Source organism: Eublepharis macularius, chromosome 3 (assembly GCF_028583425.1).
Source record: "Eublepharis macularius isolate TG4126 chromosome 3, MPM_Emac_v1.0, whole genome shotgun sequence".
In the NCBI taxonomy this organism is placed as follows: domain Eukaryota; kingdom Metazoa; phylum Chordata; class Lepidosauria; order Squamata; family Eublepharidae; genus Eublepharis; species Eublepharis macularius.
In genome coordinates this window covers 39,581,359-39,650,918 of record NC_072792.1, presented here as the reverse complement: position 1 = coordinate 39,650,918, position 69,560 = coordinate 39,581,359, and the positions used below count along the sequence as shown (strand labels likewise).

The 69,560-nt window shown below is 53.1% G+C and overlaps 2 protein-coding genes across 3 annotated transcripts; one reads left to right on the top strand and one right to left on the bottom strand.

Annotated features, from left to right (window-relative positions):
• Positions 1-27,897: 27,897 nt before the first annotated feature.
• On the bottom strand, positions 27,898-32,154 carry ZIC2 (Zic family member 2). 2 transcript variants are annotated; one of them, XM_054974296.1, is made up of 4 exons: positions 31,101-32,154; positions 28,693-28,856; positions 28,044-28,203; positions 27,898-27,941 (listed from the first exon to the last, which is right to left on the bottom strand). In XM_054974296.1, the coding sequence occupies exons 1-4, from the start codon at positions 32,152-32,154 to the stop codon at positions 27,898-27,900; spliced, it is 1,422 nt and encodes a 473-aa protein (XP_054830271.1). The 2 variants fall into 2 exon arrangements, with proteins under 2 accessions (XP_054830271.1, XP_054830270.1); XM_054974295.1 differs by having other exon boundaries at positions 27,898-28,203.
• An 11,515-nt stretch (positions 32,155-43,669) lies between these two features.
• On the top strand, positions 43,670-49,702 carry ZIC5 (Zic family member 5). Its single transcript, XM_054974362.1, has 2 exons — positions 43,670-44,900; positions 49,248-49,702. Exons 1-2 carry the CDS (start codon positions 43,670-43,672, stop codon positions 49,700-49,702), a joined length of 1,686 nt encoding a protein of 561 aa, XP_054830337.1.
• The last annotated feature ends 19,858 nt before the right edge of the window (positions 49,703-69,560 follow it).

Genomic DNA, 69,560 nt, shown 5'->3' with positions numbered 1-69,560 from the left:
GTAAATTGCCAAGTCAGGAAAGTTTAAACCTCCTTTTGAATGTTTCAACGAGAGGATATTAAAAGAGACCCGTGGAGGTTTGTTTTGCCACAAAAATCTATTCAGAATTGATTGCCATTTTTTCAATTGGGTTGTTGATATTTTCACCGGAATAGATCTAAACAGGAATAGAAGTTTTGGTACATAGAAGGATTTAATTATGTGGAATCTATCCCACCAAGAAAGGTTCAGTTTTTTCTTATTTTGCATATCTGATTTTATGTCTGAAATTATTTTATCATGATTAAGTTTAATAAGATCATTAACATCCACTGATATTTTAATACCTAGATAAGTTAACTGTTTATTAGTCCATTGGAAGTTGTATGAGTTTTTTATCTGATTTATCTTGTGACTAGGCAAATTCACTGACAAAATTTGGGATTTTTCTTGATTTACTATCAGTCCTGAAATTCTACCAAAGATTTCTAAAAGGTGATGTAAATGCTTTAAAGACTGATTGGGGTTTTTTAGATAGAGCAACATATCGTCAGCGAATAAGCTGATTTTATATTTGGATGTCCCTATATCTATACCATTTATGGAGTCATTTTCTCTAATCGCTATCGCTAGCGGCTCAAGGGCGATGGCAAACAGTATAGGTGACAGCGGGCATCCCTGCCTAGTTCCACGTCCAATGTTGATTGAATTTGATAACTGCCCATTTACCTTGATAGTTGCTTTTGGTTGATTATAGATAGATTGGATTATAGATAGAAAGTTATCGCCAAAGTTCATCATTTGCATAGTTTTAATTAGGTATTTGATTTCAACCGAATCAAAGGCCTTTTCCACATCTTTTTTTTTAATATTTTTTATTTTTCAATATCTAACATACAAAACTACTACATACATACATACCCTACAAAACAGTAACTACAAAAGACTACAATAGCACAAGGGATGGGAAGGAAAGGAGAAAAAAAGAAAGGGAAGGGGGGGAAGGGGAAGGTAATCTACAAACACTAAACACTACGTTTCATGTTTTCCCTTCATACTGCCATTATTCAAAAGTTAAAGCTTTGTATTATATTGATGGAGTGGTTGACCTTACTAAATGCAAATTACAATTTAAATTCAAATTAAATTTTTCTTCCCCTCCTGGGTCCCGGACGCAATTCTCTCTGAGCAGCTGCAGCCGCCGTGCTCATTTCCTCCCCCTCCCCCTCAGACTTCTCCTTTTCGTCTTGCTTGGTGCACTGAAATTCCGGATTTTTATCCTCAAAATCCCTTAGTTGATCTTCTGATAATAACTTGAAAGCTTGATCTTTGTGACTGAACCAGATTCCTTCCGGAAATAACCATTTGCACTTTATTCCACGTTCTCTCAGAAGAGCTGCGAACTTTTTATACTTAAAACGTCTTTTCCGAACTAGAAATGGGACGTCTTTCAATATCTTAACTTTATTACCCAAAAAGTCCAAATCCGCATTGTATGAATTATATAGGATAGTGTCCCGGATCCTCTTAGATGAAAAATCAATAATGATCTCGTGAGGCAACTGACGCTTCATTGCATATTTTGAAGTAGCCCGACGGACTTCCAAAATGGCGCTTTTTACTTCTTCTTTAGTTGCCCTCGCGGGTGTCGCCAATAGCTCCGAGACCAGACCCCGTAAATCCTCATTTTCCTCCTCTTTCACATTCTGGAGACGCAAAATTGTCTGTGTTCGTTCCACTTGTAGCCCGATCAGCTGATTCTCCACCAGTTTGAGCTCTTTATTCGTAGCCTTCACGAGTGACGCACTTTCCCGAGCAGACTTCTCTGCCCCCCCCCGCTGCTTCCTTAATGGTTTTCACTTCGCTCTCAATTAAGCCCACCCTTTGATCTGTTTCATTCAGCTTGTCAACAAAGGGTTTTATAGCTTCACCAACCGCCCTCCGCACTACCTCCTCCAACGACTCTCCCTTTAGGGCAGCCGAAACTGACTTGCCCAGGGCAGGACTTTGTTTTTTTGTTGCCATTTTAGGGGGGGGGAGAACCGCCAGCCGGATTCTGAAACTCAGCAAAGGGGGAGAACAAGCCTTCTTAGCTTCAGATCCCACCACTCCTTCACACGCTTGTAGTATCAGAAGGGATTCGCTTACTTGCAGGCTCTCGCCTAATTCTGCTCTTTGCCGTTTTCCATGGCCCGGCAGCACTCGAGGCGCCGCGCACGTCCGCCGGCCTCCGTAGGGACAAACGGGCAATTAACCCCCCGCATTGATTCCGGGGGGCTCTTCCCGCAGCGTCCCGGACCCAGCCTCCCTCACTGGGAGTTTTGGGGGCTAATCTTCGCAGATCAGCCGCCCGGACAGGGTTCTCGGGCGCTTCCTCTCGAGCCCGCGAAGAGGAGCGTCCGACATGGCTGAGAAAACGAAACCGAATCGGCCTTTTCCACATCTAAGGACAGAAAGGCTGCTTCTATTTTATTGAGTTTACAATGAGCCAGGAGATTTAAAGTTCTATGAATGTTATTAGTTATGTCACGTTTTGGGATGAAGCCTGCTTGATCTAAGTGGATATATTTGTCTATAAAGGTATTAAGACGTTTTGTCATTATTGCAGTAAGGAGTTTGTAGTCGTGATTAAGTATTGAGATAGGCCTGTAAGAAGCTGGATTTAATGGATCTTTACCGTGCTTTAGAATGATTATTATCGTAGCCATTTCCCAAGTAGGTGGTGTTTTCCCTGATGTTACTATTGCGTTGCATGTCTTTGTTAGATGAATGGTTAGTAACTTTGCATATTTTTTATAAAATTCCACAGGGAACCCATCTGGACCTGTCATTTTATTATTTTTGGCATTTTTTATAGCTTCTAAAATTTCTTGTTGGGCAATTGGCCTTTCTAGAAATTCTCTGTCTGCCATAGTCAATTTAGTAAAATTTCTAATCTTTCCTAGAAAGTTGGTAATTTTAACCTCATGTTCCAAAGTTGATAAATTATATGACCTTATAGTCCTCAATCTAATGAATTACAGGAAGTGGGCTTTGGTCTTTCCAGTGTTGTAGTATAAGTCTTTTAGCAGCATAAGGGCACGGATGTTGACCATCAATTAAGTTCCAAGAGACAGGCAAATAGTTTAAAAGTACATTAACATCCTCAAAAATAAATGTGCATTTTCATACAAAATTAATATGAGTAATAGCTTCCTCCAAAAAGGGTTGAATAACTGGACGTATCCAAAGCATATGCTTAGGAGACTCATCTTGTAAAGTACACTACCAACAATTAGACGCTATACTTAATCCTTTAGAGAAAAGTGTTGTGGTGTCCAACATACCCCAAACATAATTTTTTTGCTGAATAAGTCACAGTTTTAGATTCATAACAGCAACAAGTATAAGGCTGAAAGCCTTATCCTGTTGCTTTGGCAGAATTGGATGCTCCAGATCATTATTCCATTTATCTCGAAGACTCTGTGTATCATATTTATTGACCAACATTAAATATTTGTAGACAAATATTGTAGGTTTCGTTTTCTGTGTTGCCTATGCTTCCAGTATTGGTAGAAGTCTAGTCATTATTGGAAAGAAATTTTAACAAATATACAAGATATCACTGGATATTTTATCCCCTTTGATCCAAAACTAATTTTTTGAACTGATAGAGACTGTAGATGTTTCTGAAATAAGGAAAGAATTAATCTGCAACTTTTTGATGGCCACCAAGTCTCTATTAGCGTCCAACTGGAATTCATCTCAAATCCCCTCTATTGAGAATTGGTTAATTAAGCTATGGGATTTCTTTATCCAAGAAAGAATTGCGGAACTCACTAGTCAATCACAACTCCATTCAAAAGAAACTAACTTTGTAACTAAATGGTTTCCATTTTTTGAATTTCTAATTATCAATGATATACATCCTCCTAAACATTTATGTTTTTTTTGGTTGTCCTAAGTTAATGTTCAGATATTGTTCTAATACCTGAGAGATGCATGTATTATGTTTGTTTGTTGATTTGTTTTATATTGTTTGAAAGTTGAAATGTTAACTGTTATTCAATTATTTAAACTAAATAATAAAAAAAAGAAGTCTAGTCATTAATATGCAGCTTATACCACATTTGCTTCGTTCTCTCTGAAAATCTGACCTTATGCTTACAAGGTATGCATTCTAGTAGGCTGTTCCAACTAGGTGACAGGACCGCTAGTCTTAACAAATCTCTATTCCCCGATCTGCTCCAGAAACAATTTTCTAAACAGGAGATAGAAACAATCCCAGAGAGTGTAGAAACACAGTTATACAAGGTGCCTACAGGCAGAGAATGTCAAAAAAAATCAAGAAGGGTCAACTGAAACATATGTTCAAACACTCTTGAACAACAGTTAGAGAAGTGAATATTCAGAAAGGAGTGTGCTGTACTCAGCTATTCAAGATGCAAAGGGAATCTTTTACGGAATACACACGGACATGCCTTATCGTCTTGTTCTGTGAATGCCAGCATTGTCTACTTAGACTCATAGCAGATCTTCAGGGTCTCAGGTAAAGGCCTTTCATCCCACCTACTACAGATCCTTTTAACTGGATTATACGAAGCAGATACTTGACCACAACCCCAGAATAAATATTTACAAGCAGGGACCTGCAAGGAGATGTGGGGGGGAGAGGAATCTCATTTCCCCTCCCCCACCATATTCTCTTTCCCCTGCCCCCATAGCCTCTACCCCCTTTCCAGCTTCCTTCTCTCCTTCCCACCCTGCTTTGCCTCCCCCCCCACCCGCATCTTCGCATCTTCACCTTTCACTTCCCCAACAGCCTCTCCCCTGTGGCCCATTTGCATGGTGGCAGCTGAGCCAGGCCCAGATGCATGGTGGGCAACCAGCAAGGACTTGCTGGGGGTACTTCACTTTCCTCTATATTCCTTCCCTGCATTATTTCCTCCTCCTGGCAAACTCCATATGCTCACCTTTCCCTATGTTCCTCTCTCCTTTGAACTCATTAAACAACTTATCTTTTATTTGCCCCCATCTTCATCTATATTTTTAACTTTCTTCATTTTTAAAAAAACTTTTTATTTTAGAAAATAAGCAGCTTACATCATTTTCCTTGCCTCTGTATTATCCTCACATTGATCCAATGAGGTGGGTTAGGCGGAGAATGTGCGACTTGATCAAAGTGTCCCAGTATGCTTCCATAGCAGAGCGGTGGTTCCAACCTGGGTCTCCTAGATCCTACTCTGAAACTCTAACCACCACACCACACTGGCTTTTGAGGAGGGGACAGGGAGCTGCTGTTCAACAGTAGCAAACAGCCAGGGCCTGAATGAGTCATGCAAGTCATGTGGTATCTAGGCAGCCAGTGGTTGTTTCTGGGCCTGGACTCAATGCGTCCTCCTTCAAAGGCCTGAACAGCCCTGGAAAGGACCCTGCCCTCTCTCTCTGCCTTTTACTGACAGAAACCAAGCCTGGAATACTGGCTGACCTGTCATGGTTGCCTAGCAACAGCCATTGAGCACATCTGGTTAAAGCTACATATGCGCCTTTTATTATTTTGATTTTTAAAAAAACACAATGTGTTTTTCTTTTTTTAAGATTTCAGACTTTTCTACAAACCTGGGGCATTTTTCAGGTATGTAGGAAGATATGTCTTGTCCAGATTTAAGTATCCTCAAATAAAGGTCACTTGGTTATTAGTATATAAGATGCTGGATGGTGAAAAGAGACAATAACATTCATTCTATCAACATGAGTGAATTTCACCACCCAATCACCAGTCTAGACCAGGCCGTGGGTATTGATTATTGTACTAACAACTATACATTGGCAGCACTTTCTATAGCTCCAGATCCCTAAGGCTGGCAACTGAATCTGGAAGCAGAAGGGTTCCTGCTAATTCCTGCTAATGCTATGTCTTTGTGAACTTGTATCTATTCACCCTGTGGCATTGTTTATGGAAATGTTCTTCATATTGACTGTACTAATCTCACACTGTGTCATCTACCTTGAGTCTCAATGAGAAAGGTGGGACTATAAATAAATAAAAATACATACATACATGACATCAACTCTCAGATAAAAGAAGAAATCCTAAGTCTTAACTCTTACACCCAAGTCAGCAACTGTTTATAATTAAAGAGCCAAAGGACACCAACATTCAGAGTAAGAGATCAACAAAGAAAACTGAATTGCATAACTGAAAATATACAACATGACATTGACATGTTGAGTAAAGATCCATGTTTCTGCCAGCCAAACACTGGTCGTTATAAATCCTTTATGGCACACTTGAGTTCTCACCAGGACTTTTTTTCAGGGGGAACGTGGTGGAACGGTGTTCCGGCACCTCTTGAAAATCCTTGGAAATAGTGATTGAAAATAATGTAATTTCAAAGAACCCTGTGTGTTTCTTCCTCATTTCCCTCTTGAGAGTTCTGCCACCTCTTTTCCCAGAAAAAAAAACCCTGGTTCTCATTATAAGCAGTAAATACACAGGAGCCCCCAGCACAATTGCGTTAGAGCACTAGCATGAACCAGCACATGGTTCACACTTGGCTTACTGAATCTCTATCATTTCCCTTTCTGTAAAGGAACTCTAGCAAGCACTTTAATTCCATAAACATCTTTGCCTGCCATTCCCTGTACCCTTCTGCCCCCCGCCCCAGTATACATTATGTGGAGGTTCCATAGTCTTTTTAAAAGAGCCACCTCAGAAGAACCCAATATTGAGGGATCCAGCCAGGTGTTTCATACAGTCTCACTCATTCCCTTACTTACTACAGCCCCTGTTCTGCATAGTCCTGTGATACACAGTGTATCTTTTTGGCAGTCAAAGAACACCCTCTTCCCTTTCCCACCAGCAGAAAAGAGGAGTCGATCCAAGCTTATATCACGTGCAAAGGACTACCCTCTGTACAAGCGAATAAAGGGACCTCAAAAACTGACAATGCTGAGAAACCAGTGGGAGAGCATTTCAGTCTCCCAAGACACTCTGCCTTCAACCTGAAAAGAAGACTCCCAAATGAAACTGCTGCATTAGAATTTGTCAGAAAACCGGATTCTATTCAAATTGTATTTAATCAGGATTGGAATTCTTTCTCACTATGGGAAATTAACATAGCATTGTGAGAAAAGATATTATCCCAGTGGAAGTGTTTGTGAGTGGCTCACTCTGTTCCTATCTTATATATATTTAGGCGTGCATAGAAAAAGCATTGATCTATTCCCCCTCCCCATTTTACCATCTAGAGAAAGAGATAATATGTGCCAACTAAGGATAGCCATTCATTTGATGAAGAGATCCGCAAGAGCTCACGCTATTTAAAAACACACACACACACACACAAGTCTTCAAGATGCTGCCAGATTCTGCTGCTTTCCCGGCAAGACTAACATGATTATTATACTTCATTCTAACACAGGTATTTAGCCAGCAAGCTTAATCCTTCCATAGGTATTGGTTGAAGCACAAATTTAGTGCACACGTAGCTGGGTGTACTGGACGCCAATTCTCACAACAAGACTGTTTCTATGACTGTTGTTAGTATCATTGGCTGCTCAAAGAGACTACACAACAGTGGCTTTGTGGAGCACTCAGCAGAGATATTTCCTCTTCTAAGGGCTGTTTCCTGTGTGGGAGTTCTCCCAGTGCCTTAGAAAACGTAATCCGGGTAAACAAAAATTAAAGAAAATTGAAGTATGAGGGCTCCTTAACCATCGAGAGCAAATGTAAACATTAGAACAAAGATACTATTATTATTTGCTTGTTTACCTTCTCATTCTTTCTTTCCTTTTTGTTCAGATCAAAGCTCAAAGCTCTAGTTGGGGAAACAAAATCGACTGGCTAGTGGGAAAAGGGAGGTTCCCATGGGAAGTCACAACCTGCATGATGCACAACCCAGTTAAACCAAAGGAACTTGGGGTCAGGCCAGTATAATTCCTCTGAAGCCAATGGGACTAATGACATGGTTTTATGATCCTCTGTGTAGAAACAGCAAGGCATGGAACAAACCAGGAATGCCCAAGTGCCTCTGATGCCACAGCTGTTCCAGTGATTTCTCCTTCTCCTGACACCAGCCATCTTCTGCATTGGTGAAGGTGGGACTGAAGGCATTCCAGTTTCTTTTAGGCTCATACCACACCCAGGAAGTGCAGACATAAGAACGTAATTGATAGATGGGGGCACACAAGAAGGGCATGAAAGGGCTGTTTGCCAATAGCAGCCTCCCATCAGCATTCCTCAGTATGACAGAGGCTGATGGCTGTCCATGGGCCTCTGGTGATGCTAAAGGTAGTTTTGGAAAGGTAGGTTTGTCTAGGAAGGAAACTTGGAAGGAAAGTTGATAATTAAAGAAGGCGAGCCCTGTTAGTCTGTAGCAGAGGAATAAAACAAGAGCATCTGAAAAACTGACCAAATTTAGTCCAGCATAAACTTTTGGGCATGGGAGCTCACTCCATCAGATGAAAGAGTTGTGAGCTCCGACTCACAAAAGCTCATGCTGGAATAAATTTTGTCAGTCTTTTGGGTGTCACACTAGGCTCCTGTTTTACTTGGAAGCTGGTTTCAACTTGTTCTGGAGACTTGCCCTGAGGGTGCAATTTGCATTTATGACCTCAGATTATAGATGTAATATTTTGTAGCACAGTGGTCAAGTGATTTGGCTGCAAATCAGCACTCTACTGGTTCAAATCCCACTACTGCCATGAGCTCAGTAGGTGGCCTTGGGTAAGCCACTCCTCTCAGCCCAGCTGTATTGTGGGGATAATAATAACACTAACTTGTTCACCACTCTGGGTGGGGCACTAATCTGTCTAGAAGAGTGGTATATAAGCACGGTTGTTGTTGTTGTTGTCAATTAGTTACTTGATTTACTTCATTAAATCTCTCTTTTCTTTCCTATGGGAGACCCAAATCCACTCACATCATTCCCCTCCATTTTATCCTCACAACAACTCTGTGAGGTAGATTAGGCTGAGAGAGTATGAATGGCCCACCCAATAAACTTCTGTGGCAGAGTCCAGATTCGAGCGTGGTCCTTCCAGATCCTTGTCTGACATTCTGGCCACTACATACACTCTCTAGATGAGTAATTGGTCTGCCACAAACTTCCTCTAGATTTAGCCTTGATTCTATGTCTACATCTTAAGCTGAAGGAATGGTGTGCATATTTTCCAGCATCCTGTATGCAGTCTATTAAGTCTGTCCAATTTATCTTAAAGGACAGTGAGTGAATAGCTATGACTTTCTTACCATTTCGTGCAGAATTCAAGTATATCTGTCAGGAAGACTAAGTGAACTCTTCCCATTTGCAGATGACAACAAACATATACTTCAGTCCTTTTTTTCCCTCCACTGAGAAGGGCTTCCTACTGCCATATTAGACTGAGTACATGTTAGTTCCTGAACTTTACATACTAAGAAATCATCTTAAAATCATTTCTAGAGGAAGAGCAACCAGAAATGAACAGGTATACCAAACTGTACAGAAAACCTGCAAATGAACCTGACTGCTCATGATCTAACAGGAGTCCTGAGGCACCTTACAGACTAAAATATTTATTGTAGGTTTCGTGGGCAAGAGGCCATTTTATCACACCAGCCCTGAAAGTTTATGCCACAATAAATCAGTCTTTAAGTCACATATGTTTTTTTTTAGTTTTTCTGCAAAAGGTTAACACTGGAATTAACAATGCACAGTTTTGACTAAAAAGATCCCTACTCATTTCATGACCCTTTGTAATCCAGAGTAAGGACTAGGATCGGGGAGACTCAGGTTCAAATCTTCACCTGCCATGGAAGCTTTCTGGGCAACCTTGGGCCAGTCACAGACTTGTGGCCTAGCCTGCCTCTCAGGGTTCTTGAGAGGACAAAATAAAGGTGAGGAGATTGATGGAAGCTGCGTTAGGTCCCACCAGAGAGAAAGGCAGAGCATAAATGAAGCCAATAACTAAATAAACAAAAACTTGGCCTGTGCCAATTCCAAATGCAAGGGTGTGTATGACAGAGTCCCATCAGGTCAGTGGAATTCGTGCAATGCGGACGTGGAGATGGAAGAAGGTGACTCTGGCCAGATGTATATCAGTCTGACACTTTAAAACAGTAGATGTTATTAAAATAATAGAATCCAAAAGTAATAGGCTTGTGAGTATGTTGTAGCAAACAGTCCAGTAGCATCATAACTAACTAAAAAGACCTTCTGCTGGAATAAATAGTCTTTAAGGTGCTACTGGACTCCTGTTTGGGAATCCCAAGAGAAGAAAGTAGGAAGGAAAAAATAACTAGCAAATGATGGGGGGAAATACGTTTTAGTTAATTAATTCATAAATTTGCATAGTGTCAGACCCACAATATCTTTCTTGCATATTGAAGGAAGTGTGAGGAAACCTGTGATTCAATCAGCAAATCATACCAAGAGAAAGTCCGGTTGCCAACAACATTGAGAAAAAACGTCCTACTCCTTAAATGGCCTGTTAATAGGTATTATTCACCTCACTATTTTCTTGTTCTCCGTGTCATGAGAAACTTCAGCTACCAATTTTTCCATACATGAAACCTCTATTAAAGGGGCAAGATATTTTCTCTCCAGGTTGCTGGCCACCTTGAGAAGAAGCCAAGCCTCTCACAGCAACACACCAGACTCAAAATAGCGGGAGTTGGACTCTCAATCTTACCCACCGATGTGTGGCCCCGCGCCAAGTAAAATGGCCTTCTCAACGCATTCCAAGCTTCTGGAGCAGCTTTCCAATCCAAGAAGATAACCAGGGTATAAACTTCTGAGATGTGGAGTGGTCTGAATTGTTATACAGCGAGGCTCCACACTCAGCGCAGGGGAAACGCTCGGGCAGAAAAGAAGGTGGTGGAATTGATCGAGGATAAGCGAGATTCCAGTCCAGAGACACTTGAAAGACCTGTGAGATTTTCGAGAGTCAAAGCTCCCTTCTTCAGATACCGGGTTTCTGAAGACGGGAGCTTTGACTGGTGAAAGCCTGTCGCCTGAAAATCTCGTTGGTCTTCAAGGCGTCACTGGACTTCAGTCTTCTACCGCAGACTAACGTGGCTACCCACCTGGAACTATATTCAAGGATTAAACAATAAGGATTCGCTTACCATTTATACATTGCTGTAAAGGTTAAGATGCTTTCCAAAAGTTGGGGGAACAAACAGCAATGGGCCCCCAACGTGTATATTTCAGGGCTGTCTGTGCCTGCAGAACGAGTGTTTTTCAGTGGTGGCCTTGACGTGAATTGCCTGCACACGACCAGTTAACACCTTAATGCTTCTTAACAAAAATCAGTAGCAGAACTCAGCCGATTTCTGTAAGAATACGTGTGGGCTACATAGATGGTGATCTCGTTAATGTTTAGGGAACTATAGATAGTTTAAAGGGGTTGCTTTATTAAAGGAAATGCATATAGTGCCCAGAGGAATGCCAACCTGCCATCTTGAGTGCAAAACAAAAACAGTTCATTGACTCCACTGAATTTTCTCCCCTCAGGACTGCAGCTGGATGCGGATGGAGCACAAAAAGCACCCATGAGGTTTTCTTCCAGGCCTATGGGGTGGGTGGGTGCGTGCGTGTGCAGAATGTGGTAAAGATGTCCTAGAAGGGGGCACTGACACTTCCCTCCAAGGCAACGCGGGTTTCCTCCAGAACTGCTCTCTGCCCCTTTGGACAGCCAAGACAAGAAGGGACAGAATGAGCGTTCATTCATTCCGGAAGGTGGACGGAGCCCTGCCAGGAGGGCCACAGAGAGAGGGGGCAGTCTTTCCGCTGGAGAACACAGGGACGCGCTGACACGGCTCTGGGTGCAGAAGTACCCAACTGCGGGTCAGGCAGGCATGCGCTTAGAAACGTGCGGACGCGGCGCTTGTTCCAGAGACTCCTCGACGGTTGACTGGAGGTTTGGGGGCGATGCCAGCGAACCTCGCAACCCCTCCTGGGAGTGGAGAGGCGGCTGAACTGCTCCTCCTTTGATATCCAATGCAATTTTTTTTGTCAGTTCCTCACCCAGCAGGAAATTCCAAGGAAGCGGCCCCCACACACGCATGTTTCTCTCTCACACACACGTTTTCCCCCAGGTGTTTGTTCTCCCTGAACTGGCTGTGTGGGTTCTTGTCGACTTCGGGTTTTCAGGGGAGAAAAAACAGAACAAAACAGAAATCACAAAGACGACCGAGTCCATAACGGATCCCTACTCACCTTCTGCGGAACTTCGATGGGAGGTTCCGCAATACAAGGAGGGAGGAATCCGGACCCCCTTCCCATTTAGGTCGACGGGGAAAACCGTATTGATCTGAAGTTAGCCTTGGAGCGTTAGCGTGGGAATGGCAATTTTTGGAAAGGAATTCGAAGGGCAACCTCTATTCTTTCCGGAGCTCCTGCGATTCGAGCCCGGTCCCAGAGAGAAACCCCCGATGACTCTGGATTTCATCCCACCTTCTCTCCTAAACACGTCTGAATGGTCACCGGCCCGGTGTATCCGCCTGAGGCCTCCCTGATGACGGGAACTTCTTTCAGAGAGATTAAAATGCATTCCTTGGAGGAGAGTTTCCTTGACGTTTCTTTTAAACCAGTTCTGCCCAATCCCCACAGGAGAGGTCAGGTTGTTGTCACGTTCACACGCACCAACTTCCCTCTAACGAGATTCTTCCTTAGGGCTCCGGCTTCATCTCCTGAATCAGCCCTCAGTCTGTGCAACTGAACAGCATTCACACGTGCGTTCAACTGAGAAGCGGAGAGACAGAGTCAAGGAGCGACCGGGGCGTCCCGGGTGGAAAAGCCCTTAATATTCAAGGCCTGCGTTCCCACGCGCTCGCCTCCATAAGGAGGAAAAACAAAAAACCTGGAAGAGCCCTCCGGGGCTAGTTTCCCTTGGAGCCCGCCGCCATGGGCGGCTAGTAAAGAAAGCCAAGTCGCCCGGGGGGGTGGGCAGCAGCGCCTCCTCCGAAGCCTTTTCCCTTCAGCTAATTAAGCCCTCCCCCCCGGACCCCGAACAGGGAGAGCGACTCCCCCTCTCCCGCCTTTCAATGGGACACCACTTGAACTTGAGCCTCTTTTGTCTGGGGGAATCCTCCGTGTTTTTAATTAAACACGGCTCTCCCCCTCGGCGCCTGGAGAAACGTCCCATAATAGGACTCGCTTTCTCCTTCTCCTTCTCTTCTTGAAAGTCGTGCTGGCAGCTGGCGCTTGTCGGCTGTTGTGTTTGAGCAACGGACTGTTCAGGGCCGGAGCGAGCGAGAGGGGCTGCACGCCCGCCTTAATAGACCTGTCGGGGCCATGAATGCACCTTGGGAACGGACGGCCAGCCCAGGGCGGCGGAGGGGCGGCCGGGGAGGGGGGAGCCGGCCCTCCAGGCTGGATCGGACCCCCCCCCCCGGCCCCTCCCCACACAACCTCGAAAGTTGGAAGGAAGTTTCTTTGTCTCCCTTGGAGCTGACTTGCCTGAAGGCAGCCCACTGGCAGGCTCGGGGGACCGGCTCCCAGGGAAAGGGGGGAGGCCCTTTCGCGCAAAAAACAGAGGCGGCCGTGTGGGTGGAGAAACGACCTTTTCAGACCCGAGTCAGTCCTTCTCTTGACCAACCCAAATAAAGGAAAGCTGCGCTCCAGCTTCCGAGTTCTCCGGGGCTCTTCATCAGGCGGGGTGTTTGGAGGCGGCGAGGGGGGCTGCGGGGAGGTCTTTCGCTTTAGGAGGCCAAACGTGTCTAGATCGAAAACACATTTCCTTGAAAGCCAGGCCCGTTGAGTAAGAAGATACCCTCAAGGGATGTAAATCGAGTCGGCGTATCTCTGACTTGAAAGTCGGTTCCTAGTGATGGAGTTTTGAGGCTTTTAAATAGGCTACAGGGCGCCAGATTCACAAATATCGTGAAACTATTATTTATTCGTAATATTCGTATTTGTTATACACACACACATAATATCTAGGCAGGCAAATCATGCCTGGTCGAAGTAGAAGAGACCCCTGCCCCCCCCCCGACCCAGCAAGCAAGGGTTAGTCCCCCTAAGGTGGTTTTTCTTTCAACAGAACACGTGAAATTCCAACCTCTTTAGAGGCGTTTTCCCCTGAAGTCGTTAAGAACGTCTGCACGTCCGTTTTCACTCCCCCGTGTTTCTGCGGAGAACTATTTTGCTTTTAAAACTATCCAAGCTCCACTGAAGCGAACTCCGCTGAGGAACTCGCATAGCGGGGCTCCGACCCGGATCAGGTCACTCCGGAACACATTACAATACGCGTCACTTCTCGGATTCTTGGGAAAATCCCACGCCCCGAATGCAACGCTTTCTCAAGGGCCCCGTGTTCTTGCGCAGTTCCATTCCCTTGAAGTCAATGAGGGTCAGTTTCAAAGGTTATCACGAACAAAAATCCGAATTGGGCGCAAAGATCGAATCTGACTTCCCAAAGCGCGGCTGCGTGGGGCACCCCTAACCCTGACTGGGCGTTTGCGGGATGGAAAAGAAGGCGCGGGTCGAGTGAAATGGATGTCAAGGGAATTTCCTCCCAAGCAGCACCAGATCCTAAGCAGAAATACTTGGAATTCGACGCCGTTGAAAACCAGGAGGCAGCAGCCGTTTAGGGTCCAAGTCTGAAGCGCCCCTGGGCCGTCCCCGACCTGAGTTACCTCACCCCCAGGAAATCCCGAAGCTGCACAAAGAAAGGGAGCCGCTTGCCGGATTTTCCTGGATCCGAGGGAGCCACACACACACACCATTAGGCCAAAGTTGGCGAAAGTCATGTCAACGCCTCTCCACCTTAAGGGAGGGCAGGGGGATGTCTTCCAAGGTTCTTCCGCCAAGAAAAGGGAACGGAGTCTAGCTAGACTTACCAGGTCTCCTCCAAAAGCCTGGAAAGAGGGGCGAGGGGGGGGGGTCTCGGATCTGCCAGATGCTGCCTCGAAAGTAGCTTTAACTAGCCTGCGCGTCTGCGACCCAGCCCGGTGCAAGCCCAGCTCGCTTGCCGCTCCGTTCCCTCTCTAATCTGTCCTTAACACAATGAAGATGGCAAGACGGCTCTTGGCTGTTAGAGAAACTGTTTACTTCCGAGTAGGAGGCTGAGGCAGTGTGGAAGGGATCGCAGTCCACATATTCCCACCGCGGCGCCTCAGACTAGAAATCAAAGGCCACGATCCAGCCCAAGTTAACCGCGCTGTGTTTGAAATCCACGCACGATTTACAAGCGCTTGACTTGACTGAATCGGGGCCCCAAACGCTAGCCTGGCTTGCCAACCCTACAACAGGAGTTGCCAGCGGAGCAAAACTAAGGTCGCCGGTGCGGCTTGTTCCCGGGACTCGTGCTCGGGGGTACTGAAGCTTGTGGGCCAGATTCACAGAAAGATTCTTAGGCTGGAGCGCTTCTCCCCCCGCCCCAGCACTTGCTAGACGGCGCGCCTTGCCAAACGCCCCTTTTCCTTCCAGACGGAGCGTCTCTCCGCGTGGGTTGGCCGCTCCCCTCTCGTCGATTTCCACCCGGATTTCACTTCCAAGGCGCGGCTAACGGGCTCGCTGCACCCGAGCTTCCTCCCGCTGATACCCGATCCTCGCCCTTCACTCCACTGGTTTCCGGGCCAGTTGCTCCCACGCAAGGGCTTCGGGCACTGCTTAGGAGTCAGCTCTGCAGAGGATTTAATCCCCCCCCCTCCGGGAGGGTCCCTCAAAACCACCAACTTGGTGTCAGCATGGGCGCCCCTGAGCGTCTTTGACTTTGCTCTCCCTTGCCCCAAACTGCCCAGATCAGGGCCTCAACACGCCTGCACGCTGCCTTTCTGATTTGGGGAGCGTGGAATATTTCGAAATTAAAGTGTTTGAGTGGGAAGGGGTGGCGGGTCGATTCCCAGAGCCCGGTGGCCAGATGCTGGCTGGGAAGAGGGGCTGGAGGAGCCCAGCCAGGTGCCCACCGCCTCCAAAGCATTGCTTGGGAAGCGCCTGCTGGGGCCCGCTTTTCCATGCCTGGAAATGCCCCCCTCGACCCCAGTGAGCCTGAACTTTCTCGCCTAGCTCGGAACGCCCGCCTCTTTCTACCTGTGGAAGGAAACCCATTCCGCGGCGCAGCAAGCCGATAGTCGTTTTTGTTGCTAAATAGCTTCATTGTCTTTGTTTTAAAAAATGACGTTTACCCCAAAAGCGAACCCTCAGCATTCTTCGCCGAGGACATCCGAGGAGAATGGGGCATAGGCGAGACTTGAAGGAAGCGGGCAATTCTGTTAGTTCCGGTCGATAACTGGTATTTCGAAATAAGACCAGGAGCACCGGTTGGGATTTCGGTAAGGGGCAGAGGAAGAGATTTCAGTAGGCCTATTAAGAGATTCCCAGCAGCTATGGTTTAAAGAACATATCCCTGACTGGATAAATTTCAAATTCAATAGCAAAAAAAAATGTGTATTTTAAGAGCATTTTTTGTGATTACTTATTCTTGCCTATTAATAACTACAATCAATACTGGTCAAACAAAAGCAAAAAATAGGCAAAGGGATTTGTGCCTTTGATATGCAATTTGTAGGCTGAGCCAGTTTCATTGTAGATACAGGAGGTCCAGGTGTAGATCCAGCGGCTTTTAAGTAATCGGTCAACCTGCAGTCAGAAATCAGGCAGGGGCGGCTGCCTCTGCTTTCCCCAGGGGCCTGGCCTCCTAAGCGGGGTCCCAGCACTTTTCTTGCGGTCGATAGAGGGGGCTAGGTCGGGTGCCACCTTGATGTGGCAGCATTTCTTCTCCACCCAGAATTCCGGCCTAGGAGACACTGAGCGGACTGTGCACAATCTAAATATATGTTGCTTACAATTCAATTAACATTAGGAATACTGACTCTTTATTCGCCTCCTCCCTGCTCAAGGTTCCCCGATGCCTTATGTTTATATTCTAGCTATTCTGCATTGAGTCATTCGTCCAGCCAGTGCTGCCAGTATAACCCATTTACGGTGCAATCCCAAATAGAGTTATGCTATTCTCGGCCCGCTGAAGTCAAGGGGCTTAGAAGGGAGTAACTCTCTCTAGGACTGTATTGTCAGTCGGAGAGAAGCTGCGTTGAAAACAAACTGTTCCGACTGGAAAATTAAGCCGGAGCCCAGAGGCAAAGGCCAAAATGAAACCGAATTTCAGCATAGCCTTCCGCGCTTGTACCTCGTCCTTCTCCACCCATCAGATGCTCTGGAATTTCTCAGGGACGCCCAAGAAGCCAGAATTAGTTAACGGGTTTCAGGAAGATCCTGTCTTAGAGGGCACACAGGAAACGTGTGGCAAAAGGGAGGGAGACTTGGGAAAGGTGCAAAAGAAAGGATTGCTGGGGCAGGTGCAGCTCACGAAAGAGCCGTCTGAAAGCAACCAGTACTTTAGCACAAGGTCGCTCCAAAATGGTCCTGAGAATACGTTGGGCTTTTACCGCTGAGAGAGATGCGACGCCAGCCCACAGGTATTCCGTTTACAGGACCATGAACCCTTCCTGGCATTGACATGGAGAAATTAAACCCTGTTTTGTTTTGGGTTTTGGTGTGTGTGTATGAATAAAGTTGCTTTCGGTCCTGTTCAATCCTCAGATATTTCAAGCTCCTTTCCCAGAAAATCTCTCTCTTTTCCTTCTTCTTCCAGACTTCCACTTCAAGGGGCAGGAAAAAAGTAGTAAGCTAAAAGATTCCCGTTTACTTCAACATCCTGCTTTTAGTGTGAATGGGTGAGAATGATGAGCACTTCGGGCCATAGGAAGTCAAGGCCGGGTGGGAAGGCATTGCGAGTTCAGCTTGAGTTAAAGTCAGCTTGAAAAGCGTGGAGGAAAAGGAATCTCTAAAAAGGTGGAACTCCTGGAAGGAAACGCGCTTCCCGGACAAAAGTGGATTCTTGCTGTTCTGCCGGGTCCCCCATCCCAGGAGCTGGAAGAGCTAGGCGGGGTTCGAGCTTTGGAGCTCCTGTTTTAGAAACCAAGAGAGAGGCGGCGGCAGCGGAGGCGGCGGCTTTGCGCTGGGGAAGTCTAACAGGCCCCGATCCACCGAAGAGATACCGAGGTCTGGCATGCAGAGCGGCACGTCGCCCACTTTGTCTAAATCACGCTACAGAACATGGAAGCAATTCGTCCAATGAGGCTTCCAAAGGAAAATGCTTTTGAGGCTATAGTGGTATAGCAAAAGCTCGGGTAGGAAATAAACCTTGTTAGTCGGTAGGATGCCGCTGGAGTCCTGTTTAATTTAAGGGTTTTGTATCAGTGCAATCCTATGCAGAGTGACGTCAGCCTGAACCCGCGGACTGCCTCTGAATTGCACCCATACAGTTTCCTCGTGAGTGATTTCAGCGCTATAGAATTATAATCTTGAGCTTCTGTCTGCCGTGATTATTTTTACTTACTACCGGCACAGCCGGACCGACATCACTTCGGCTTTAAATGGGAGGCTCAAGCAGGCGATCCCTTCTCTTCCTACTCAAAGGGGCAGAACATTTGTTATTTTGTTATCCGCCCTGAGCCTGCGAAAGCGGGGAGGGCGGAATATAAATATAATAAATTAAATTAAATTAAACAGTGATGTTTAATTTGGGATGGATCGAGCCCCCTGGGCTGATGTTTCCTGCTGTCCCGGAAACTTATTTCCTTCCATCGCAGACAAAGAAATCATTCTTTTCTTTAATATATACATTTTATTTCCTCTTTCAGTGCATGACACTGTCTAGAGCAGTCGCATTTGTGAAAACCTTTTTCATTCTACATAACTTAATCTGAAAGGAGAATTCGCCCCTGCTTTGCACCCGGATCCTAAACAGATTTCCGTGCGTATCAAAAACAACCGAAATCAGCCCTTGCATTAGGCGAGGATTTGAGGCTCCCAAGGACAAAAAGATTCGCGTGTCCTCCCCGCCCCGCTGAAGTCTCCGCCCGCGTTTTGTCCCGCGGAGAGGCGAGGAGGGTCCGGGCTGCTTCCCACCCGCGCCGCTTCCTTCCCCGGTGCCGGCCTTCTCCCCTTTGATCCGCGTGGTGCAGGAATGCGCCCCGGCCGCGGCGGCTGGCTCTGGGGCCGGGCTGCAGGCTGGGGGCGGGGGCGTCAGCCGGGGGCGCTGCGCCGGATCGCGCCAGCCGTAAACTCGATCCCTCGCCCTTAGCCCCGCCATAAATCAAGCCCCGGGCGAGGGCAGCCAGAGGGGCGGGAAGCGCCTCTCACCCCTCCCAGGGAGACCCGGGGACAAGCCCGACACCGGTGCGGGAACGCCGGGCTCGCCCGCCACTGGGCCCCGAAGCAGCAAAGCCGCGGCCTCTTGCGCGCTGCCGGGAGAAAAAGTTCGCGCCCTCTTGCGCGCCGCCGGGAGAAGAAGCGCCGCCGCTTCTCTCGGGAGCCGTTTAATCCCAGCTCGGGGCGGGGGGGGGGGTCCGTTTAATCCCAGCTGGGCAGTCCTCCGAAGGGCCCGGCTGCCCGGAGAGGAAGACAGGGCGGAGGCCGGGCTCCTGGCTCCCAGGCAGGGGGCTCGGGGGCCCGCAGCGAGCCGAGAGTGCCTCCTTCGGACGTTCAGTTCCGGGCCTGCCTGACCCAACACTCCAGCGCGTTTACTCAGAGCGCAAACAGGCGCGGGCCTTTGGGGCTGCCTATGTCCCTTGCCTTACCTGGAAGTAAGCGCCACTGAGCTCAGGGGCGCTTACTTCCGAGAAAACATGGTTGGGCTCCGGAGGGTAAGTGTGTTTAGGATCCGGGAGGCTGCCCAGGACCCTATACGGACTTTCTCTGAAGCAAGCGCAGCAGTGGGATCGGCGAGGACCGCAATCCCCAAATATTTACTAGGGAGGAGGTCCGTCGGAGTTCGACTAGATTTAGAACCCGTGTAACGTGAGGATGGGGTCTCCAGCTCTGATCTACTCACGCTCACTTGGAAACTAGTCCCGTCAATGGGATTAATTCCCACCTGGACATACTGAAGACCGGCAGGCTGGACTGCGGCCTTGGCCTTCTGCGCACCTCCCTCGTATCCAGTGGTTCTTACTCCCGGGAAAATCCGCGTTGGCTCGGGCCGTACGTGTGGCGGACTGAGCCCTCCAAGAGCTTAAAGCCCGCGGACCCATCGGGCGCCGACCGAAGCCCCGCGCGGTGGACTCCTGGGGCGTCGGCCTCCCCGTCTCCCAGAAAAAGGAACCCCCGCCGGGCGGGCAGATCTCCGCCAACCCTCCTTGCAAGTGGCCCCTGGCTCCTGACCCACTGGACTGGGCGGGCGGGCCCCGGATTCACTGGCCCGTCCTTCCGAGGAAGCCGGCCGGAGGGGTCTGAGCTCCGCACTGGTTCATGGCCCGGCCCGGGGAGGCGACGAGGAGAGCGAGGCGGGGGGCAAGGCCGATTCAGACCTGCCAGCGGCTTTCATTAGTCTTCGTGGCTCCAGGCCCGGCTTTTCTGCCCATCTAGCCCGGCGGATCAATATCCCCGCGGCAGAGACCCAGGCCCCGCCTGGGGGGGTGGGCGGCCTTGACTCTCTCCCTCCCTCCCGGCCGGACCAGCCAGCGCCCAGCACCACAGTCACCCTTCGAGGATTTCATCTCCCTCCACCGCCCTCTTGGGATGGGGGCTGAGATGGGTGGCCCCAAAGAGCGCCCAAGGAAAGAGTCTTTCCCGGTGCCCGGCCCAGATGCTGAAGGCCTGAGGGCATGTATGGAGCACATCTGTCCCCGGCCCTCCCGCCCAGGAGCTCAGAGCAGCAGGCATCCTTCCCCCCTCCCCTGCTGCATTCTCGCAACAGCCCTGTGAGGTAGGTTAGGCTGAGGGTTCGCGACTGGCCCGAGGTCCCCCGGCCAGCTTCCATGAATTTGAACCTGCGAAGCTCCGAATCTGAGGCCGACACCCTAACCCCTGCACCAGGCGGGCGGGAAGTCACCCTGGACCACCCCACTGACCCCCTGTCCCATCGGAAGAGGCCTGGCCTCCAGGCGGGCACCCCCGCCCTCCCAGGAAACGCCTCTCCCGCCAGAGCTCCTCTGATCCCGGCACTCTTGACCTCCTCAGAAGCTGCCATCGCCGGAAAGCCTCCTTCACTCTCCGGGAGGCCTCGTTGGAAGAGCTGCCCTTGGGCAGAGGCTGGACGGGGTTTCTTCCTGTGGGGGAACTGCGAGGCGCCCAATGAGGAGGGCAAAAGCTGCCTTGCACAACCCGAAGCCCCACGCCCCGCCGAGCACCTGGGGCCAATCAGAGTCCTCCGCCCTGGCCTACTTTGCAGGGTTGTTGTGAAAGTCAGCCGAGGGCTTGCTTTTAAGGCCTTGCCTGTGTTCAGATTGTGAACCGCCTCCAGCTGGGCTCTGAGGGTGAGGGAAGATCCTAAATGAATAAATAAAAATTTCGTCTCCAAGACCTCCTTAGGGAGGGATAGAAACGTCCTAATGTAGGCAATAAGCCCCTGCTTCCAAACTCCACCCGGTACTTTCCTTTGTCAGAACACCAAGCAATAGCCGAATATCTGTTGGGAAAGGAAACACTGGGTCCGGTGTTTACGGGCAACTCACCGTCAGTAGCCGAGAGGAAAATGGAGACTGTCCTGGGGTGAAACAAACATGTTAGCTTCTGATCAAACACATTTCCCATTTGATTCGGTATTGGACTGGAAATGGGGGGGAAATAGATCTCCCCCAGCCACCCACCCCCACCCCCAGTGAGCTGTACACAGATAAAGAGAGAACCTGGGTAAGCTTTGTATCTATCTCAAAGTGAGAAGATAAGCGTTAATATAAAGAGACGACGGTGGACATAATAAGAATATGCACTCCCGAGGGTCTTTGTGGCTCCTGAAAGGCTGACGAATTATTTGTGGCATAAACTTCCCTGAGCAAGAGGCCGCTTTCCCCGAGGCAATATATATGTAATATATTGGAAATGTATCTTTATTTGCTATATTTCTGTGCCGCTTTTCCTCACTGATCACAGCTGTGTAATTGTATAATTATTTAACTGTAGTATATCGTTGTATATAATTAATACTGGAGCAACCTGTCTCAAAGAGATAATATCCTATGATGAATATGATACAAATAAATTCATATTCTTGTCCTATATTCATATTCATTATTCAGTATCATCGCATCAATATCTCTCTGCCTCGCTGTTTGCAATATACGGTCCATATCTGGATTCCGAACACGTCTGGTCGGGTGTAAATCCTGGCGCGTTTCAACCACCATAGCATTAAACACCGCCAGGTGGGGACTTCAATGGCCAAACTCTTCCCGCGTCCAAACTCGAGGCCCGAGGGGGGCTTAAAGATTCTGGGGAGAGCAACGATACTGCCCGAGGCACTTCGCTACCCCTTAGGCGGAGCGGCCAGCCTCAGGCCGGGTGGGGGAGAGCTGGCCCAGTTCCGAAGCACGTCTGGCAGCTGCTCCAAAGGAAGCCAGCCCGACGAGGAGTTTTGTTTCGGCGGGTTGCTTTTCCTGTTGGGCTTGCCAGGCCTTTGAAACGGGCCGGCGTGGTTCAAAGGCCTCCTTCAGGCTGCGTCTCTCCTTGTTTACTCGGGAGTAAGGGACACTGCTTTCAAGGGGCAGCCGGGGGCGCAGGGATCGTGGCGCAAATCAAACGGGAGAGGAAAAGAGCAGGCGGCAGGTCCCTGCAACGCGGCGGAAGGGTTAAGCCGGCAGCGATCCCCTGTACGGGTACATGGGAGAAAAAGTCTGCTGGGCTCCAGGGCGCAGTTCTGCGTCCCCGTTGCTCGGATCGGTGGGAAGAGGGGGCAGAACGCGCCTTGGCATTGCGGGAAACGAACCTCTGGGCTGGCGTTGCCCTTGAATCCCGTTTCTCCGCTAGCTTGTACAGAAACGCCGCCTTCTGAATTCAAAGCAGCGCCAGTTCCAGGTTCCGTTTGGCTGCCTGTGCTCCGGTTGCCCCTTCTTGGGGAGGGGGGTGGGGGGAAAAAGGGGGGCACGATCCTGCGGAAGAGGAGCCCTTGTGAAAACACCTGCGCAGAGTCTCCCAGCCACCCCCCCCCCACACACACATACACACTTCTGCAGGATCGTGTCCAATTCTTAGTGGGTGGCCACTTCGCGAATAACACGCGGGGCGATATCCGGGCAAGCGAGCTGGATTCGGATTCGAAATCGGGCCGGAGAAACCACGGGGTTCGGTAAACCCGGAGCAGAGAACATTGCCTGAGGCTGACAGTTTGACTAACTGGACCGGCGTCTGAGGAAAAGGGTTCTTGGCCCGCTTCCTTGGGAGTAAAGATTTGGACCGCGCTGCCTTCCCACCGGGGTGGGGACAGCTCAGAGGAACCTGGGCCCTCTCTGCCCAGACGTCTAGCTCGGCAGCCCTGGCTTCGGGCTTTCTTTCCTCGTTGCCGCCCGTCCCCGGCACAGGTGACTGCTCCGGGCCGACCAAAGCCAAGCAGGATCGCTGCCGAGGAGGGCTCGAAAATCCAAACGCCGCCTGGATAAAAGCAGCCCTGGGTGGGACTTCGGTTATCACCCTCAGTGTGACTGCAACAGAAAATCGTGGCAAAATCCAGCCAAATCGGAGCGATCAATTTAAGCCTGTTTGGGCGAAGGAGAGCTGGGAAAGAAGGAAGAGAGGAGGCGGGAGCGGGAAAGGCCTGCGGGCATCACGCGCGTGGCTCTTTTTCGCGCGTGCCTGTGCGTGTACGAGCACACGCGTAACGCATCTCTAATTCCAAAGGGGCAGCAGTTTGAGTCCGTAGCAGCAAAATTAAACACGAGCCCGCTCCCATGCTGGAAGGAATTCGGCTCGTCTCAAAGGCGCCCCTGGGCTCCTGTTTAATTTCGCACTCCCAAGGAACACAAAGGCAAACCCCGGGCTCCAGAATTTCTTTCCCAAGCGGATAGGCCTGGGTGTCGGTGTCTAAGAGCTGCTTGGGAAAGGAATTCGAACGCCCGGAGTTTGCCCTTTACCCCGATCGTGAACACAATGCGAAAGTCCCACCGGGGCGTCAGATCGCAAGGTACAAGACGGTGATCCGCTGGATCCCACAGCCAAGAGGAGTCCCCCTTTACGCGGCCAGGCTGAAGCCCTTGGAAGGCCGAGCCGCGTTCTGCAGGCGGCGTCCTGTTAGACACTGAAGGCTGCCAGGCCCCTCGGTTCCACCATGCATTAAACATGAGACACGAGGATTATGGTAAGCTCCACACTGACACTCTGCCTCTAGGTCTGTCCGCCCCGCCGAGCCACACTGCTCGAAACTGGCCCCGCGTCCCTCACCGCACTTCGGCCCATTCCTCCCGGGTCCTGGGAAAACTGGGCGCCTCCTGCAAAAGGGCCAGTTCAAGTTCAAGTTCATCGGCAGCCTGGGCGAGGGGGAAGGGGAGGGAGAGGAGCCCCTCTCCCGGGCACCCCCCCCCGGCCCTGGCTGGAAGGGGAGGCCTCTGGTGACAGGCTGCCTCTGAGGCCGAGCCCGATCGTCGGTCCCGTCGAGGCTCGGCTCCCTTTCCCACCCGCATCGAGCTGGTTTGAAAGTTGGCCCGAGGGACTGCGAGGAGAATTGACATCTCTGGGCCGGCTTTACTTAGGGTAAGTCGGTGGGACTGGAGGCCTGATGGGCACCGGCACCTCCCAGGAGCGGGGTGTGTGCAGGTTGCCGTCTGGCCCAGTTCCTCTGCCAAGCCGCTCTCTCCCCAAGAGGATGTTTCTCCCCAACCCAGCCTGTGCTCCCCTTCCCGCTTTCAGGTTCTGGGGCACATTTCCACCCTTTCCCAAAAGCGAGGAACAAGAGAGTTGCAAAACAGAGAAAGAAACCCCGCTTGCGGGAAGGAATTGCAGCCCCCCCCCCCCACACACACTTCGGATCTGCAAACATTTCACCTCCTACTTTAAACCAGCCGGAATTGGGGTGCGGCTGAAGGCAGAGGGAAAGGAAGGAAGCCCCGCTCCCAGGCCAGCCTCTCCTCCTTACAGCCAAGTTCTTCCAACCGGACTTACTGCCGTCTTTTTCCAGCCACCGCCACCTCTCCCTGGCATCATATGCTAATTATTTTAATAAAATTTGGCGTGGTGGGTTTTTTAAAAAATCTGCCTAATATTATTAAGAGAGGAAAATGAGATTTTAACAGCCATTTGATTACTTCGGGGGGTTTTACATTAAGCAGCCGGGAATGAATGAATGAACCCCTGAGTCGGCTGGAAGGAAGAGAGAGAGCCCTCCAAAGAGGGGAATTTCGCTTGCCAGATCGGGCGGGCTTTTTGGACTGCGGCGCTAAACCGCTTCCCAGGATAGACTACGGAGAAGCCGGGGCGGGGAAATGAGCCGCGAACGAGCCCTGTTCCTTGATCAACTTGCTGGGCCGCGTCTATCCAGGACCTGGGTGGGTGGGGAGAGCGTCCCATCAGCCAGACCCGAGGCAGATCTATTTGGAAAGAAGTCCCACTGAATTCAATAGAATTCACGCACGAGCAAGGGCGCACAGGATTGAGGCTCGGCCCTGCAGTGTTCCCTGCCAAGGTGCTACGGAGCAGCCACGGCAGGGAGGGGCTTGGATGGGTTGCAGGGGAAACAAGCCACCGCGGCGGAGAGGCCAGGGCTTCTTTTTGCCCGTGTCTCTCCCCGCCCCCTCCCGTTTTTGGCTGGCGCTGCGGGCTTTCCCTCGGGCTCCAAGAACGCGCTTCCACAGGGCTGGAGGAAGGGCGGGAGGGCGAGTCTCGTTCGAGGGCCCAGGTGGCCGGCGCTGCCTTTGGGGGAATGGACGCGCTTCGCAGCCGTGCGCGCCCACCGCCTTATTCCAAAAACACTGCCGGTCCAAGGACGCTCCGGCCGCCTGGATTCAGGAGTCCGGCCAAGAGCAGCCGCAGCACTGGCGCTGTGCTCAAACCCGCAGCCGAGCCAAGATGCAGGCGCGGGTCCGTTTTTTGTTCTTCGCAGCCCTGAAGCACCTCCCCCTCCCACAGTACCATTTTATATTTTCCACCGCTTTACAACACCATTTTAAATGCCAAACTGGGGTGTGAATTTTAACTAGATCGTTAGTCACCCAGTTATGTAGCCCTGCAAACTTTCGAGGTCTCCTCCAAAGCAAAGCCAGGAGTCAAGGGGCGCGATTTATCCCCCCCCCTGCAAACAACAAACAAACCTAAAATGTAGCTTTCCCGAATTTTGTATGAACTGCATTCTTTTTTCTCCGTGGTAAAGGAGAAATAAATTTAGAATTACTAAAAAACGGGGTAAAAGAAATTACTCCACATTAAAGGATTAGAAATTGTCTCCAAAATTTGCAAGACCTCAAACTGCAGAAGTAGTTAGAATATAAACTGCGATTCAAACCGCCCTAACTTCTACAAAATAATTAATTTTAATAGAAAACAACAGGGCGTGGGGGCATCTATCACTGTAAAAAAAATCTCTTTTAGAGAAAAACAATCTGAGCATAGGCGTTGAATAACAAGGAGACATAAATACAGAATAATCAACCGATAATCTATAGAAGGGTAGAATGCTGAACCGAGTAACAGGCAAAGATCTATCGATTTCGATTGGAAAGACGGAAACGGGCCCTGAACTCTTCCAGTGAAAGGCAACCGAAAAGCCCTTGCCTTGGGCTGGAGGACTGTTAGGCCTTCTTACTATTAAAAAGCCTTTGCAATCAAACATGAAGTTATTGTGCATTTGGGATGAGAGACTGTTAAACTAAAATGAATGGATACAGTTTCACATTGATTTTCCTTATTTATCAAAAAGGAATTCTGAATTATTTTGGAAGGCCGGTCTAACCGATGCCTTGCAAATCTTGATATATATTTTTTTAATGAGACCAGGGGAAAAAGATGTTCAGCGATTGTAGTTTCAACACATTTTATTATATTTCTGTATGCATTACTCTCGAAAAAAACCATATCACAAGAAATGATGAAACCACATCAACCTTCAAATTAAAAAAAAATTCTGAAACAGTTTTATGCTCACAATTGTACATATTTATAGTTAAGAAACATTCTTTATAAATACTGTTTCCTCTGTAGCAAGTTAATACCATAATTTAATTACAAATGGATAAATATGTCAACAGGTATTTACAGAAGGAAGGGCGTTATGAAGGAGGGAAAACACCCTAATGGCACTAGGCATATCCCCCCTCCCTCCCTCCCTCCCTCCCCACAACCTTCCAAACAAGAACTACCAAATTGAACTGGCAAAACCACTAAAACGCCACGTGTAAACCAAGCTAACAGAAAAAAATACATTCACAAGCGTTGGAAGAAGAGGAGGAATTCATCTGGCGGTGTTTTTGAAGAACAGCATAGAGACTTTGGCACGTTAATTTTTTTTTGTAGTTTTTTTTTAAAAAAAAATCTTTCCAGTCTATAGTTGAATGAAGTTTACAATCAAAGTTGCCTCTTTCAAAAGAAACACGATATTCAATACCACAATTACAAAAGAAACCATTTGATTCCACGTTACTTTCCCCCCTTCCCCTTTTAAACGGGTGAATTAAAGAGAGAAAGAGAAAGGAATTGGGGAGGGGAGAGAAAGAAGGGAGCGCATCACTTTGGAGAGAGGAACTCATTTCCCCCTCCCCAGAAAAAAACAAAGGGGGGGGACCAATCCATCGTTCACGAAGCGGACCACTTTCTATACAACAAGAAATCCAAGAAAACTTTGATTTCCCACCTTGCGGGCAGGAGGGGCGCTTCCTCTTATGTACACAGACTTTCCGAAGGCCCGGAGGCGGACCGAGCCCGAGGACTGGCCGTCGGGGCGTCTGATCTTTTGTTCCCAAGGCGGTGGAAGCAGGCAGGGGAGGGGGGGGTCTCCGGGCAGACTGTTCGGCGAGGCTCTGGAGGGGGGGGGCTCTCTCGCAGATGGAAACCTCCGGGCTACTTTTAATCCGTCCTTCTTCGTCCTCCTCTTCTTCTTCTTCAAAACGAGAGTTTCTCTCTTTCCTTTTCTCTTTCTTTTTGGCAGCTTCCAAATGTCCCGATGGAAACCCAGAGGAAGAGAGACAGAGGAGGGAGCGCGCAGAGGCGGCCCGGGGCGGCCTCTGGTCCAGCCGGGCCTGCTTCACTCCATTCAGACGTACCATTCGTTGAAGTTGGAGGCCAGGCCGCTGTGGCTGGCGCTGCCCCCGCCGCCGCCGCCCCCGCCGCCGCCACCCCCGCCGCTGCTGCTGCCGGCCCCGCCGCCGCTCCGGTGCACCGCAGACACCGCCGCCGCCGCCGCCGCTGCAGCCGCGGCCGCCGCGGCCGGGGACAAGTTAGTGGCCGCCGCGCTTTGGCTTTCCGCGCTGGGGGACACCAAGCCGGGAGGGGTGGAGGATTCGTAGCCGGAGCTGGCCGCCGGAGAGGACTCGGATCCTTGCGGGGAAGACTCGTGGACCTGCCGGGATCAAGGAAAGGCCGATGCGTCAGGCGGGAGCTCCGACCTTGGCTTGCCAAGAGCGCCAAAGAGCAGCCCCGCAGGTCTCCCTCCCGCCCTGCCCGCCTTCCTTCCACCCCTCGTGGCCTGACCCCCCCCAGGCATCCAAAGGCCTCCGTGGATTTGGGGGGGATCCTGGCTCCCTCCCCGCTGTTACAGTCCTGCGCGCAAAAGGGAGCCCGGCTGAGATGCGCCAAGAAAAGACGCGCATTCGAAAGTCCTCGGGAGGGAGCGAAGTGGCCGCGGGCGCCCCTGCTCTGTGTGCCCTCCCTCCCCCAGGGGCTTCCCCAGCTTACTCGTAAGTAAGCCTCACCGATCTCAGTGGGACTTACTTCCGAGCAAGTCTGCCGCGAGTTGCTACAGAAGCGTTGTCCTCTCGGTGTCGGGCAAGTCCGCGTTTCCTCGCTTCCCTCCCCAGGCCACAGCCAGCTCCCTTCCTGGCCAGATTACCTTCATGTGTTTCCGCAGAGAACTGGGGTGCGTGTAGGACTTGTCGCACATCTTGCACAGGTAGGGCTTGTCCGAAGTGTGGACGTGCATGTGCTTCTTTCGGTCGCTGCTGTTGGCGAAGCGTCTGTCGCAGCCTTCGAATTCACACTGGAAGGGCTTCTCGCCTGCAGGGAGAGAGAAAGGGAGAGAGGGGGGAGACCGAGGCGGCGTAAACGCGCGTGTAAACGGCCCTCCTGTCCGACTCCAATCAGGCAACTTTCCCCAAGCACTAAAATTAAAAAGGGAGTCCAGAAGACTGGAACAGCCCCGGTTGTTTCTTAATATCGGGGGAGGGCACGTAATCCTTTCTCTGTGTCAGTTTCTCTGGCTTCCGATCTGCTTTGGAGGTCCCCTGGATTTCAGCAGAATTTCCAGAAAGCGGAGGTATGTGCTGAAGCCAATAGGGCGTAAAATCAGTTGTACTGAAATCAACGGGGACCTTTCTTACTTATTTGGTTTTGGTTTTGTTTTGTTTTGTAAAAAAAGAAGCCACAACAAATTTTCTCAGTTTAGTGCCGGAATCCCAGCCAGGACCAAGGAATTTCAAACAGTCTTTGGAACTGCAAGTTTGGATGGAGAAGAGAAAATACACAGAGAGAGTGAAGGCATAGAAACCCCCTCTGGCCGCTTCTTTAAAGCATTAATTCCAGGAGGAAACCAAGGACGACTCCTGTGTTGGTTTCAGGATATTTTCCCGTCCTTTTGTTTCTACCGGCGTTTTGGCAAGGAAGGCACCAGCCCCAAAGCTTCCCCGTTCGCCTTCACAACAGCAACCGTCGCAACGCCCCTCGCTGCTAAACTTCCCCCCAAAGCCTGGAAGGCTGCGGCACATCCCCCTCCCCCCCTTTCCTGCAAGGACATTGGCAGCCAGTCCGCGGAGAGCCGTTGTGGGGAAGGGGGGTGGGGGAGAGAGGCCCAGCCAGCAACACGCAAACCGGTCCCTCGGAATCTGCCGAGAGATTCTTCACCCTGTTGCCAGATTGCCCAGCGATTGGAAGGTGCCAGGACTCCGACCCCCGCCTCGGATCCTCTTTCCTCCCCCTCGAAATCGGAGGTGGGCCCGAGCGGCTCTTTCCCGTGGAATTCCATTAGCACCTAAATTGTTTCTTAAAGACATCCGGAGCCGCCCCCCCCCCCCAGCAGCGATCTCCATGCAAATCAACGTCGCGGATTTCTGAACCTTGTTGAAGCCCGTCTGGCACCTAAGCCCGCTCTCCACACTTAGCCGACGACAACCCAGAAGGGTCCGCCGAGGTTTTAGCTCCTCGCTTTTATCCCAGTAAATATTGATGCCCGGAAATCGCTCAAATATTTGGCTGTCTTTTTTCAGAGGGCTGGGAGGGGTGAGGCTCAGTGCTGGCCGGGAGAAAGATGCGGGAACCTGCCGAAGGCGTTTGTTTCAGTTCCTCTGCCGGAGGACTCCGGCGACTGAAGGCCGCGCACCGCCGGCTCTTTTCTTGCCGGTTAGACCTCCTTGGAGGCGAGGGGGGGTGGGGTTGGAAATCCTGTGCCTGAGAAGTTTGTCGACCTTAAAAGCTTCTGCTGGTTATTGCACGATTTTAATAAACTCGCGCAAAACCGCATTCAGCTGCCCCAAGTGAGGCTTTCAAAACACTTTTGGAAATGAGAAAATTTTATGGCCCTGCCTCACCCCATTTAAATTTAATGGAAAGCAGCCCGTCCAAAGCGTGGAGAAGGGGCAGGGGGGGTTGCCCTCCACGCTAGTCTTCTAGAACAATTTCCCACCCTAATATATAGGATATATAAACTCGCTTCTGCCTTACACATTTCCAGAACGGCATAAGCGTGGCTTGCTTTGTTTACCCGAGTTTCACCCCAAATGCCTTTCTTTTAGTCTTTTCCAACGCCTCTCCTATATGAAAGTAAATCTGGTAGATTGCAAAGGAAATCACTTCCAGGCCGAGGGGCCGAGGAGTAGATTTTAACTTGGCCGTCATTCCCACTGAAACCCACCGGACTCCCTTCCAAGAAAGAGTGTTTGACGGCTACCACGCCAGGATTATTGGGATTTTGCTCCTGGCTCTCGTGCCTGGATCGCAAAATTCCCCCGGATCCTTCGACCCAGGGCTCCCGCTTCTGGAAGTGGAAGTGGCTCCCGTGGAACTGCGGGCGTCTTACTCCCGTGTAGCCGTGCTCAGGCACCTGGCCCTGGTTCCGCAGCGGTGGGAGCCGCGCGCAGGTTCGAAAACCAGCCTTGGAGATATTATTTTGGCTGGCAATTGGGCGCCTCCTGCGAGGGGTAAAGAGAAGCAGGCCCGGTTTGGAGGCGCGAGTACGCGCCGAAGGGGGCCCTTTTCTGTGGGCAGCTTTTGCCCTCCCTCCCGCCTCCCGCGCCCGGCCAGACTGACCTGTGTGCGTCCGCTTGTGGATCTTGAGGTTCTCGGAGCGGGCGAAGACCTTGCCGCAGCCGGGGAAGGGGCAGGGGAAGGGCTTCTCGCCGGTGTGCACGCGGATGTGGTTGACCAGCTTGTACTTGGCCTTGAAGGGCTTGCCCTCGCGCGGGCACTCCTCCCAGAAGCAGATGTGGTTGCTTTGCTCCGGCCCGCCGACGTGCTCCACCGAGACGTGGGTGACCAGCTCGTGCATGGTGCTGAAAGTTTTGTTGCAGCTCTTCTTGGGGCTGCTGAGCTGCTCGGGGTCGATCCACTTGCAGATGAGCTCCTGCTTGATGCACTGCTGGCGCATGTAGCGGAAGAAGGCGCCCGGGTGGTGGTGGTGGTGGTGGTGGTGGTGGGCGTGCGGGTGGGCGTGCGGGTGGTGGGCATGGTGCGCCGCCATGTTCATGCCCATGTTCATGGGGCCGTACTGGCCGTGCAGCTGGGCCGCGGCGTAGGGGTCGGTCCTGGGGCTGGACACCTGCCGGTACTGCTCCGAGCGGCCGAAGACCTCCCCGGGCAGGCCCAGCCGCATCTGCCCGTTGAGCACGTTGGGCGAGCCGGGCGCGCCGTGCTGCTCGCCGAGGCCCGGGAAGAGCAGGTGGCCCTGCGCCTCGGCGTGCGCGTGGTGGTGCAGGCTGCCGCCCGCCGCCGCCGCCGCGCCGAAGAGTCCGTGCTGCCCGCCGCCCGCCGCCGCCTCGCCGAAGCCGCGGCCGCGGAAGAGGAAGTCCCGCGGCGAGTTGAAGGGCGGCGCGGAGTAGGAGCCCACATGGGCGGCGTGCGGGTAGGCGGGCGCCTGCGAGCTGAAGGCCGAGCCCTGGCCCGGGGAGAGCTCGTGCGCCGCCGCCGCCGCCGCCGCCGCCGCGTTGAGCTTGAAGGCGCCCAGGTGCGCCGCCGCTGCCGCGTCCACGAAGCTGTTCTGCAGGCTCAGCTCGCGCTCCTGCATCTCGGCCGCCGAGGGAGGCGCGGGCCGCGCGAAGGTGCCCACGCCCAGCGCCGGGAACTGCGGCCCCGCGTCCAGCAGCATGCCGCCCGCCGGCCCAGGGGGCGCGCGGCCGGCCCCAGGGCCCTCAAGGCGGCCGCGGGGGCGGCGCGGGGCGGCGCCGGGATGGGGGCCTCGCCTCGCCGCGCCCCGCCGCCGGCAGCCTCCGGCCCGTCAGCCGCCAGCCTAGGCAGCCTCCCGCGCCCCGCCGCCGCCGCCTCTCCTGCGCCCTTCCAGCAGCCCCGAGGTCCGATCCGGCCCGGCCCGCCGCCCCCTCCCTGGCGCCGCCCTCGCCTCGCCTCGCCCTTCTCGCTCTTATTCCTCCGCTGCTCGCCCAGCCATTCGGCTCTGCAGCCCAACTTGCCGTTCCCTCGCCCGGGAAGGACTCCGGCGCGCCTCGCTGCCTTCCCAGCTCTTTCTCTCTCGCTCTTTAAGCGGGGAGGAGGAGGAGGAGGGACGGGGCGGGGGGAGGGAGGGAGGGAGGGAGGGAGGGAGGGGAGGAGAGGCAGGCAGGCAGGGAGGGGGAGAGGCGGATTAGAAAAGGCAGCCCAGAACAATAACACAGGCGGGGGCGGGCGGCAGCGAGGGAGGGAAAGTGCGCCGCGGCCGCCCTTCCGTCCGGTCCCGCTCAGGCGCGGCCGGGCCCGGCCATGGAGGGCTCCAGCCCCGAGGGGGAGCGCCGAGCGCCAGCCTTCCTCCGCCTGCTCCTGCTCCTGGGGGGGGGGGTCCTCCTCGGGCGCCGGCCGGAGCTCCCGCTCGCCTCTCTCGCTCGCCTCGCCTGCTCGTGGCGGTGGGCGCTGCTGCTGCCGCGGCGGCTTTTTATCCCCCCTCCCCACCCCCTTCTCCTCCCAGCCTCTCCCGCTGGAGCCTCGGCTGGACTGGCAGCGCCTCTCCCACCGCCCCCTTTAACAGCAGCCAGGCCGTTCTCCAGGCGCCGTCTCATTGGTCGGCCCGGCCCCATCAATCCAGCCTTCCCCCCAGACGGGCTAATAGCCGCTCGCGCCTCCCCGGCCTCCCCGCCTCCCCTCCCTCCGCTCCGCTCCGCTCCCTCCCTGGCAGCGGCCGCCGTCGTTCCCCAGACCCAGCCCGCGCCCCCCGCCCCCAGGCCAGAGAGGGGCAGCCTTCGGCTCGGGGGGCGGAAGGAACCGGGAGGATCGGTCGGGTGGGGGGGGGGTGCGAAGCGCGCAGGAGCCTCCCGTTTGCCTCGGCGAGGCTTCCTTGGAGGAGAACGCAAACAACAACAACAAAGCTGGACCCTCTAGGCGGAATCCTGGGGAGTGGAGGGGAAGGCAGGCCACGCCAGCACCCCCCCCAAGTTCTGGAAAGCCGGGGAGGAATCAGCAAAGGGCAGCCCTGGAGGGTCGGGGGGGGGAGAAAGCCGAGCAAGTACACAACTGCGGGGGGAGAGACTCGGGCTGAAGGTGCCACCCCCCTCTGAAACCGACGGGGACTTTGTCACCATCCCTGATTGAAACCAATGGGATATGTAATGTGCTGGAAGGCTGACACGGTGTCAATGGAGATGTCTCCAGCTGGTGGAGAAGAAAAGAGTGGGTTAGTGGGTGGTTGGGGGGGGGAGGCAGGATCTAGCTGCATAACGGGGTTTCTGGAAGGTTTGGATGGTGTGTGTGTGTGTGTGTGTGTGAGTGTGTGTGAGAGAGAGAGAGAGAGAGAGAGAGAGAGAGAGAGAGAGAGAGAGAGAGAGATGGCAGGAGAATGTGTGAGAATCACGTCGCCAGTCCTGGTGTCCTGAGATCTGCACTCCAGATTCCAAGATTCCTGGTGAATCGAAGAGGCGCACTTCCCACTCCTGTCAATGATCTTCCCTGAATGAGCTGGTTTGGGAGCAGCTAAAAATAATCTTCGAAACGACAATCTTATGCAGACATTTACTACAGACTAATTCAGAGACTGTTACCCGGGTTTTCCCCCCACAAAAGCAATATGGTCTTTATGGTTATGGTTCCCCCCAAAGCAATAATCTTTATGGTTATCTGAGAGAGGAAACCAGAACAGGAGAGTGGGAGATATTATTGTTTGGTCTGGTTTATAAAGAACCCTATTCTTTATAAAGACACACACGCACCATTATTATGTTATTGTCTTCTCTTGAACCTATTTTGCACCTGGTGATAAAAGGAAGAAAGAAGGATACCTCAGCATAGGCACACCCTACACATACCTGGAGCATTCAGATACAACCATTAACAAAGATTTCTCTTCTGATTCGTTTTATTACACTTTTTGATACCATAATATATGTCACAGTATAGGGAAGCGGCGCTGCCTGTCCATCTTTTTTCACATTTAGAGGTACATTGAGAAGAAGATGTGAATTAGACTGCAAGGCTGTTTTCCAGTTCAGAGCCAGAGCTATTTGCAGGACAAAATGAGCGTCTATTTTCCCATGGGCGGGTGCAGCCCCCCCGCCCCCATCTCTCTCTTCCCTCTACCCTTCAGCGCTGCTTGGCTTCTCTTGCCAGCTTGCTGGGATGCCCCTGCCCTTCCGTTGACCCGGCCAGCCCGCTTGGCTGAGGCGACCCCCGGCTTCTTTCTGGCGAGAAGCCTCCTTTTCCCCCTTCCCCGACAGAAGGGCTCGAAAAAGCAGCGCTGGGGGCAGCAAGCCGGTTTGGGCAGCCTCCCTGGCACTGCTCGCCGTCCGGCGAACTTCCGTGAGGCTCGGAAATCCAAGAGCGGCGGCCCCGGGCTGCTTGGAGCGCGATCTCAGGCAGCTCTGCCTGGAAACAAACGCGTCGCTTTCGGGGGGAATGGGTTTCAAGGAATGGTGCCTACGGCCGGAACACTGTTTTTCAAGAAAAGAAGCGGGTGGAGAGACACGAGATGTATATACCTACTCTGGTTATGTGTATAAAAGAATTTTAAATACAATCGTTCTCCTAACCCACACCTCCCAGTCATTTTTCTTTTTCTTTCTTTCTTTCTTTCTTTCTTTCTTTCTTTCTTTCTTTCTTTCTTTCTTTCTTTCTTTCTTTCTTTCTTTCTCCTGCTGCCTAATGGCCTCTCCGGCTTCAGGGCTCTTTTTTGGGGGGTGGAGGGGGAGCATAAATTCGCTCATTCCAGCCAGAGACCCCGCAGGCTGGACTCTTTGCTTTCCTTTCAAACTTCCCGTTTCTCCTCTCCCCGCAGGAAACAGGAGCTGATCCAAGTTCAAAGCCAGATCGCCGTCCTCCCCCCTCCACCCCAAAAATAAATGCTTTATTTCTCTCTCCAAACCGCAAAACCCTCTTCCCTCCCCCCCCCTTGTCACAGGGATGAGAAGGGAAAGAAACGGAAGAGGGGGAGAGGAGAGCCGGGAAGGACGCCCGCAGTCCCTTTCATGGGCCACTGGCCGAAGGGAGCCCTTAAAGGCAGGGAAGCGCGCAGAGGGAAAGCGGGTTGGCAAGGCCCGGGGAGGAGGACTCCTTCGCCTCAACAGGTTTCTGGAGGGGCCCCAGTTGCAGCCGCCCAGACCTGCGAGACCGCCCGCCGCCGCCGCCGCCGCCGCGCTTGCGGAAAGGGCCCCGACCAGTAAGTGTCCTGCTTTCCACGCTCTTCTGCCCGCCTCCGGCAGGCTGCGGGAGCAGCGAGGGGCGCCGGGCTCAGCTTGGCCGGGCGGCTACCCTCGCCCTTCCCAGGGCGCAGCTCCGGAGAGTGGAAGAGGGAGTCCCGCGGGATCGGCCGGCCTGCGTTTGGGCTGCTCGGGCCGGGGAGGACGGGCGAGGCAGGGAGGAGAGTTTGCCTGGCTCCAGCCCGGCGCTTCTCCCGCCGGAGGACAGGCTTCCTCCCCTGGGCGCAACGAGAATCGCTGCCTCCGAAGCTGCCTGGGAAGTGGCTCCAGTTATCATTTAAGGCTGGCAGCCACGGTTGAAGATCGCAACCCCCGAGCCATTGGGGGCTTGCTCGAAAAGTGCCAGGCAGCTCAGTGGGAATTACTCGCAAGTATGATGGCAGCCTTTATTGGGAGGAAAGCCCAATGGAGTCCATAGGATTTACTCTCATGTAAGCCGAGCCCAGGGCAAGCAGACCTGCCGCTGCGATCCTATAAACGTTTACCGGAGAATGCAGAAGCTCCGAATAATTTAGGGGCTGCCTAGGAATTGCGCTAGGCTGGGTCACAGGACGAGAGCGCAGCATAATTCCCGTGGAATTCAAAGCCTACCAGGTCTTGAATGTGGCTGGATCGGTCCCAGCAGGTTTAAGGCCCTGGTAATCGGCTGGTACAAACTGAAATGAGCGGTATTTGCTGCCCAGTTAAATATTTTTTAAAAAAAGACTGTGTGTGTTGATGAAATTCAAAACAAGGCTGATACCAAGATGGAAGAAAGTGGAACTGGGGGAATTCTTTGCTTTTTCCGTGTAACCAGAAAAGAGAACGTGTGCACGCGGGGCCGGGAGGCAAGGCATCTTTCCCCCTAGCCTGGCTTGCCCGGATGGTTGTCTGAAGCACAGACACTCGTAAATTCAACAGGCTCATCAACAAGATATTAAGTTGCAAGTCACCTTTGATATCTCCGAGCTCAGCCACTTCTCGGCCGTCCGACCTCTGACCCCCTTGAAGACCACATGTGCGGGGGAGGAGGGGGGGTGGGAGCTGCCCTTTGTTATGATTTGGAACAAAATGCAGCCCCCCCTCCTTTGTCAGAGTTTGGTCTACAGAAGCCCAATAGCCAGGCAAAAGGGAAGTTGTGAAAATCTCAGCCAAAGCTGTAACTTTTAAATGCCTATTTTAAAAACAACAACAGCCCCACCGCAACGCCCAGGGTGTCCGCAGAGAATCGCCCTCCCGCCTCCTGCTATTAAAATTTATTGTTCCCTGTATTCGCCAGCGGTTGGGGAGTTGCGAAAGTACAGTGGGCTTGGGAAGGAGAGGGGGCAAAAAAAAAAAATGAAGGAAAAGGGGTTGAATTTCTCACGATCGCACGATCCTTTTGGAGCGAGGGGCATTTGTTTGCTCGAATAGGCACGATCCAGGGCGGGTGAAACATGGAAACACAGAACCAGAACTCAGAACTCTGGCTGAATCGAGCCCAATGGGAGGGGTGACCAAGGAGGAAGCAGATCTTTCCCCTCTTGAGTCTTTTCTCTTGGCCGGTCTTTTCGGGTTCTCTCGGTGGCTTGACTGGGGAAACCAGGCCGAGGGTCTCCCAAGGAAGACGTTCCCATTATTGCTCCGGACTCTGTAATACACTTCGGGCTGTCATTCATAAATAACGGGGCCATATGGGGACCATATCGCTTGTACAAGGCGGGCCGTCAAAATGTCGCCGTTTGATTTATCGGAACAGCTTCTTCCCCGCGTTGACCGTTGAAACAGAGGAGACCCGAAGGATGAACCGATAGAGATACAGATACAGAGAGGGGGGGGAGAGAAATGGGTGGGTATGAGTGTGTAGGTAGACACGCACCCTCCCAGCACACAGCATTTGGCCAGCCTTGTCTTTCCTAAAACCCACAAAGGTTTTTGGTGTGTTTTTTTAGTGGAAGGAGAGGGGGTGTTAGAAATACCTAGTAAAAGAGGGAATGGCATTCCCAAGAACCCATCGATGGCCGCCCTGCATTCCGGCGAGGAGACCTCTTTGTTTTGATGGCCACTGGCCACCACCTGAAGACTGCAAAGGGAGTGGCAAAATAAAACAGAAGACTAACGATGTTGATTTCGGGAAAGCCCAACTTGAAATAGATGTTGTTACTCTTGAACGATGGCGCGGGGCTTCTGGTTTGTTTTGCTTCCCCCCGAAGCCCCTTCACCTGTGAGGAAGGCCCAGTCTGTCCCGCTGGGGCTGAAGGACCAGCCAACCTGCGCAGCATCTCTCGCTGCGCTCCCCTCTGGCCTGAATCCATCTTTTAAAAAAAGCATTAAAAATCCCGAATAATATGGTGTAGCTCCGCGGTTGCGAGGCTTGGCTGCTCCCTTCCGAAGTAAGCAAAACATCTGAAGAGCAATCCCAGCAGGTCTACTCAGAACCCTACAGGGTCAACGGGGCACAGCCCTGGGAAAGGGCTGCACTATTATAACGCGACCCTGAACGTGTTTACTCCGAAGCAAGGTCTCGCGTTATTACGCTTATGTGCTGGTCAGCGTGCCTAGGCTCCCAGGGTATATATTTTAAAAGGGGCTTCGCAAACTACAGCTGGGCTTCGGTGTACTTGACAGGCAAGGCTAAGCACCCTTTGAAAGCATTAGGCCACCCGGTCATGAAACAGGGCGGGATGGGTGCATTGGGGGGCCTTATCACTTGCTCTTTATCCCTCGGAGAGTCTCCGACTCCTGACTTCAGACAGGCGCTTGAAAGCAAGATCGCAGAAAAATGAAGTTTTAAGCCGCCAGCAAAAAACACAACGCCGGGGCTTTGCAAAGGGGAGGGGGGGCACACCCTGAAGCAAGCGGCTAGATTGTAGTCTTCGTTTAAGACATTCCACTCCCCAGGTATTTTCATCCGCAACCCCTGGCTCTTAATCCAGCCCCCCCCCCCCAAAATCGGGGGATTTCTACTGCACATTCAGCATTCGTGTATGGAGCACAGGGAGTCCAGCATTGGCACCAACGTGCAAGGGTTTGCCGGCCAGTGGAGAAATACATTATGATGAGAGTTGCGTGTGTGTGTGTGTGGGGGGGGGGTTGTATGAGCGAGCAAACCCCTTCTTAGACGAAAGATCCTTGAAACTTTCCCTTTGCAAAAGACGAGGCGCAAGCAAACCCCTCTCTGGTGTATTTATTTGGGGGGGCGGGGCGGCGGTTTTCCAGGCAGCTTCATTTGGGATCGCACCAGGGCCGCTCGGCTTCCCGTGCCATATAATTGTCCTCCGGAAAGCCTCTGGGCTCGGGCTGGCTGAGCGTCTCCCAGTCTTCTGGCAAGGAATTCGGGCAGACCCCGGGACAGTATGATTCAGAAAGGGAAAAACAAACCCGGGCGATGCCACAGCCTGGGCTTCGGAGCCCCGTCGCAGCCCCAGAAGGACCGGGAAGTGGAAGCGGCTGCCTTCCACCCGTCCCTCCCCTCACTTCCCTTCCCGATTGGCCTTCTTCCTTTTCCTCCTGCAGCCACCCACAGCCACCCACAGCCACCCCTTTCCCCCTTTTGGCAATCATCTGTCCCGGTCGCCGAAAGCCAACCAGGCAGCCCCCCTCCCCGCGCCTGATTGACGGGGTCATCGGAAGGGGCAAACGAGGGGGACGCGACTGTCCAGTTCTGCCGCCCTGGGATTTGAACAAGCAAGGCAGCTAAACGGGCCAGGGAGAATTGGTGACTTCGTCGATCACCTTCCCCCAGGGAGAAAGACGTTTGTCGCTTCTCCCTCTGGGCGGCCTGATGCGCTGGGTCGGAAGGACTGGGAAACCTTAAGCGCGCAAAGCTCCCAGCCCGAAGAAGGGAGCATTCCGGATGCCCTCCTGGAAAAGCTTTTCCCCGAAATGCCTTTTCCTGGGTGTCACTTCTACTCATTTCAATCAAACCCGCCTTCTAGTAAAGATGGGGCTGCCCACGATCCTATGCAAAGGATTGCAACCTGGGTATAGATCCAGAGGAGTTGGCCGTGTTAGTCTGTAGTAGCAAAATAGTACAGAGTCCAGTAGCACCTTTAAGACTAACCAACTTTACTGAAGCATAAGCTTTCGAGAATCACAGTTCTCTTCGTCAGATGCATGATGCATTTTAATTGTGTGTATATCCATAGGATCATAGGAAACCTAAAATGTTTCCTAGGTATGTTTGCTCCAGTCAGTCCTTTATTTTGCGAGGGAGGTTTGTTTGCCTATGTCTCTGAGTGAAGACTTTTTTCCTGCTCTGCTGGCAAATCTTTCTGAAAAGGGGGGGGGGGACTTCTTGAGAAAAGCTGTTAATTGCTCTCTCGTTTTAATTGTTCCCCAGAAGGCATTTCCCCTCTTCTGGAATACCGTCCCCTCCCCCTAAATATCAATAACATGTGTGCACTAAAGACAACTACTTGCAAATGGGCTTCATGATCATTAGCATATATTTGCATAATGCCGCCGTCAAACAAATGCCTTAAGCGGCGAACAAACAAAAACACGAACTCTGGAGAGCTGATTCACTAAACGTGCCGTGAACTGATTAAAACACACACACACACAAAACAAAGCAGAGACGGGTTTGGAGGGGAGAGAAACCGACAAGTAAAGGGATGGGAGGAGAAAAAGAAGCGCTCCCAGACATAGTAGGTTGACTTGTTCCGAGCAGAGACTGTATTTGCTCACTGGCTCGGAATAACAGGTACTTCGGAACTGCGGCTCACCACAGTCCTAGTAAGAAAGGACGCGCGTCTAGCTGCACCTCGGTTCAGATACTGCAACGACCCATATGTAGGAAACAGGCGGGGCGCGCAGGCACCCATGCACGCTACTGGAGCCCATTGATTTCAGTGGAGTTGTGCCATTGATATCAATGGGGCTTCAGTAGGACCACTGATTTACACCTGACCTGTGTTTAGGGGTTCGAAGGCGGCAAACCTCCTGCGAAAAAGAGGCATGCTTTAGACTTGCCTATGGCCCGCCGTTGATACGGGGGTGAATGGAAATCCCGTACTTTCATATTACCAATACTCTACTGCACGAAGCCTCCAGGTTGTCCGAAAGCATCCCGTTTAATCCCATGAAAAGGCGTTTAAATCGTGTGTGAGAATCTAAGCTGCCCCATCTATCCACTATTTAGTACCCATAAAACAAGGGAATTGATCAGGGGGGTATATTTGAATTAAGACGTACTAAATCGATGACAGATCCATATCACGCTGCGTTGAACAAGACGTGTACACCGAGGCCAGGACGAGGTACCACATAGCTGCCTCCGCAGCTTGGCCTCTGTGCGCGTCCCCCCTCCCCCCTTTAAGCAGAGAACTAGGGAATTCAATTGGAATGTCGGGAGAACTCAAGGGAAAACAATAAAGCAATAAGGAAGAAGACCACCACCTTTTTTTTTGAAATTTTCCAAGAGTTTTCGTTGTATTCGAAAATATTCGAACTTGAAAGGCAGCTTTTTAAAAAGTCTATAGTCTCCCTAAGAATCTCAGCCTAGGGTTCGCTTCTGGAGCAAAGGGCGTTGTGTTGAACCAGCTTGAGAGTGTGAGGCGAATGCGTGTGTGTGTTTGTGTGACAGAGGGGTGTGCGTGTCAGTGTGTGTGTATCAGGGCCAGATGTGGTTGAGACGAGGACATCGGTCTGTGTTGTTTCTTGGTAGGGGACCTCACGGGAGGCCCCCAAGATTTCCGCCCAGAAGTCAAAGAAATGCATTCAGGACGAATTGACTGCTTCGTGCGACTTTTCACCCCTAAAGGCTAGCTAGAAAGTTGCTGGCAGCCTTCGCGCCATTTCTATAACCCCCCCCCCCCTCTCGCTCGCTCGCTAGATTTAAACAGACGGGCCGTCTTGCCGCCTGTTTGTTAGAGGTACGGAGAACGCTGGAATTGGCTTGGGAGCGGTTTCACGTCCTCAACGTCTGTTTCGAATTAGGCGCGGAACTACTGCTGGGACCCCCTTTGCCAAAAAGCCAGCCTTTCCCATTTAGCGCGCAGCGTAGAATCCGGAGCGAACGCCGCCCCCAGAACTCCTCGGGATGGGATGGGAAGCGCGCTGGGCGGTTCCGCTTGCAGGGCCGGCTTCTGCTGCGGACACCGAATTCCGTTCTGCAGTCTGTTTGCAAAGGGGTGGGGGACGAGGAAGCAAACTTCCTCCTCGTCGCTTCGGCGCTGGAACAAAACCGACGGCTAGTCAGTGAATGAGGGCGTCTAGTTCACAAAATGGTGTAACTATTTTCCTGCTAAATGCGCCCACTCGGTGCCAAGTTTGTTGGCACTTCCTGCTCCGTCTTACAGCAATGTAAAAATGCTGAGGATCGGGGCGGCAGTCTCCCGCCTGTTCTTGGCCGGACAGGTTTTAGGAAAGCCCTCCAGCTACCACTAAGACTCACGCAGGAAACTTGCAGCGTTTCCCTCCACCTGTAACCGCTGGCAGACAAGTCCTCCCTCCCGCTTGCCAAAAGCGCCCAGAGGTTTTCCCAGCTATAAAAGCATCTCCGGCCTAAACGGGACCGGAGAGTTCCGGAAAACTCGGAGACTCTTGCAGGTCCCGACCTCCCATCCCTTTTTAGCGGACTGATCCACCATTTGGTTTCACTGAGCTGCGAGAGGAGCGAAGAGGCGGATCTGACGTCTGCGGCGAGATTTCGTCATTTGAGACGAAAACTCCCCCCAAAGCGAATTCGTTTTCTCCCCTCCAGGAGCAACTTGGCTCTGCTGTCCAGGAGGGGAAGAGCAGCGGCTGAGCTCGCTGGCCTCGCACCTCTCCGGCCGCTGCACCCCAGTCCTGGCCTCTGCCCGAATGGAGAGGCGTTTCACAGCCTCTCCGTCCAGGCAGCAACACAAAGGGGAGTTTCGCGCGGGGCACCCCAATGGTCCCTCCCAGTCTAAGCTCCGCTCCCAAGAGGTGGAAGTCGAGCGCCAAACGTGGGGGCTTGGGGAGGGCTCGCAACCCAGAGCTGACTTTCCCCCAACTAGTTTCCGCGGAGTTTACTTCCAGGCAATTCGGTTTTGGGCCGCAGTTCCGGTAAAGACCCTCCCCTCGCAGCCCGAAACGAAAGCATCTTTACTCGGGAGTAAGTCCCTCGGAAGCGCTGGTCTTTGAAAAGGATGGAAGCCCCTCCTGACAATCCTGAACACAGATTTGGCCGGAGCAACGTTGCTTTGAAGGGTGGCTGGCTGTCTTTTTCTGTCCAGGCGCTCCCCTTGGTCGCGTAAAACGAAGTCGTTGTGACGCATCGTTTATCATTACTGCAAGAAGGAAGCGCGGCAGAAAGTGACACTCCGGGACCCGCGTTGAGCCCAAGTTGCGCCGCGGTGGCTTCCCCGCAGAATTCCAGGCTGCGCGCCTTCCGGCTGTATTGCTTCGGGTCTGTATTGGTCTGCAGTCGGAGAGTAAGATACGGCTCCAGGAGCACCTCCGAGACCAACTTTATGAGCTTTCGAGAGCCAAAGCCGCCTTAGTCAGACACCGTTAGAAGTGCAAGCTCTGACCCTTGAAAGCTCGCGCCTTGGAAATGTCGTTGGTCTTCAAGGTGCTGTTGGACCCGGATCGCCCGCCGGGTCTTTAGAAATGTGATCTCTATGGCATTTAGGCTGCAGATCCGCGACGGAGGGGGGCACCATTTTACCTAACACCCATAAGCGTATATAACGTTTCCGAGGATACATGCACGGCGCTTCAAGGAATGATATATCTAAGAGCTGAAGTCCGTCGTGCCAGCAGCCTCCAACCGAGCAGGGGAGGCCCGGTCGCGGCGAAACAAAAGGAACTTGTCAGGCAGCCTGCCCCGGGTGGCTGGGAAGCCGGGCTCTCTGGCAGGCGCCTGTGCGCCAGGGCGCGGCCGCCCCCTCCCAAGAAGCGTGCCACCCGCGCCTGGCCCTGGCACGCCGCTGCCCGCCTTGGCACTCCTTCCGCGGCCAGCCGGGCGCCCCCCCCCCGCACGTCCTCCGAGTGAAACTTTTGGCGGGAGGGGGGCGGGGAGGAGGGGGCGCGCGAGGGCGGATCCCCGCTGGGCGCCCGGCCTGAATGGGAGCCAATCGCGCGGCCCTGGCCTCTGCCAATCACGGCGCTCCCTCCAATCCCACCCGCGCACATTTCCAAACTCTGGTTCCCAACCGCGCCGCTCAAATGTGCCGAGCGCTCTGCCAATCGCTGGAGGCCAGAGCGGGGAGAGGATGGAAGCGGCCGCCGAGCCGGCCCGGCCGGCAGACAAAAGAAGTTAAAGAGCCGCGCCGGCGCTCCATGTCGGCCAAGGCGGCGGCGGCGGGCAGGGCGAGCCGGGCGGCGGGCCCCGCGGGGCGGCCGGGCTGCGGCGCCATGGAGCCGGCGCTGGGCTGCAAGCGGAGCCCCGGCCTGCGCCTGGCCGACCTGGCCGCCCTGCACGCCGGAGGCGGCGGCGGCTTCCCCCACCCGCACCCGGGCGACGTGGGCGCCTCCGACCCGGCCGCCGCCGCCCCCTTCGGGCCCGAGCACGTGGCGGCGGCGGCGGCGCTCAAGCTGGGCCCGGAGAGCCCCTTCGCCGCCGCCGCCTCCTTCGCGCTGCGCCGGGAGCGGGCCGAGCAGCAGGCGCAGCCCCCGGCCAGCTCGCCCATGTTCATCTCCTCGGCCGGCACGTACGCGGCGGGGGGCGAGGCCGCGGCCGCCGCGCTCTTCCCGCCTCTGCCCGAGCCCCCGCCGCCGCCGCCGCCGCTCAACGGGCAGATGCGCCTGGGGCTGGCCGTGGCGGCGGCGGCGGCCGAGCTCTTCGGGCGGGCCGGCCCCGAGGCGCCCTTCGGGCCCGCGCCGCCGGCCTACCTGGCGGCCCTGCAGCAGCAACAGCAGCAGCAGCAGCAACAGGCGGCGCCCGCCCTGTTGGCTTCCCCGGCGCCCCGCGCCGCCCCGGCGCACCACCAGCAGGCCGCCGCCGCCGCCGCCACGGCCGCCGCCTTCCTGCGCTACATGCGGCCGCCGGTGAAGCAGGAGCTGATCTGCAAGTGGCGGGAGGCGCCGGCGCCGCCCTGCGCGCAGACCTACGGCAGCATGCCCGAGCTGGTGGGCCACGTCACGGTGGAGCACGTCGGCGGGCCAGAGCAGAGCAGCCACGTGTGCCTCTGGGAGGAGTGCCCGCGCCTGGGGAAGCCCTTCAAGGCCAAGTACAAGCTCATCAACCACATCCGCGTGCACACCGGCGAGAAGCCCTTCCCCTGCCCCTTCCCCGGCTGCGGCAAGGTCTTCGCCCGCTCCGAGAACCTCAAGATCCACAAGCGGACGCACACAGGTGGGTGCGCGCCCGGCCCGCCAGCCTCCCCCTCCGCCGATCGGCCCCCAAGAAGTGGGCCCGGGCCTGCTCCCCTCCCCGGGAAAAGGTTGCTCCAGCTCCGGGGCTGGCTGGGGGGCAGGCCGCGGGCCTCTGCAGCGGGCCGGGCCGGGGTTTGGCTGGAAACTCAAGCGAGAAGCGCGGCTGGCTGTTGCGCTGGCCGTCGGGGGGGGGGGGGAGAACAGGGGAAGAAGGACCCCCCTTGCCGTCTCCCCTTTCCCTCCCACCGTCCAAACAGCTTGTTTCTGCCCCTCTAGATTGTTCGTGGGGGGAGGGGAGGGTCTTTCAGGAAGAAAACAGTTTTGTTGGTAAGCGGCAGTTTTTCGCCAGATGGGGAGGAGTTAAACAATGGGGGGGGGGGTAAGCGAAAGGACGTCCCGACTACAAACGAAGGGGGTCTGGGGGGACATGATGCCGGCGTTGGGGGGGGGTCGTTCTTGGTCATGCGTTTGCTTTCATTGGGGTGCGAGTGGTGTGAGGAGAGTCCAGGGAGAATCTTCGCGGAGCGGATGTGGAGGCTCTGGGCCCACCTGTTTTTTCCTGCTTTTATAAACTTTGACGGCCTGCGCTGCGGCTATTGGTGCAGAGATATGCGTTGTTTGAAAGGGAAACTTTTACCACGCATTTTCCATCGCGGCTCTTGGGCGGCCACTGAAAGGAAGCGAAAGCGACACGGGTGTGCCTGTGCGCACGAAGGAGGGAATTCCCCGTCCCACTCACCTCCGCACTGATCTTGTTTATGGCGGGTTTTTTTTAACAGCTTGGTTTTGATTTGCAACTGGCCTTTTGGCTTAGCTTAAAAGGCAGTTGAGATTTATAGTTGTGTGCGGACAGATATTATCCACCGGAGGCTATTTATAGGGAGGGGGCCGGGATGGAGGGGGCGCCGCTTAATTGTTTTTCATGATTTATTACGTGTTGTTGCAAGGGGGGGGGAGAGAGCGAGAGAGTCGGGCGAGGTGCAGTTCAAACGCCAAAGCAAATGGGTCCTGGCCGGCAGAAGGGTCGATTTTTCAATGGAGGGAGGGGATCTGTCGGACCAAGCCCAGCTGCGTGTGCATTCAGCAGCCCCCTGTAGATGCAGGAGGAGGGGAGGGCGTTTGTCCCGCGGGCGGAGAAACCCGCCGTGCCGGTGGCCAAGTTGCTGCAAGCTCGGTCCAGTTTCTGTCCTCGTCCTAGGAGAGCCAGAGGCGGCACGGGTGGCCCTGCCTGGCCGGAGAGGAGGAAACCCCTGTTGTATTTTTGGGGAAGGGGGGCAGAGCCCGCTTCGCTTTTCCTGCGCCCACTTTCTAAACTTTGTCTTGGACCTCCTTCCCACTTCGCTGCGCCGCTCCCCATCCCCGGTTGGCCCGTGTTCCAGTGGACCCCTGGGCCTTGGAAGGGGTACAGACTCAGCGGTTCTGTGGAGGGGGCGGAGGGGATCGGCTGGCCTCGCCCCCTCTCTGGTGCCTGGAGGTGTCGGGCCAAAGGGGGAGGGACAGCTTTAGAGGTCCAAAGTCCTGGCGCAGGGAGGAGCCCTGTGGGCCTCGCAGTTTCCCCTGCCTTCCCGGCAAGCTCGTCTCCCAGTGTTGTCCCCGACCAGGCTCCTTCTGCGGAGCCCCCAAGGTCGAGGCCTGGCCTGGCCTGGCCTGGCCTGGCCTGGCCTCACCGCTGGGGCCGCCACGTGGTGGCCTGCAAGAGTCCGCAGCGGGTCGGGCGGGTTCTGCAGCCACCGCCTCTGGCAGGCCGCCCCTCGGCCGAGCTCCTGGCGCTCCGCTCCCATCCGAGCCGGCTGCCCGTCGGAGGCGCCTCCTCGCCCTACCCCTGAGGCTCAGGCGGAGGAGCGGCCCGGGCGTGGAAGCCTCATGCCTGGGGGCGAAGGAGCGCCGGGCGCCGCCGGCGAGAAGACTTCTTCCGTCGCCTGCCTGGCCAGCTGCGCCCAGAGGAGGCCGAGGTCGAGGCCGGGCCCGCCCGTTGCGCGGAGGCAAGCGGAGAGGCTCGGCAGGGAGCCAGCGAGTCCCTGGGAGTCAGTTGGCTCGACTGGGGCGTGGGCCGGGCAGGTGAGCCGCTGACTAACGCGGGCTGAACTCCGGAGTAAGCTCGCCGATGGGGCGGCACTTTTTAAATCCAAACGTTAAAAAGTTCGCCAGCCCAACCATTTGAAGGCCTTCTGCCCGCTGCTCGCCCGGAGCGAATGAGAGTGAACTGGGAGGCCGACGCGGAGGCGAAGTTTAACGCCCCCCGCCCCCCCGCACTATTTCTGCTTCCTGCGTAGTAAATGTTCTTTCTTGGTTTGGAGGACGCGGTTTCCCCGCAGCCCAAAGCGAAGCTGCCGGCCTGCCTCGCTCGCTTGCCTTCCAAGGCCTCTCCTCTTCCCCGCGGCCTCGCTCGGCTCTTGCCTCCCGGCCGCCCTGCGTTGCAAGCCCGGCGAAGGGAGCGACCCTGCGAGAGGCTGGCTCCGGGGGCGGAATGGCGCGGGCGGGCTTGCAGGAGGCGACCTCCGAGGGAGCCGGCCAGGCTTTTGCTCGGCCGGGGGAACAGAGGAAGGTTTCCCGCGTGTCTTTCCGCGGAGTGTAGCGGGGATGGCGGGGGGGGGGGGGGCAAAGTGGTTCGAGGGACGAGGCCGAAGACGCCCCGAGGAATCCCCTTAAGAGAGGCCTTCGGAAGATTAAGACGGGCCAGGCCCAGGTAGAGAAGCAGGCAAGCCGGGCAGCTCCGGGGCAGGCGCGACTGCACGTGTGAACCCGGCCTTTCTCCAAAATCTCTAGCAAGGAGGCGCCTTCCACCGCTGCCTGGGAATGTTTCCGCCGGGGAGCCTGGAAGGCTGGCTGCCCCGAGGCCCAGGGCGGGGACGCGGAGCTCGAACTTCGCAGGAGCTTTGGAGGTTTGCATCCATCCATTTCAGCATCTCCCTCTTAACAGGGTGTCGCTTTCGCTTGACTTGGAGGGGCGGGTTATACCTGAAGCCTCGGAAATGTTTTCTAGCGGCCAGAGGGCCCGAAGGAGGATGTTGCTTGGGGGCCAGTACAGGCAAAAGGGCGGGATCAGTGAAATCCAGGAGCTTCCCAAGAGTAAACGGGCGAGAGCTCGGCTCTCTCTGCCGGGGCCAGGCCAAGCATGCTTTTCTGGGAGGAAGTCCTCTTGGGATTCACTTCTGAAAAGGCTTTGCCTTGGTAATCCAAGCGTACACCGTGTTTCTTACTGAATAAGCACAAGATGGAGCTGCCTGAAGAACCGGGCCAACGTAGACTCAAAAAAATCTGTATGAAGGCAGGAGGACCACTGAGTGGGTGTATCTACAAGGAAATGCATCCTTCAAAATTCACTTCTGTGTTTTTTAAAAAAAATGTATACTTTTTGAAAGGGAGGGAGCCGACTCCCTGCTCTTGTGTCCTAGCAACAAGACACCTCGCCGCTTTAAGAAGCTTAAGAAAGAGGTCTTATCCCACCCCAGAGATGTCTGCGTAGCAAACCCTGGTATTGCATGAAGCAGGGGAGCCAGTAAGGTTGGTTGGTAAACCAGAGGTAAAGGCAGGAGGTACCAAGGTGTACAGTTAAACTCAGCATTCAACAGATTTGAGATCGGTTTCCAGTCCTAAACTAGCCTCAGGTAAAGAGCTCCAGTCCTGGCAACTGGCCGCTTGTTGTTATTCTGGGACCTTCCTCTTGGAATGGGTAGGATGGGCTTGCTTGAAAGTAAAGACAGAAGGGGGGGCCTCTCCCCTCCCCCCCCCCGCCAAGGTTGTAAAAATGCAAACCAAAAAAGAGAGAGAGGGGAGAAATGTGTTTAAACAGGTGTTGCTTTTATTTCTGCAAGCCACCAGGAAGGGATTATGACAGTATAGGTTTGTCTGGAGACAAAGCCAATTCCATGTATTGATGTGTAAGCCTTCTTTCTCTCTCCCCCCTCCCTAATCCATCCCTTAAAATTTTCATTTGGAAGAGAAATCTGGGCATGGAATAAGAAGAGACGTCTCCATTGTCCCAGATGTCTGAAGTTCTGGCACACAGATCGGGATTTACAAAATATGACTTTTAAAAAAAAGGACGCAATGCATTTTGAAGATGAATTTAAACCTCCCCACTCTCGCCCTGTATTTCTTACAGCCACATTAAAAAAAAATTCTGGAAAAGAGAAATATATTATACACAGGAAGGACGGAACCAATGTCAGATTTCTCATCTGGGCCCTTGTTCTATAAGGCATAACTAAGCCTTTCTGTTCGTTTTTTCCCCGAATAGTTATTTGGCCAATAAAGTACAAAAAGATGAGTTTTCTTCCTTTTCTTTCATAAGGAAGTATATTACAGATATTTTTCTTTCTTTCAGGAGAGAAGCCTTTCAAATGCGAGTTTGATGGCTGCGACAGGAAATTCGCTAACAGCAGCGACAGAAAAAAACACTCCCATGTCCACACAAGTGATAAGCCATATTTCTGCAAAGTCAGAGGTTGTGACAAGTCCTACACACACCCCAGCTCCTTGCGCAAACACATGAAGATCCACTGCAAATCACCCCCACCTTCTCCACCCCCAGTACCTCATGGCTTGCAGCCCACGGGGACACCACTGGGGGCCCCTCTGTCCCCCCTCCAGGACTCGGGCAGGAGCCGCCCGGCCAACCTTTCTCCTCAGGTTACCAACCTCAACGAATGGTACGTTTGCCAGGCCACTGGGGTACCCAACCACCTCCATACGCCATCTAGTAATGCCACATCTTCTGAGGAGGAAGAGGAGGAGGAGGAAGAGACTTATAGGAACTCTGACACCAGAACTATTCATTAAAATTGAGAGAGAGGTGGCACACGCGTGCCGTCTTGGTGAACTCGGCTATTTATTCCATATATGAAACCCTATGGTGTTTGTATGTGTAATTAATTTAATTAAGACATTGGACTTGCCTTTTTTTTTAATTAAAAGGAAGAATCTTTAGAAAAACCTACCAAGCTGGACTATAGATGATCCAACCTGCATTTGTGCAAATCTAAGGGAGGTGTCAGGGAAATTGAAGCACTGCATATGCTGGCAATTCCCACGCAATTGTTTTTCCAGAATGAAATTGGGAAGTGAAGTGTCTTAATGAATGCAACTCGGTATTGGATGGGCTTTCCCTAGGCCAGGCGCAGGCTTGCTTAGCTTGCCTCCCATGCCAAAAGGTACATTCGGCCAGCCCTCTGCCTCCCCAACCTCCATCTATGAAATTCCCGGTTCATATCTTGCATTAAAATCCAGATCCTAGATGTTTACGCACTCAGACTTTTACTGCCTTTGAAAATTTAATTGTTCAGATTTCACTAATGTCTGCAAAATAAATGCCTAAAGACCCTCCTCCGGTTGCAGTTGGCAATTCAATAAAATCAAAGACAAAAATCTTAGTTTCACTAATTAGCGCTAAAATCCTTACACTGTATATTGGTCCATTGTTGGAAATGAAACTGGTTTCCATGGAAATGAGCTTTTGCAGATCTAACCTATGAATGATTTTTAAAACAATGTTGAACATTCTTGTCAAAGTTCCTTCTATGAGCCTCCCCCCCCTTCCTAAACATGTTTACTCAGAAATAAATCACATTGATTTCAATAGGACTGACTTCCAAATATGTATACTTCAGAATGTATTCCTACTGTTTTATTTCTTATACTGCTTCTCTTAATTTGTTCTCTTGTTATAATCTTAAAAGGAAACAGGAGTATTTTAAAGCTGATAATGTGGTGACACTGATCTATTGTTTTTTTTTTAAGGATAAGTAGCATCTTATCTAAAAAAATATCTGGCCCTTGGTTTTATGGTAGAATTTGCTTACAAGGCAATATTTTAGCAGGACTGATCTACGGGGTTGGCTAAATTGGATAGTCTGTCTGCATATGCTATTTCTAGCAGAAGCCATGAGTCTAAACAAACTTACTTGTGAATTAACCTGTAGGGTTTTTGAGTAAGCATGTTTGGGTCAGGGGCTTGGCTATAGTGGTAGACCTCACCGCTGTTATGTCAAAGTCTCCATGGTGAAAGAGTTATTATTCTAGAATGACTCAATAGTTCTGTAAGACATTGTTTTTAACTTTTACCCTTCAGTGAAATTTTTTTTAAAAAATATGGTTTATGTACTTTACCATACAGTTGATATACTTTTATCACCAGAAATGTTTTGTATGCAACATACCCAATGGCCAAAGTGAACTGCAGTTTTAAGGAAAGCAAATTATGGTAAATATATATAGATGGAGGGTGGGGGAGATGCTGTGTAGATTACATTTGACACCGCTGCCAAGCTACTAAAAGGTAAGGTTGTGAAACACTGACTGTTTCTGATGCCACTGGTACGACACCCTTCACATGCAAAATGCTGATTCATCATAACTGCCCTACAGATAATCTAAAGAGCACTAATTTATCCTCAGAGACCACTGAGGAAGGATCTATTCCCAAGACTTGTGGAAACGTGTTGGGGGTTTTGTGTGTGTCTGTGTGCTGTGATATATAGTCTTGTCATTGTTACAACCTGTATGTGGACGTGATTTATTTTGTACAGCTGAATTAATTTATTTTCTTTCTTTCTTTCTTTCTTTCTTTCTTTCTTTCTTTCTTTCTTTCTTTCTTTCTTTCTTTCTTTCTTTCTTTCTTTCTTTCTTTCTTTCGTTTTTGGAAGAGTACAGGACACGCCAAAGAAAAATATTAACAATTTGGGTGATAGATTGTCTATGATTCTGTGATTGTTGGGGAAGGGGACAAAGTCATATTTTCCAAGTTACTTGAATGAACAATGTAATGTGAAAACAGGCCCTTTCTGCATGTCTTCTGTGCAGTGTGTTGGTGATTCTATATAGTTTCTAGATATATTTGTTTCTTAGTACAGTGCATGGTGCTGTCCATCTGGAAGTCTTTATATGCTGATCATATTGTTATATGAACAGAGAAAAGGACGTTCCTTTTAATATCTATATCTATAAATATCTACATGAGAACTTGAATACACATCACTTTTTAAAAAGTTTGTTTGATTTGTATTCCTTTCTTTTTCATAGCCCGTTCAGATGGCAAGGGCAAAACAGACAGTGAAATGATATAGGGACTTTTAAAGGGTAATTTATTTTCTGATGATCTTCATTTTAGAAAATACTTGTGGATTTTAAACAAACTGTTTAATTTATGTGTTTGCTTCCCCCACCAACAAAATAGATTGCACTGTTTACTGCAGCCTGCTATGGAGCTAATAGCTTCAGAAAATACATTTACTTGGATGCAACTGCTTAGTTTTTAATAGGACTTGGAATTACATGGGGGGGGGGGTGTTCTAGCACACTGTCTGCTGTGCCCTCAAGATGACACAATTCCCCCCTCCCCAGATTTTTGCAACATACAATACCTCTTATATACCTGTAAACCTGGTCATGAGCAAGTAAGAGTGGTTAAAGTAAAATAAAATATACTTCTTATTATATTTACTTGTGGTTTCTTGTGATGGGAGAAATTAAAAGAACAGAGGCTGGCAAGTTTGCCCTTCAAGTGCTTTATAATTTCCCCATCTCTCCATCAAACATATTTATACGAAAAATATAGAAAGGGATCAGGTGGCTTTAGAGGTCTGCTTAGATGTTGGAAGGGGGGGAAGAATTTGCTCCAGTTCCTGCCATGTTACTCAGTCAAGTCATACTCAGAGGAAACCTTCCTAGTCAAGAAGAAGACATTATCTGTGTCCTGGTAGACACACACAGCATGAAAAAGAAAAACTTACTCATCAAAATATAAGACACTATATTTGTGTGTGTATACGCAGTCACGTGTAGTCTGTTTTTCTACTATCTTTGAAGACAACTATAGGCAGTTGAAGGCAGCCTTCACAGCTGGGATTGTTTTAAGATTTAGCATGAGCCCCCCCCTCACTTATTTTGTTATTCTATCCATTTATGGATAGAAATAATTCCTGTAAAGGACCAAGGAATAAAGCCGGTTGCACTAACCAATCCTTTCGAAGCAGTGTGAGCTGTTGAAGTTCTCTTGCTGGAGTACCTGGACCCTTAAGATTCTGTACAAAGGGGGGTGGGATAAATTCTGTTTACCAACTGCTATAAAATTAATGAAATTATATGAAATATATATGAACGCCATTTAAATGAGAGGCTGCAAAAGACATTTTTTTCTGATTAAGGGAGACGATCTACTGAAGATGCAACCCCCTTACCCTACATTTCAATCTTAAGCCCATCTTGGACCCGTTTCTCTGTTCTCGGTATTTTGGTTAATAGCCTTTCGTCCAAATGTCAACGCTACTCCCCCCCCCCCACTTCTCCAAAAGAGTTGGAGTGTACTTGGGCTTAGGTCTGGTACAAATGTGGCATCCGCCAAACGGGCTGTAAAGACTTGCTCGGAGTGGCTGAAGAATACACCCCTCCACCCCCCAAAAAATTACCCTGCTCTTGAATGAGAACGTGTTGGGGGGGGGGGCACTTACCGCTCTCTAATGGAGTTTCTTGGTGAAAAGGGCGACACAAAGCCGCAGCCCCCCACCCTTCCCCAAGACATGAATCATTCATGGGAAATATATCAAAGATAAAAGATGGCTGGACAATGCCGGCGCCCCAAACACGTTTCTGCCCCCTTGGCGTCCGCCGCTTTCCAGCGCCCCGGCTCCTTCTCTCGCCGCGTTCTCCAGCCGATCTATAGAGTTGAAATTGACCACTTGCGCCACTTCAAAGGTAATTTGGGCCAGAACGGAAGGCTCGGCGCTTGGACAATCTTCATGGTATGTTAGGATTTCTATGGCAATTGGCAAGCAAGAGTTTTCCCATCTGAATATGGCTCAAAGGAGCGGGGGAGGCACTTATTGGCACGAAGTTGGCCATCTTCAAAGACTTCATCTCGTGGAGGCAGGAGGGGGGGGGAGCACCCAGGGCTCTCATACAAAGGGGGGGGGGGTTAAATCAGCCGTGATCCGCTTTTGTCTTTGCTACCGGTTGGAGTGGGGAGGGGAGCAACCCGCGGTTATGACCGCCGGTGTTTGAATGAGTATTTTGGTATAATAAGGGGGAAGGGTGGCGATGGTGCGGGGACAGGGGAGAAATCGGCAACGCGAGCAAATCTGGCTGGTGGGATGGATCCAGCCAGCTTTTTCGCTCAGTCTGACCCAATTCTCCTGCTCACTACAGCTCAGTGCCTTTTGCTCAAGCGGGTCCCACGATCCCCAGCATGACCTTTTTTGGGTGGTCAGCGGGAACCCCCCTCCCTTTTTACCCGCAGAAAAGCTGGTTTGGATCCAGCCCGGTGACTTCAGCGCATTTATTTGGGAAAACTCCCTTGACTGCCACTGGGCTCACTTCCAAGTCTCCCACGTCTTCTATGTTTAGCGTAGGCTCCGGGGTGCAGTCTTTCCCCGATTTATTCACAGGTGCGAAATTGTCTTACACCCTTAACACCCCGGGATGGGGAGTGGACCATCACAGATGCAGAGGTACCAAAGACAGAGATTTCCTCTTCCCAGTACCATGTTGTTCGGCAGAGTCGGTTTCTACAACCCATTGCAAGTCACTTGAGCCTCGTTCACCCACGTGAGCTAATCACGGCGTCCGGTGATTACCTTTTTATTACCTCATTTCCTAATTTTGTAAGCCGCCTTGAGTCACAGCGGGAGAGGCGGACTGTAAATAAAATAGGTCAGTAAGTTAAAAGCTTGCATCTGCGAATGGGCCACCGCCGAGGCAACTGTTAGATCACTCAATATACAAAAACTGTAACTTGTCCGGCAGTCAGCAGCCAAACACCCAAAACAGGAAAATCAAATGATAACCTTATTCATCTTTGAACCAGGAGGAGGTTTAGGTTTTGCATGTTCATACCCCTGTAGACACTAGGAGAAAGGGCCCGTTCTCACATGCACCTACACAGTTTACGGTGCATCACGTGTTTACTGGATGTTTTACATCTGAACGTGTGAACCGCCTCCCTTGAAAAAAGTATGGTTTACACGTGGCCTTTGTTTGGTTTACATGCCAGCCTTGAATCGGGCAACGAGTTCAAGAAAGACGGGTTTCAGGGCTCTACAGTCACGGAAACAAAGGCCTGCAGGCTGGCAAAGGCTCACACTCCGGGTACAGAGGAACGTAGCTCGAGAGGACGGAAGACATCCGCCGTGGTTTTTCCCACCCATCGTATCCTGATGCAATCGCCTACCCACGCAGCGGCCACAGGGACTGCGCTGTGGCTTTTCTATTCTCCGCATGGGCTGAACACAAGCTAAGCGTTTAAGAGAAAAAAAGCGCCAACAGACCATGTGACCTGGATCCTGAACCAATAGCAACGTTTCATGCTTGTCCTCCCAGCTGCCATTCACCCACCAACTAAAATCCTAAAAACACTTTCCTCGAGTAAGACCCATTGAATCAAACCTCTGAATTGACTTGCTTAGGAATGGCCCCACATTTCTTTAAACGCAAGGGATTCCAGTGCAATGTATAGCCTAGTTCGAGGTAGATCGCCCTGTTGGCGTGCAGCAGAAGAGCAAGATTCCAGCCCAATTGCCTCTTGGAGATCAGCAAGATTTCCAGGGTAGAAGCTCTCCAGAGTCAAGGTCCCTTGGTCAGATACCTGGTATCTTCGTCAGAGGGGAAGGGACGAAGGGACCTTTGACTCTCGAAAGCTTCTGCTCTGGAAACCTCGTTGGTCTTTAAGGTGCTACTGGACTCGTGTCTTGCTCATGTGTACCCTAGTAATGGAATCCGAGATTACAGTTACAGGTGACCTGATGTGACAGAGCCCATTTACCTTGTTGGCACTTTTAGACGGTAACAACTCTTCCTGTTTCTATGCTGTATATTGTACGGACACGGAGGACTAGTAACTTCTCACAGGCATGTAGATAACTCCAGCTGAGCGGCTGCTGAATGTGCGAAGGGACGCATAGGACAGGATCGCCTCTGCGCAGATTCCGAAGTGATGCCTGTGGTACTGGAGGCGCCAGAGCTCAATTCACACGTGCAACAAGCCCCGCCTTCAGGTGGCAACCGCGCGTGCGTGACTCTGCTCCTATGCTTGAGTGCGTAGTCACCCAGGGCACGCATGGAGGGGTTGGTAGGCGGCCATTCCGAAGAGGCGCGCCTATTTCTTGACCTATAGGAAGTAGAGATGAGAGAGAGAGAGAGAGATCCGGCCGGCAGTTGAACAGCCCGAAAGGTGGCGGACGGAGGACTGGACTGGGCGCCCCTCTGCGCCCTGCCTGGGTGCCAGCCCCTGGCTCCCCCTGCGCCTCTCTCGGCCCCCTGGCCCTCCCGTTCTCCCCAGCGGAATTCTTGCCCCCACACCCAAAGACCCCCCCCCCCGCCTGCTCTGCCGCCCGCCCTCCAACCCCGGGGGGCGTCCCAGGTGCTGGCGCGCCCCGGCCCTGGCGCCCTCCTCGGGGCGCTGCTGACTCGCGAGGCGGCCAGGGCAGCGCAAAGGCGGGCAAAGCGCTCGCCTGGCTCCGACCGGGCGCCGATTCGCGACACCCCATTAAGAGGCAGTTGCGGTGACCTCGCGTTTCACGGCCTGTTAGGCCGGTCAATGGGCGCTGGGGCGCGGAGGGGAGAGCTTGGCCGGCGCCCCGACTCCCAAACGGGGCCCCCTTTCAGAACAGAAGGGATCCGTAGCTCCTCTCCCCCCCCCCCCGTTTGCACCTCCCGCTCCCCACCTGGTTAATCATCCGGGAAAGGGGGGCTCCGCTGCCTGCCCCCCAGCCCCCCCTCCCGCGGCGTTCCCTCCTGGGCTCTTTTCTTGGCCGGCGCTGGCCCTTTGTTTATCTAATGGTGCAAAATAAACACGATGGAAAATAACCAAACAGACGATTCCATCCCGCGAGTGGAAAAAAAGGAGAGAGGGGGAGAGAGGCGAAAAGGGCGGACTTCATAAAAGGGCGAGGCGAGGCGGAGGCGGGCGGCGCTCAAGGAGAAAAACCCTTTGAAGTGGGCCTTATTATGGCCGGCATACTTGGGGGTTGCCCTAACGACGCCGCTGAAAGGAAAGCGCTCGCCTTTGTCCCCGATTTGTTCTCCTTTGCTGGGTCGCCCGCAGAAATTGCTGACATGGGGGCTGCCTGCCTCCGAAGCGCGGCCCGCAAAGCACCGGCTCGCAGCTCAGACTCGGAGGCGCCGCTCTCCTGAGGACACAGGCGGGCGGGGGGGGGGGGCAGCGGGGAGGGGGAGGGGAGGCCGGAGGGGGCGCCCCCACACGCCCCGACCGCCCCTCTCTTGGGGGGGGCAGCGCAGCAGGCAGGGGGGGCAGCCGCTGCAGCCCCCTCCCCACGGACTCAGCTGCCCTCCCTCCCTCCCCGCCCGCCCGCCCGCCCGCCCGCCCGCTCTCTTCTCGCCCACCTCTGTTTCTGAAGGCGGGATCGAGCCAAAGGCGTGTCCAAGTCCAGGCATTTGCATCGCCTGGTCCGCAAAGCTATATGGCCGCTTTCGGTCTGGCTTGTTTTCTGCAGCACGTTTTCACCAAACAGGAGCCCTTTCTGGCAAGCTTCTCACCCTTACTGAGTACATACTTTGGTCTCCCACCATTCCTCCAAGGAGCTCCGGGAGGTATCAGTGGCCCTCCCATTTTCATCTTGACAACCCTGGGGGAGTGCCTGATTGGCCCAGGGCCATCCTGTGGCCTTCTATGGCAGAGTCCGAATTCGAACATGGATCCCCCAGACCCACACTCTAACCGCTAGGCCAAGCCGGTTCTCAGAGCTGCGAGTTCCCCTCCTTTTTGTCTCCCATACACTTGCTACAGCCAGGCACCTGTAGGAATACTTTGCTAATACTTTAGGGTCTCTTACTCGTTTGTCAGGCCACCTGAAAACTTTCCCATGCTTACCCAGTCTTCCGTGGTGCAGGCACTTCCACGACCTCACCTATCATGTACCAGCCTCTCTCCTCTAGCCTGTTTGCCCTTCCTTCCTTCCTTCCTTCCTTCCTTCCTTCCTTCCTTCCTTCCTTGATCACATCCTGCAATGAAACCACCCCTATGCCTTCGAAATCCTGCCCCGGCTTCTTGACTGTGAAGCGCCTTCGTGGGCCATCCTGAGACGTAAAGCCCCTGTTTTGCTAAGTTAAGGCGGCTCTGGCACTCAAACCAGGTGACTTGACTGAACCATAGGGCACATTCATTCCTATTCACACGCGGTGCATGCATGTAACACATTCACAATCTACTCAGCAGCATCACATAGGCTGGAGTGTAAGGCCACACATATGGAGCATTCTGGAGTTAAGACACTGAAGCGCCTCCACAAACACTCCATTTGCTTAAGTGCACACGCTCCTTGCACACAGAAATACTTCAATCACATGTCCCTCTCTCTGTCACCATATTCTCAGTCCCTACTTACAAATACTCTTGTCTCTCCCCTCTGTCTGTTCTCACATGCAACATCTCGATGGCTGCAACATCACTCTATCACTAGCTGTCACAACATGCAACACAGCAAGAATTTTTCTACGGCCTCCAACAATGCGTTTTTTAACTGGCCAAACCCACCCATTCAGCTGCAAATCCTCTTGCTGCCAAGTGTTTTAGGTGCACGTGTGAACTGCCTTTCCTTTCTCCAAGCCCTCCTGTCGCCCTTTCCCTTGCCCTGGGAAGAGACGAGGGCAGGCCACCTCCTATAGACTGGCAGTCGAGCAGGAGCCCCTCCCTCGGCCATTTCGGCTGGTCTCCCCTGATGGGGTAGGTCCTTTTTGAAAAAAAACGAAATATTCGGTCATAGTTTCCTTTTCAGGGCAGATCTCACAGGAGAGCAAAGGGAAACTTTCTCCTTGGCTTTTGGGGATGTGAAACAGGCCTGACTCTTTTCCCGCCTTTGATCGAGGAATTACCGCGCAAGAGCCGCAGGGGCAGCATCTCTCTCCCACCCCCCCAGCCAGGCACCCACCGGGAAAGGCCTCAAGATCCCATTGCACGCACACACACACACACACACACACACACCCCTTCGATTCTGAAGCCGCATCTCCTCCTTGGCAGCGCCGGTGAGTTATCAGCTTCTCCCCCCGCCCGCCGGCCCGCCCCCAGATCCGGCTCCCCACCGCCGGGACATCTCCGGGGCTGCGGTCGTCTCCAAAGGCCCCGTGGGAAAAAAAACGGGCACGTCGAGAAAGGCGCCCCAGTCGGGCGCTGGCCCGGGCCCGAACCGCCTTCCCCGCGGCCCCCTTGCCGAGCGGCGGTTAATGAAGGCTGCTCCGGCTTCGCTCTCGCTCGCCTTTGTCTGCTCTCCATAGTTCTCCCCAGACCGCCGCTCTCCCCTGGCCGCGGCCCAGGAAGGGGCAGGGCAGGGCAGGGCAGGAGAAGCGCCTCCGGGGAGTGGGGCGAAGCTCCGGGGCAACCGGGCGGCGGCCTTTCAAGAGGGCGCGAGCCTCGAATCGAGGAATGTTCGGCAGGAGGAGGGAGGGGGCAGGAGGGCCCTGGGGCGAAACTGGCGCGGGACAGAGCGGCTTTCGCGCATCCCCAGGAGCCTTGCGGGGGACAAAGCGGAGGCAGGCGGGCTTCGCCGCGCGTCGAGCCGAGATCCCCTGTTCCTTGCGCACAGCCGCGCCTTTGCTGCCTTCCTAAAATGACAGCCCGTTTAGTCTGCAGTGGATGAGCAACATCTGGGTCCAATAGCACCTGACGAAGGGAGCTTTGGCTCTCGAAAGCTCACACCTTGGAAATCGAGTTGTTCTTTTAGGTGCTACTGGCCCCGGATCCGGCTTTTCTAGAATGAGGCGCAGAAGGAGAAGGTACCAAGGAGCGCGTCTGCTGCACTTGTGGGGTGTGTGTGCGCAAACCTCCCGCCTAGGCTTAGGCACGTGGTCTCCAGAAAGCGCTCCTTGCTGGTGGCGTGCACAGGGCGCTGGTTGATGTGCCAAGTTTCACAAAGGGCAGGGCGGAGCGAGGAAGAATCCTAAAGACAGGAGTCCTGGGTAGGAATTTGGGGAGAAAAGTTACCGGTCAGCTCTGGGGAATGCAGGCAAAACCGCCATGGTGGAAATGTCAGGGAAGGAAACGAGTTACAGAAGTTACAGCTGCATCCCGAGAGCCAGTTTGGTGTAGTGGTTAAGAGCACAGGACTCTAATCCGGAGAACCGGGTTTGGTTCCCCACTCCTCCACTTGAAGTCATTGGGGGACCTTGTGTCAGTCACAGCTTCTAGGAGCTCTCTCAGCCCCACCCACCTCACAGGGTGTTTGTTGTGGGGGTAATAATAACATCCTTTGTAAACCGCTCTGAGTGAGTGTTATGTCATCCTGAAGGGCAGTATATAAATGGGCTGTTGTTGTTGGCCTTTTCACACATGTCGCACACTTTCAATACACTTTAGCAATCCTTTGGAAGTGGATTTTTTGTTTCACATATGAAAACCCAGTTCCAAATTATCGCTAAAGAGCATTGAAAGTGCATTATCCAACCTGTGTGGAAGCAGCTGTTGTTATCCTTACAAAAGGCGCTTTATATCCAGCTTTAGCACATCCAAAACATTCTAATCCTTATCACAGCCTTGGAAGGTAGCCCAGCATTCGGTTGCTATTGCAGACCAGATGCTAATCGGCGCTCCCTAGAGAACTTCCCGGCGAAGCCATCCCTGCAGCTTATACGGCTGTAAGCCCCTCCCCCACTCCCAGCTGGACTTCCCAAAAGTACTTCGGGCGGCAAGAAAAGCCTTATTTCGGAAAGACTGAATTAGTGGAGCGAAAGGATTGGTGGATGGTTTGTTCAGCAATGCCTTGCAGCTCGGACACGTTGAATTCCAAGGGCCGGGCGTGTAAATCGTTGTCCAAACAGCTGGAAAATAAAACGAACTTTGCAACAGGGTCATTGCTGTTAAAAAAAGGAGGTGTATCAAGTGACATTCGCATCTTTCTCTCTCTCCCTTACACACACACACACACACACAGAGAGAGAGAGAGAGAGAGAGAGAGAGAGAGAGAGAGTTTTGTCCTGGAGAAGAGCAAAGGAAAAGAACTGCAGGCTAGAATGTGCACCGACCAGCCGGCAGTAGGGTTCACAAATGGCCGGATATGGCACGTGTATAATCCTGCGCTTCAAGGTGAATGGAAAGACCCGCAGTTGTGAAGATTAGAATCTATCTATCTATGGACCGCCTTTCTGGCTGGGACTCAAGGCGGACTACACAGAATAAACTTCTAGTATTCTGTGCAAACCACCTGAACTTAGAATAAATTCCGCGGTGCCGGCTCTGCTGTTTCTCTGGAACGAGGCTGCAGTAGCGCCTGCAGATCCCGGCCTAGCATACCTGTTTCCCTTCTCTCTCAATAGCGCTTTAGCCAGGCCGGGTGCGGATCCAGCGCTAGTCCCATTGGCCGGGACGCGGCCAAGCACGTGGTCGGAGCCTCCAAGGAGACCCCCAAGCGCCTAGCTGGAGCTGGGAGTGCGCTGGAGGGACATGAAAGGGCTCGGGGATCGCGGCGGCCCTTGTCCAAAGTGTCCGAGGGAACGGGGGAGGAGGGGAGGGGAAGGCTGGCGAGGGCAAAGGGCAGGTTTGATCCCGCGCGGGGTAAGTGGCCAGGGATGAAAGGCACATGTCAATCAGCGCGCTCGGTGAGCTAAACAAATACAAACAGATGCTGGTAAATCTCAAGGACTTTCCTTTCTTCCTGCCTGACTCTGCTTTTCACCCCCACAAAGGAAGGAGATCTCGATTGTTCCGAGGAAGGGCGCCGCGGGGTCTTGCAGTCTCTCCCAGGGCCTCGGAGTCTCAGGACAGAGAAGGAAGGAGGGGAGGGGAAGAAGCCACGTCTGGACGCGGAGAAGGGCGGGCCGGGAGCTCTCGCTAGGCTCGCCCGTGCTGCAGTGAGAGAAGGGCGCTCTGCGCTCACCAGCCGCCCTAAGAGCTACCGCGAGGAAACGCCGGGACTCAGTCGGGAGTGACTGTGGAAGACCCTTGGCCTCCCCCGGCGGCGCCCTCGTGGGGCCGGGCGGCGCAGAGGGACTCGCCGGTTCCTTCCACCGGCTGCAAACTTTCGTGCGGGGAAGGCAGAGCCCGCGACTCTCTCCCCCCCTGTCCGAGGCCCTTTGAAGAGTGGCCCGAGGCCCAAGGGCTCCCCTCCCCCCATTTTCCAGGCACCCTGCCAAAGTTCTCGGCCAGCATCCGCCTTACCTGCTGCTGCTGCTGCTGTGGGAAGTGGGGGGGGGGGGCCCGCGGGCTGGGGAAGAGCTGCCAGCCGCCTGGCCAGGCTTAGAAGGGCTTTCGGGAGGGCTCTGGGCAGCAGCTCCGGGAGCAGCCCTCGCTCGTGGGGACGCAGCGGGGATGCTGGGTGAGTGAGTGGGGTCCCGCAGGCCCACGAAGGGGGAGCTGGGGGGGATCAGAAGGCGGGGCGGGCGCTGGGGAAGTCCTTGGGCGGGCGGCACTCTGCGCATGGACAGAGGCACCAGCGCCCTCCCCACTGCTTCTAAGCCTTCCCGGGTTGAGTCTGGGGCTGGCAGCAGGTCCTGGGCAGATGAAGGCCGCGGCCCTCTTTGGGGCTCTCCCTCTCCCGGGCCTCCATCCGCTAGGGCGCGCCTGGGAGGACCGGAGCCCCCAGGAGCTGCCGCAGCGCTTCGAGTGACCCCGGAGCCAGCGCGGTTGGCCGTGCACGAGAAGCTCCTCTCTGGGTTGGCCCGAACCAGGGGGAGAGGCCACGTCTTGGTCGGTACTTCGGAGGAGGGGGCGAGGGACGCGGACAAGGCCCGGCTCTGTGGCCCCCGCTGGGCCTCGAGAAAGCAGGCTGGGGGGAGAAAGGAGAGCCGGTGGGTTTGCCAGACCAGGCCGTGGGGCGCAGGAGGTTACTGTTGTTGTTATTGTTACTGTCACCACCACAATGCAGTTATTGGCTGGACATTCTCATAGTGCTAACTATTATTGCAGTTATTGTTTCTAATTATGTTTACTGGGCGCTTTAGGATCTAGGGTGGATGGGGGCTGATTTCTGTTTACCCCATAAAAAAGGGGACAAACGCAAAAGGCAAAAATAAGCGAATAAAACAGACACATGAAAAGAAAATGCGATGTCAGTTTGACTAAACCTCCTAGAGTCTCAGTGATGAAGGCGGACTATAGATAGATAGATAGATAGATAGATAGATAGATAGATAGATAGATAGATAGATAACATTTCACCCTTCTAAAAAGGACTTTTTAGACTGAAGGAATCACTCCGAAGTGAGCCTCTATTAAAAACTCTGAAAATTTTCCTTCCGAGCGGATCTAATTCTGTCCGAAAGGCATAAGGAGGAGGCCAAAGGGCGGGGGGCCATAACGGAGGAGGCCGTCCCAGGCACAAGAGTCTGGGGAGAAAAAGAGCGAGCGAGAGCAACCAACCGGGCGCCCGCCTCAGCCTGCTTTCGGGAGGGCTGCGATTCTTTGGGCGCTGACTGGGCGGTGGGGATGCCCATTGGCCTGGGCAGGAGAGTGGCAACTCCGTCCCTTGGACACGTGGGGTTTGGGAGATGCGCTGCTCTTGCCTCACCCTTCAAAATTCAGCCAACTGGCTCGGGTCCTCCCCCTCCTCTTTAATCCAGAGAATCCCCCTCCCCCCAGAAGGAAAGACATGGATGGGAAAGAGTTTGATCTCCCTCCCCCTCCCCGCCGCAATCCTAGGGAATTCCTTGGGAGTGCAGATCTGCAAGAGGGAGAGGAAAGCGTGTCTCTGGCTTCCTACGTGCAGTGACAGTCTCCGTCAGCAAGCACCTCAGTGATTCCTCTTCCCAAACTGGAAGCTGGTCGGAAAAGCGCTGCAGAGTCTCCCGAGAAATTCAGAGGAAATTTCGGGGTGGGTGGTTAGCTGGGTGGGGAAAGATGAAGGGAAGGGGTCTCCCCCCCCCCCAATGTGTGTGCAGGAGGGCAGATTTGGAAGCGTCCGGGCGACAGAGAGAGGGAAGGAAAAGGCCGCCCTTTCGCCCTGTTGGGGTTTCCTTGGGGTCTGCGAACGTGCAGCTAGGTCGGGTCTCAAGCCTAACCAGGCGGAGGTTCTGCGGCCCTTCCGCAAGGGCTTCAGTGGGTCTCCCTTCTAGGCGGACCTCAGGCTGGTGATTTGGAAGCGGCAGGGGGGCTGCATCGCACCGCCCTCAAGTTCGCGGGAGGAATTCACACGCCTTCGGAACGCGCCTCTCCGCGTGGCTTTGGCGTCAGTGCAGAGCAAGCCGGAAGAGCCGGGGAGCGGGGGGGGGGGATTTGATCCCAGACTGCCGGTTTGGCGGGGGGGGGGGGGATAAAAAGGAAAGGGAAAGGAAAGAAGGGAATGGAAAGGAGGGGGGGGGGAAGAATAGCAGAAAGAGAGAGAGGGGGGAGACACAGACAGACATAAACAAACACAGACATCCAGGAGTTAAACAGGAGAGTTAAAATGAACGATGGTCTCTCGTTGTACCAAGTGTGCCCGTCTGAAAGTCCGAGAGCAGCAGCGAGTTCTAATGACGACCCAGAGACGAGTCTCGTAGCTAGGAAAACGTCACTTGCTCCTTTTTAAAAAAAGCCCTTCGCAAAATAGGTCACTGGAGCTGGAAAGGACATAGGAAATCCCGTTTGCAGTTCTTTGGCAGGGAGAAATCGGAAAGAGGCACTGAGAGCGTATTGGGAAGGGGGTTCGTTTACTCTGACTCGCTTCTTTAGAGGGCAGCTCCAGTTTTCCTAGGAGAGCCGAGACCGAAGCGCGCCAGCAAGCCAGAGCGCTCTCGCCCTCTTCTCGCTCTGCCCGTCGAATTCCGGGAGCCCCTGGCCCTGGGATCGGGGCGGGGGCAGCGCTGGCCCCTGGCCCCAAATCCATCGACACAAAGCCGGCCTGCGGATGAGGCAGTCCGCGTGTCCTGTCCTGGGATAACCAGAACACCCGGCCACCCTCTCCCCTGGACGGAGAGAAGGTGAAGGGCGAGGGGGAGCAATGCAGGCCTCCTCCTGGCTAACGGGTTTCCCTTGACCCCAGCCGGAGATTTCGCTAGGCCTAGTTCGGATTCCCTGGGGAAGAAGGGCCAGTTCTCTTGCGCTAACGCAGGCGGAATCTTTGCAGAAGGATCCTGGCGGCCTGAACTTCACCCCCAGCCCAGCCCAGCCCAATGCCAATAGGTTTCTGCTCAGAACAGCCCTTTTCAAGCTGGCGCCCCTCTGAAAAGGGCGCTTCTCCTGCGCTCAGAGGAAGAGTCCCCTGGATAAACTCTCCCAGGGGACAGGCTTGGGGGTGTTTGAGCCGGGTGCTGGGACTGGATTCCCCCTCCTGCAGAAAACAAATGGGATCCTCCTTCGGAGACGCGCGCTGAGCAGAGTCCTCCCTCACCTACCGAACCCACAGCCAAGAACCGCAGCGTCGACCGAGAATACTTCAAGGGGAAGGGGCATTTGGGCTGCTGAGCGGTTAGGAATGGGGGGGGGGCTGAAATTGATCGAATCTACTCCCGAGGAAAAGCGGAGCAGGAAGATCCAACCCGATCTAAGCTGTCGAAGGGAGGCTTAAGCACGTGCGGATCTTTCTCCCCCTGGAATTGAAGAGGGGCTCGCGATTGGCTGCCTTCTGCCATTCGTTAGCATTCGTCCTGCGAGCTTCCGGAGACCACGTTTTTCCTCTCGAACTTCTTGAGATATTTCTAAATGCTGTGAAGACAGAGCTGGGGGCCAGGAGCGAGCCGCTGCCCCCCCCCCCAGTTCCCCCAAAAGATGATCCCTGACCAGTCCTCACGTTAAATAAGTCCCGATTCGGGCCCCATGTTGGCAGCTCCCATCTTTTTCGCAACGCAGACGCAAGCGGGAAAGACACTGACAGGGTTCAAGCTGAGATCCAGAACGGCACCGGGATAAGCGAAACCCGTTCTCACCTGGGTCCGAAGGCCCAGTGGCTTTCAAAGACGCGGTTGGGAGGGGGGCAGCTCGAAACCAGCCAAGCCTTCTGTGGATTTCCGTGGATTTCCACAGGTGTCCCTCCTCACCTGTTTTACTCAAGCCGAGGAAACGAGAACACAACAAAACCGGCTACATTCTTGTTCCCTTTGCTTCTCTCTTGCTTGAGAGACCCGTTAGATTTATTTTACTGAACCGCCATACGTTATTAAGATCGTTTATGCTATTTCTCCAGACATGTGGCTCAAATTATATCTGCATTTCCAATGCCCTGAAATTGCTTTCCAAGGAAGAAATCATATGAGAAGGGGCGGGGGGGGGAGAGACAAAAAACAAAACAAAAACGTTGAAGCATGCAGTTAATGTCTTGAACCTATAATGTTTAGCGTGGAGGTTAGGAAATGGTTTCGAAATACAGGAGACCCATTTTCGATAACGCCAGACGAAACCGCGCTCGGCAGCGTTTGCTGCTTCCTCGTGAACGGAAACCTTTCGGGCGTTGCACAAATGCTCTTATTCCGTGGCATTGTCGGTATCCCCCCCCCCCCCTTCATCTTCCAGCGATCGCAGCGAAAAAGGAGCCAGAGCAGATTGGGGGGGAATCACTCCCTCGGCTGAGTCACGTGCCTCTAAAGTCCGAATAAGCAGAAGGAGATCAAAGGGCGGAATATTTGGGGACTAGAGAGAGCGGCCAGAGGCTGCAAAATTTTGAGACAGACCCCGAAAGAGGAGATTCTAATCTGCCCCCCCCCAACCACACAACGCCAAAAAAGTAGAAAGTTAAAAGTAAAACCGATGATAATCTGGTTTCCAATTGTCCGAAGGAAGCTCATCTGCCTCCCGGATCCTGTCTGTAGGTGCCCCCCCCCCGCCACACACACACTTTGTTTCAGAGGCTTTCCTAGAATCCGGAACAGGAATGTTAACAAGTGGGGTCAGGAGAGAAGCGGTTTCAAAGTTGAAGAGAATAAAGGAGAGGGAAATGCTGTTCAAAAGGTTTTTTTTTTAAATTAGGACATATTTTTAATTGCATTAAATTTCAAAGAGAAGTGGAGAGAACCCTGACTGATGATCCTCAAGCCCATACTTCTAAATCCCATCGAACCCAACTGGCTTTCACAGGCCAGACAGGAGTCGGAGAGCTGAAAGTGACAAACGCTATGGGGGCGCGGCCCTTCTGTAGGTAGAATTCATCCCTTGTGTTTCCAGATGATGCCACAGAAGTAAAGGGAAAGAAAGAAAGAAAGAAAGAGAAAGAAAGAAAGAAAGAAAGAAAGAAAGAAAGAAAGAAAGAAAGAAAGAAAGAAAGAAAAGAGTTTTGGGCTACACAAATGTATTTGCGCTGTCACATTTGGGTCGGTTGCGGGCGGTCCCGGAGAGCTCTACCCCCTGGACGGGGAGGGCACCTTTGCTTGTCGGACCCTTCGACCCCCGGCCGGCCCGTTTTCTGCCTGCGAGGCCACCGGGGGGGCTGCGCTGTTCTTTGGGCCCCCTCCGGTCTGGCACAGCCGCGGGGGGCGCCCGGCAACCAGTTGCGCTCCGCCTGCGCCGCCTTCCTGCCGGGGCTGGTTTGCAAAGGCGAGAGCACCGGCGCTCCGGCCCAGCGGATCCCCGAGGAGGAGCCCTCCGCTCGGGCTTCTGCCGCCCGCCTTGCCCCCCTGGCGCGCCTGCGGTCCGCTCCTGGCTCGCAAACCGGGGCTTTCCGCAGCCCTTCTAAAAGGGCTGTTTTTGTTGTTTTGTTTGTAGTAGCGGTGCGAGGGCGGACTATCCCGCGAAAACTGCGGATTAAAGTCCTTCGGATTTCAGCGGGGAAGATTGCATAAGATGTCGAGCGGGACCGAACCAGGCTCCGCTGGGTCGGGGTCGGGCTCGTGCCCAAGTCAAAGGGCAATTCAGCGGCGGCGCCTGTCGCCCAACGTCCGTCTTTCGGGCAGGCGGGCAGGCCGGGGCGCGCCTCCCGGTCCCGGGGCTCCTCCGGCTTAACCCCATTGCAGCGCTTTGGATTTTCTGGAGGTTTTTGCAGGCACGCAATGGGGTTAAAGGGGGGCGGGCAAAACCCCTTGGAGCAGGAGCCGGATTTGTTCAAAAGGACGCGACGAAGAGCGTGGGGATCCCGACGTGGCTGTCCTCTCCGCGGCAGGCCTTTGCCCAAAGAGCCGGGAGCGCCGCGGCAGAGCCGGGCTGGTCCGGCGGAGCCTCCCTTTCTCTCGCCTTTGTGCCTTGGAGGAACAAATTGCGGCCCCCCTTCGAAAGGCAGCATTCACAGGATGGATCCAGCTCGTTGACCCTTTACTAACAAATTGGTTTTTAACGGGGACGAAAACAAAACAACTCCCAAATGCGGCCCGTTGCCTCCCCCTCCCCCCTCCCCCTCCTCGGGCCCTCCGCGGCCTCGCCCGTGCCCCCCCCCGCGGCGTCTCTCCCGGCCTCATCCCCACCGCCGCCCGACTCCCCTTTCGGCGCGGAGCATCCGGCCCTGCGCCCTCGGGCCGCGCTGGAGGGGGTGTTGTTTACACGCCGGTCCGAAGTACATCTCACCCCCCACGGGATCTACTGCAGGGATCTACTGCGGGGACTGTTAACTGCCCTGTGTGTTGGCAGGTCCCATAACAGCATAAATCCAGAGAGAGAGTCCTCTGGGGGGGGGCGCGATCCTCCCTCTTCTGAGAGGTTAATAACCCCACTAAGTAGGATTGTCCCGTTTCCATTTTCCCTGTCTTGTGTGATTGCACAGCTTGGTCCGGTGAATGTTAAGTCTAAAGTAATGCGAGTATGTTCAGCGTAATTCTAAACAGAGGCACACCCTTCTCAGCCCATTGATCTCAGTGGATTTAGGCTTGCACTGTCCATATGCAGAGGGTTGCAGCTTCCATCCTATGTACATTTACTTGAAGGAAAGCCCCAGGAACTCACAGGGTTTAATTTTGAATATCCAGGAATAGGATTGATCTTCTAGCAACTGGTGTCTCTACTTCCCTGTAATTTTACATAGCCCCCTTGATGGTATAAATAGTGTAAATATGCAAGACTGGACTGCTGAACTGACCTGAGATATCCTAATCTATCAACTGGGCAAATTAAACAGGATTACAGCTCATGAAGCGAACTCTGACTCCTGAGTTTATACAGGACTATGTTTTAATATGGACCCTGTTTAATCTTGCTGTAAGACCGATAGAGCAATCCTGAACAAATATGTTTAGAATTAAGTCCCCAGGAAGTAAGTGCTTTGATGTTCAATGGAGCTTGCCTCCAGGAAAAGGTTCTTAGGACTTCAGCCTAACAGTGCAATCCTAAAAACACTTCCTGAGGACTAAGCCCCATTGGATGGACCCAAGTGAGATCCTAAGAGATCCGCTTAGAAAGGAATCGTAACACCTGTACCCCTCTGGAATGATCTATAAAGGGAGGTGTCACTGGACAGGAAGATATGAACACTCCTGAAGGTAGCTTCCTATCTTATTTCGTCCACATTTGAAATAATATGTAACATTTACCTAGCATTTGGAATATTGAAAGGATATCTCATTGGACTCCTATAAAGTAGGTGAACATGAACCTCATGTAATGACGACGACGACGACGACAACAACAACAACAACAACAACATTCAGTTTATGTACCGCCCTTCAGGACAACTTAATGCCCACTCAGAGCAGTTTACAAAGTATGCTATCATTATCCCCACAACAACAATTACCCTCTGAGGTGGGTGGGGCTGAACGAGCTCTTGGAAGAGCTGTGACTGACCCAGCTGGCTTCAAGTGGAGGAGAGGGGAATCAAACCCAGTTCTCCAGATTAGAGTCCCCTGCTCTTAACCACTACACCAAACTGGC

What these genes read in the sequence shown, in the direction of transcription:
- ZIC2 (XM_054974295.1), bottom strand. Translation starts at nt 32,154, where the DNA reads ATGCTGCTGGACGCGGGGCCGCAGTTCCCGGCGCTGGGCGTGGGCACC. An exon ending in CCACAAGCGGACGCACACAG is followed by an intron (nt 28,857 to 31,100) that starts GTCAGTCTGGCC and finishes CTCTCCCTGCAG; the next exon opens with GCGAGAAGCCCTTCCAGTGT. An exon ending in CTCTGCGGAAACACATGAAG is followed by an intron (nt 28,204 to 28,692) that starts GTAATCTGGCCA and finishes TGATCCCGGCAG; the next exon opens with GTCCACGAGTCTTCCCCGCA.
- ZIC5 (XM_054974362.1), top strand. Translation starts at nt 43,670, where the DNA reads ATGGGAGCCAATCGCGCGGCCCTGGCCTCTGCCAATCACGGCGCTCCC. An exon ending in CCACAAGCGGACGCACACAG is followed by an intron (nt 44,901 to 49,247) that starts GTGGGTGCGCGC and finishes TCTTTCTTTCAG; the next exon opens with GAGAGAAGCCTTTCAAATGC.